The sequence below is a fragment of the Phoca vitulina genome, unplaced genomic scaffold (genome assembly GCF_004348235.1).
Source record: "Phoca vitulina isolate PV1807 unplaced genomic scaffold, GSC_HSeal_1.0 scaffold60, whole genome shotgun sequence".
In the NCBI taxonomy this organism is placed as follows: domain Eukaryota; kingdom Metazoa; phylum Chordata; class Mammalia; order Carnivora; family Phocidae; genus Phoca; species Phoca vitulina.
This window is the reverse complement of record NW_022589763.1, coordinates 1,864,677-1,936,765: the sequence shown is the minus strand read 5'-3', so window position 1 is coordinate 1,936,765 and position 72,089 is coordinate 1,864,677. Positions and strand designations below refer to the sequence as shown.

General features: G+C 46.5%; 1 protein-coding gene across 1 annotated transcript; it reads left to right on the top strand.

Moving 5' to 3' along the window:
* The first annotated feature begins 41,518 nt into the window (after positions 1 to 41,518).
* Positions 41,519 to 67,112, top strand: MXRA5 (matrix remodeling associated 5). The gene is made up of 7 exons (XM_032391199.1): positions 41,519 to 41,771; positions 43,817 to 44,032; positions 48,936 to 49,065; positions 49,290 to 49,680; positions 52,006 to 56,964; positions 59,639 to 60,539; positions 64,147 to 67,112. The coding sequence occupies exons 1-7, from the start codon at positions 41,725 to 41,727 to the stop codon at positions 66,053 to 66,055; spliced, it is 8,553 nt and encodes a 2,850-aa protein (XP_032247090.1). The 5' UTR covers positions 41,519 to 41,724; the 3' UTR covers positions 66,056 to 67,112.
* The last annotated feature ends 4,977 nt before the right edge of the window (positions 67,113 to 72,089 follow it).

The following is a 72,089-nucleotide window of genomic DNA, read 5'->3' as shown; positions in this document are numbered from 1 at the left end:
TGAGATGCCCCTTTCTCAACGGGGAAATGATCCCTAAAAAAAAAAAATCACCCACAGAAATAAGCCCTTGGCTGGCATGGTGGGGGCAGGTGGCTCAGGTATCAGGCAGGATCGCTGCAAGGCTTATCATCTTGGAGGCGCGTGGTGCTCTGCTCCATGCCTCTGAGCAGACGGTAGTGCCTCAGTCCTTCCGGGGGGTGACGTGGTCTGGAAAGTGCCAGCAAAGGCTGAGCGCCATCAGGTTGAAAACCTGCCCTGTCTGCGCAAACTTGGCAGGAGGTATGAGATCCTTCACGAGCATTATCTTCCTTTCCAAAAGCCCTCTCCAGGGGCATTCGCATTGTTCATGCAAAATCTCCAAATGTCACCGCCCTCAGGGGTGAGGAAAAAGGTGGCCCCTTGAAAACGTAGGTTTTGCAGACACATGCTTGTCTAAGATACACAAAGAGGGTCTCACCGGGAGTGCAGATTTATACATTTCTCCAGAAAAAAAAGAGAACACTGGGAAAACATAAGACAAAATTGTGGGGAAGTTTCCCAAAGTGACCCTTGGAGAATTTGGTGTGCCTGACCAAGAGTTCTGCAGGCAGGGGCTGTGGTTAGGACATCTGTAGTTGACTCACTTCTGGAGGTGAAGGGAGAGTCAGTGCTGACCAGGGCTTTTGTGCCTTCGGCAAAACTGGCTTGTTCTGCTGCCTCGTGGGGAATGCTGTCTTCTGGGTAGAGACAAGCAGCAGAGCGAACTTGTGACAAAAAGTGCCATTAGACTCAGATGCTGGGGCACCTGACTGCACCCGGGAATTCCTGGGGACAGAGAGACCCACTGACTCTCGTATTTTCCACCCTGAACGCACATCAGCTTAACTTAAAAAAAAAAAAAGTGTTTTGAAGATACAGTAATGTCTGGGTATGACATCAAATCACAGGCAACCAAAGAAAAAATAAATAAATTGTACTTCATCAAAACTAAAAACGTTGGTGCATCAAAGGGCCCTATCAAGAGCATGAAAGGCAACCCACAGAATGGGAGAAAGTATTTGTCAATCATACATCTGAGAAGAGATTCACATTGAGAATATATAACCAGTCCTACCACTCAAGAACAATCAACCAAACAACCCAATTAAAAAATGGGCAGAGGTCTTGAATAAACATTTCTCCAAAGGAGACCTACCAATGACCGACATGCACATGAAAAGATGCTCAATATCCTTTGTCATTATGGAAATGACAATGGAAACCAGCAAGTCCGAGATACTCTGGGAACTTCAATGACAAAGTGCACTGGAAAATGGGGAGGGGATATAGAAGCATCGGGGCCTGGAGAGCCTTGGCCAGGAGAGAACCATGGGAAGTGGTTCCACCCAGAGTGAGGACCCCAGATGGTATCGGGGTTCAGCAAGTATGTGTGGGCTGAGAGTAAACTATGGAGCCCGGGCATCCTCAACAACCCCTTCCATTAAGTGTGTGTGTGTGGCTGTGTGTTGGGCTGATGCAAACATGAACAAGAAGTGCAGAATCTCACTATTTATCAGGGGGATGTATGAGTTCGCTAGGGCTGAGGCTGGTTCCTCCTGAGGCCTCTCTCCTGGGCATGTAGACCCCATGTTCTCCCCATGTCTTCACATGGTCATCCCTCTGTGTGTGTCTGTGTCCTCATTCCCTCTTCTTATAGGACCCCACTCCTATGGGATCAGGGCCCACCCTCTTAACCCCATTTTGATTCAATTACCTCTTTATAAAGACCCCACTTCCAAATACAGTTCCATTCAGAGCTAACAAGGGTTAAGACTTCAACATATATTTTAGGGGGCCACAAGTCAGCCCCTGTTTGGAGATGAGGGTATGGTACATATTTTTCCTTCGGCAAAGCTACCATCTACATCAGGAATTCCACTTTGCACAGACACACTAAAGTAAGCACTCCTTATTTTTGTCTTCATCAAAGAATGCAACCCTTCCCTCTCTTGTAATCATTACGGGGGAGTAGAAAAATTATCTGATGCATGCCAAAGGAAACCAAAAACACACTTGCATTTTTCTTTGGTAGCTCTTCCAAGACTGTCATTTTATTGGGAGATACCAGTAAAGGGAGGAACAGAAGAAAAATTCAGAAGGGAGACCAGAGATAAATCTCCCTACATTGTTATTGTCCACCGAGTGACTTTGCTAAGCAGCTGTTTGTCACACACACACACCGGGAAGGACTTGGGAACATGTGTCACCTCACACCGGTAAGTAGTTAGCAACTCAAAGTGTAGGCAAATGCAGTCTGCCCATGAATCTTTAAGACAAAACATCAAAAACACCTACTCTGGCGTGGGTCAGGGAGACTTGGAGCTACATTTGCACATTCCAGGAGGACTTGGTCATTCCTTCCACTGAGGGAGGCAGGCCTGGTAGGAAAATGGCAATCCACAGAGCTGGGGGTGGAAATCCATCAGAGCTGGGTTTGAATCCCTGACCTGCTCCTACGTCCGGGACACTCCTCATCTCATTTATGGTGAACTCTTTTTTTTTTTTTAAGATTTTATTTTTAAGGAAATTCTACACCCAACATGGGGCTCAAACTTACAACCCCGAGATCAAGAATTGCATGCTCTACCAACTGAGCCACCCAGGTGCCCCTATGGTGAACTTTTATCAACAGCAAGATGGAAACTCAATACCTACCTTGTCAAAGGCAGTGAGAATCAGCATTATGTGCTGTGAAACAGGGAGCCCCCATCTGCTGCAGGCTGGGTGCTCACCTGGAGTTCTCATTGCCTTTCTGCCCATGTGCACAGGAAAGCATGGACCTCTCCCACAAGTCTTGTCTGGGGGCCTCTGCCTTCTCCTAGGAAGATGCCCACAGGTGAGTCTGTTGACCTTGAAGTGTCCTCAGGTGTCCCAGGACCCCCTCATTGTCTTTGTGTAGCTCACATCTTAATGTTCCATGCATGCACTATGAGTCATTTTCCTGCTAACTGAACTTCTCACATAAAACTTAAAAAAATGTATTTAAACCTTGGCCTCCCCTGCCCTCAATGTGCCTTTCTAGACATATAATTGATGAATAAAATGGTGAGATATTTAAAGTGAAAAATGAGGTGGTGTAATATACATATACATTGTGAAAACATGGAATAAATTCTTTTACTGACTCTTAGTCATCAGAATTAAGTACGTGAAAAGCTTTCAAAAATTTTTTTTGAAGGATTTCATTTTGGGGTCAGTCTCATGAGGAATGAAATAAATAATGCAGAATTAATTTTCTTACAGCAAATGTGGTCATATGTCTATGGCTCGGTGACATTTTTTTAAAGTGATTTGATTTGAGGACAACTGTTGAATTGCATTTTTTAGTAAATGTATATCTTTCAGTCTGATCTGAAGACTCTGTTTTAAATGTACCAGATTCGAGATGAATACACAAATATCAACTCTCCTTCCATCTCTTGTCATTTTCATTACAAATATTTTTTAAAAAAAATATTGATCAGGATAGAGTCTGAATTCTTTCAAGTACTATTGCTTTCTGGATTATGAAAGTTTTTTAAGAGCAATGTATTTATCTCCTGTTGACAAAAATCATTATAATTTTGATCAATGGTTATGGGCAAATAAAAAATATACATAAGTATATGTCTTACTAGGGTCTTTTGTCTTGTTTTGTTTTACTTCATATATTAACGTTCACAGTGCTAAAAAATTTCACGCTGTGGAATTCCTAAAGTGTTTTCTTCTCTGGATTTATTCTTCTCCATGTCCCTGGAGTGCAGACATTCCTGTCACTGACTGGACTAAAGCCCACAACATTCCCCCATGCAGTGGTTGGGACCTCCACAGTCACTATAAATGGACTATTCCAGAACAACCCGATTTCTCCTCTGCAGTGACCATGATGCCCTGTGCTCAGCCTTCCCCATTGTTTATAAGGTATCACCTACCCAGGACCTCTGTGATTTAATGTCATCTCTTGCAAATAGCTTAGAAAAATATGTTAGTCACAATCCCTCTGTTTTTAGAATTCCTTCCAGGAACCCCGAGTAGGGCTGAAACTAACATGGCAAAGCAAGTCAAGTTGGATATGAAACTACTTCGACATCCTTATCCTCCCTTTTCCTACCTACAGGAACTCCTGAAAATGTGTCGAGAATCCTCAGAACATCATCCCTGTCAGCTTAGGGTAGCCACCCTCAAATGACCTTTCCTTGGCAAAGAACTTTCTCAACCATTTGCTATGGTCAAAATATAATAACTGTTGAAAAATCCCAAAAAGCACTCATAAAAGTCAAAGGGATTCTCATACACAGATTCTAGATTCTTCTGGTGACCCAACTTATCCTGAGGACCTATAATGGGTCAGACAAGTGAGAAACAGTATGTGTATATTATCTCAAGTAATCCTAAGAATGATGGATCGTGCTGGCTACCATTGACAGACTCATTCTGGATGCCCTAAAAGCAGAGCCTGGAGCAAGGGTTATGTACTAACCCTTTGGGATTACATGTTTCCTTACATGGCTGGACCCAGGCATTCCAATTCACTAGATTTCTCTCCTGTTGTTAAGTTCTTAACATACTGAACAGGGTCTTTCTAACTCCCTCCGTATCTGTATCCCCTTTTCCCTCCGGGACCCCATAGCACCTGCTTTTCATTCTCTAAAGCCACCCCCCAGTGAAACTGGTCTTCCCTTTGCTGGCAGCATACTGTAAGGTGCCCACTTCCTGTCCCATGATGCAGAGGGAAGCCTCATGCCCTTTCCTCCCTTGCATCAAGGAACCAAGCCCAAAGGCACAACGGCTGATCTGATAAACTCATGTTATTGTACATATTCTTGCTAACTGATTCTCAGTTCTTCTTCCATTCTTACAACAGACATGCATCTCAGTGGTTTTGCAAGAAAAGAGTGATAGCTCGCCTTCATTTAGAACCCACCATGCACTGGGATTTTAGGAACTGCCTTTTGCATTACCTCAAACAAGGCTCTCAACAAAGCTCCATGAAGCAAATTCAGTATCTGTTTCACACACACACACACAAACACACACACAGGCTCACACATCCTCAGTGAAGATCCAGGAACTTGGCAAAAATCAATAAGAGAAGGGCAGAGATGGGGAATTCATGTGACACTACAGTGACCTTAATTCAGGCCATATAAAGTAACTTGAGAACAAAATATATGACAAAGATATCACCTACTTTAATTCCATGGGATTCAGCACTACAGATCTTAGTGATTTTTCCCAATCCCAAGCTTATCAATTCCCCATGGTTGTTAAGGCAACCAAAAATACTCTTTTTGGAGCCAGGGTGTCTTGAGTTGGGAAAACTCTGAGCTTACTTTTCTTCCTGTGTCCTTAGTTTGACTTCATCTGATTTGGGTAGATAAAGAAAATTCACTCAGATCAGAAGAAAATGACTCAAGCACCCAGCCTTTCTCCCCAAGGAGCTGCTGATATGAGCACCAGCTTTGTTCTGCATTCATATGGAAACGAAAGAGCCACCTGGGTTGAGGTTTTTTCCTTACCCCCCCGAAAACTCTTGACTTTATTCTATCTCCTGCTCTGTCCTGGAGGGAGATTTTGGTGGCCTCTTCATGCCCACATGTGTACCCTTTGCAGAACTTTGGAGAGGCCATTGTCCTTCCAGTCAATACAGTTCTTACAGGTGGTCGCCATGAATACTGGAAGCCCATCTCCCCTCCTGAAGATGTCAGCAAACGCCCAGCCGCCTTGTTAGTTGGGGAGAGTGTGTGGCCTCCAGAAATTACAGGGCTCCCTTCCATCACTAGCACGGGAGGGTGGAAGCAGTTCCACGGTAAGTTTTCACATTTGAAGCATGGAAGCTCGTGAGTGAAGATTTAAAGCACACCGTGCCACAAAACAACACTAATTCCGTTTCAACCTGGACTCTTTGAGCTTCATCCTTCCTCTCCCTGGACAGTCTGGAGTTTGTGGTTTTCAGAACCATGGGATAGTGTGTTTATAATATAATATCCCATTGCACAAATTATATTACCTATGAGCACTGACATTTTGGTGGAAATAGACAATGAAAACGATGCTGTTGGCAGTTGTTGGTCTCAGGCTATGTCTTTCATAAAATCCAATGTTGGTGCCAAGATAAGAGAAAAAAGGCATCTGAATAATCATTTTATGTTGCTCCTGGCTTCGGCTAAGAGTAGGTTTTTTTCTTCAAGGTTCTACTCACTTTACCCTTTACATTTTAATGCTTTATTTAAACCCAAATTTAAGATATAAGCATAGATTAAATATAGAAGTATATTCATATATTAAACTATAGATGATCATTTGCAAATATTCCATATATATGCATATGTAACTTATGTATTCAATATGTATATCCACAAATATAAATATAAACATACCTTGGGGCACCTGGCTGGCTCAGTCAGTAGAGCATGCCACTCTTGATCTCAGGGTCCTAAGTTCCAGCCTCACATTGGGGGTAGAGTTTATTAAAAGAAACAAAAACATCATGGGGCACTTGGGTGGCTCAGTCAGTTAAAGCGTCTGCCTTCGGATCAGGTCATGATCCTGTGGTCCTGGATTGAGCCCCACATTGGGCTTCCTGCTCAGCAGGGAGTCTGCTTCTCCCTTTCCCTCCCCCCCCCCCACTTGTGTTCTTTCTCTCTCTCAAATGAATAAATAAAATCTTTAAAAAAAAAACCATCATGAACAAAAAAAATATAAGCATACTTTAAGCTATAAATCTATTTGGTGGATCCTTACCTTAAGATACAGATATCTGGCATTCTCTGTCAAACTCATTTTCTTATGAATATATTTCTCTAGTCACCCAGGGAAATGACTGTGACTTCCTCTTTCCTCATGCAACAACGTGCAGGCGTTACTCTCAGATAAGTGTCTGTGTAAGATTCCCATTGAGCGTCAGTAAATGGGTGCATCACAAGTTTGGATTTGCAATACACCAAGATGAAGGAGATTATCAGACATTCCCATTCTACTTTGGAAGGAGTTTCAAACAATTTGATGTGTTGATAGCATGTGAAACTGCTTTTCTTCTGTGTTCAGTACAAAAATGGAAAAATACTATTGGCTGTGCTATTGGTATGTACTTGGAAAAGCAGGGAGTCCAGGTCATAAAAGTCTGCTGGATGCTTTGTCTTAAAGAAAGAAAACCAACCAAAAATACGGTGGTGGCTTGTACTTTATCCTTCACTTGGTTCCTTGCTGTGCTCATGGCCTCCTAGCCTCGTGGAATATTGAACTTCCAAGTTCTCCACCTTGCAATCCCATGTGATATATTTTACACAGAATACAATAGGCTGAGAAACACAGTTCAAACACATGGCAGAATAGCAAAGACATGAACAGGAAAATATGGGTTGCCATATTCACCTATACTATCAGCCAAGGGAAGAGAATGCGTTTTCATTGGTAATGCAAAAGAGCAAGTTTTGGCTCTTGAATCCAGCCACAAACTTCCACCGTTTATAAAATCCATGACATTCCATGCACACATCTTATTTTTTCCCTCCGAGAAATGACTGATTTTATTACAGTAATCCATATATACATTGGTTCTGATTCTTCTTTGTTCTCATTCTGATATTTTTGCATAGGAGATGGGTTCTTATTTCTGTTTCTACCTGAAGACATTTTTTTTAAACCAGGGGTGGATGGGTTAGAGAATATTTTATCCATTTACAATCTCTGGAAAATATTTCAACTGAAGTTCCAAAGTAGGACTGTATTCTAAACTGGTTAGTTTTGCATGTGGCATGCAGGCTCTGCTATTAGGTGTGTTTTAAGGACTTAGAGGTAAAACTAATAAACACAGGTGCCATCTATTTTAGTACATTTTAAAAATCTCCAAAAACCTCTCAACTTGATTAGCTGCTATTTTTATGATCATTCTATGATATAGATAAGGCAATGAGGGGTGATGACAGTAAGGCTTACTTAAGATTTTGTCCCATTGGAGTCTGGCCATGGGATTAGAACACACATATCCACAGTTTCAAGAAAACGAACTCTTCCCTGCATCACATCGTTAAATTCTCTTCTATTTAAATTTCACAACTTCTCATCGCTTCTCGGCCTTTTGGCTAAGATCAAGTGTAAATTTCACAACTTCTTGACCCTTTTCCTTTTTAACTAGAAGAGAGTTGACATAAAGGCGGTAGGAAAACAAGCATGGAGACAAACGTCTTGGTAGATAAATTCTTACTCCTTCTGAGGTTAAGTGTGCCATAACTCATGCATTCAGTTATCATCTGTCACAATGTCAGTCCTTTAAAAAAGAACCTATGAGTTACCAAATCATCTGTAAACGGTATTAGAGGTGAAGGGCTGTGGACATGAATGGGATAATGACGTTGAGCTTGGTTTCCACTGATCTCATGAAAGTTGTCTCGTGGTGGTTTTCAAGGGATCTTGGCTTATTTTTTCAAAGTGAGAAAATAGCCCTTTCATATGTACAAAATAGCCAGAAAGAACATAAAACGTATTTGGATCATACATGCTACTCCATGTCAAAATTTCAGCCACAGGGGGTTTTTGCAGATTGGCTTTTCATACAGGGGGATTGATGGCAGACCTCTAACAGACGGATGACATACACAAGAATGGATAGAAGTCTCTGGAAATAAAAGAAGGAGAAGAGGAAGACAGGAATAATTAGTGGAAGAACTGAAATGGCCTCTACATTAAACTATACCCGTCTTTGAATACTGGTTTCTCCCACACCTGTGTGGCCACCTGTTTAGTAAACCTAATACCACCTTAATAAAACCTGACTTTGACCTCGGGTCCATAGATTTTGAGAAACAATAAATTTCCTATGAAGAAAAGAAAGGATTAACATGTTCTTTTGCTCAGCTGTGAATGAAGGAATAGAATTCTGGGGTCCCTGTTATAAATATTCAGAATGACATAATCCTAAACTCTGAGCTACTAAAACATATTTTATAAAAAAGCATATGGGTGCAAGTGTATTTAGAATGCTTTGTGCCATACAATGACCATATGATCCAGCAATTCCAGGACTGGGCATTGATTCAAAAAAATTGAAAGCAGGGGCTTACAGATATTTGCACACCTGTGTTCACAGCAGCATGATTCACAAAAGCCAAGGAGTGGAAGCAATCCAAGCATCCATGGATGGATGGATGGATGGATGGATGGTGGGTGGATAGATAGATAGTAGATAGATAGATACGATGGATGGGTGGATGATGGATATATGGATGGATGGGTGGATGGATGGATGGATGGGTGGATGGATTGATAAATGGCATGTGGTCCATGCATAGAACGGAATATGATGCAGTCTTGAAAAGGAAGGATGTTCTGTACCTCCTACGACGTGGATGGACCTTGAGGACATGATGCTGAGTGACATAAGCCAGACACAGAAGGACAAATCCTGTGTGATTCTACATATATGGGGTCCGTAGAGGAGTCACATCCATAGAAAGTAGAAGGATGGGTGCCAGAGGTTGGGGACAGGGATGGGGAGTTAGTGTTTCATGGGGACAGAGCTTCAGTTTGGGGAGATGGAAAGTTCTGGAGACGTATGGTGGGGATGGTTGTGCAATGATCTAAGTGTGCTTAATGCTACTGAGCTGTGCTCTAAAAAGTGGGTAAAACGGTCAGCTATGTGTAATGTATTTTTCCCACAATAAAAAAAAACCTTGTACAAACTAAAAATGAAATGAGATAAAATTTAAAAAATTAAAACGTATAGTGAATTTCTTTCTTACCAAGTAACTATTATCATTGTAGCTTCATCTAGGTGTCTGTGGGGCTCTGAAATACGTTTGTCAAAACTGAAGGAAAATCCCATTTCCATTCAGATGCACCACAAGCCATGTCCCTGCAAGCCCCTGACAAGCAGAGTTTAACATGTGATATTTTCAAATATTTGTCCTCATTAGCACAGATCCCTGTTGGCACGTTGTGCAACTAACTGGCAGCCCCATATCTTGTAACCTTCCCACATGGGACTTGCCACTGAGCCCGTTAAGACTCACCGTCAGTTTGCAATCTGTGCATGATGCTATCCTCCGCTCTTGTCATCCAATGAAAAGCATCCTTAAAATGCCAGGAACACAATGACTCTTTTTGCTTCTTACCCGACACTCCTGAGCCAGCTCTGGTCACATCCACCCACAGGCAATGGCAAACTTACGATTTAAGAAAACCTCAGACTAAACTGTTTAGTTTTCTAAAATCCTTCTTGCAGGTTTAACAGAGCAAACCGACCAAGACATTTTGGGGGTTATAGAGAGAAAATAATATTCCCATTCTACCAAGGGATATCAAACCTTTACTGAACATGTATCATGTTCCAAAAGCTCTAGGACTCACTTGCCATTTAGAGCAACCCCCTTGGAAATAATTTTCTTACCATCATGCCCATTCGGGGAGGTGCAGCTTTGTTCCTGCAGCTCTAGCAGACTAATACATCATCTGCCATCGAGCACAGAGGGCTTTGCTTTGTGTAGAACAAGACCGAGCAGGGTCCACACACGGAAGAGGACCAGACAGTTTCAAACTCCTACTGCACTCACTTTGTAGTCCCAAAGGTGATGACAGATCTCCAGAGATAGTGTCTCATTTGGGCAATGGCCCAGGCTGGTTCTGTGTGTGGCATCCACCCACGCATGGCTGGGTGGAAGGTGGTTAGGAGAAAAGAGGATACGTCTTGTGGGGTCTACCTGGAGCACCTTAGGTGGGTGGGACTCCCCATTAAGCGCCCCTGAGCACCTCAAGGGGCATTTGTGCCTACACTACTAGACTTTCTGGTCCTGTTGAGATGTAACTACCATGTACCAGGAGAAAACGTTTACCTCGATTACGTTTTTAATATCGCGTGAAGCCACTGGGCCCCCAAAGACTGAGCTGGTACGTCAACCGTAGAGTCAACACGACTGGCCCTGTGATTCGTACATTCTTGCCTTTTGCTCCTCCTGTTTAAAAACACTCTGAAAGAGAAAGTATTTCTCTAAGAATTGGATTTGTTGGAAGGCACGTACCTTCATTTATTGCAAACAGAGTCCAAATGCTAAATTTTCACCATTCTCTTCTATTTTATTTTTATTTTTTTAGCTTTTGGCTTTACTTAACCGCCCCCCCCACACACACACACCTTTTAGTTCCGAAGGCACATCCAAAAAGTACACACAGAAAATAATTTAACGAGTTTTCTCTTCCTAAAGTATTTCGTGATCTCAGATGTCAGTGCCATCGTCCTAAATTTTCACAAAGAAAACTATATCGTCTTAAAGCACAGGAAGATAGACTTACAGTCAAATAAAAAAGGAAACCTGCCCCAAAAGCCAGACGAATTAAGAAAACAGACTCTCCTCTCTCTGGTCATTTAGAAATGCATTCAGTTATTTTTATGGCTTCTTTGAGCCAACTTACAATGACGGGATGCAATTGATATTTGAGTTGGATAATTACAATTCTAATACTTGTGAAGTCTGTGAAAGTCATGTGTATCTTTGACCTAGTACATCCCAAGTCATGTTCTCCTCCAGCTCTCTCAACTGTCCTTGTTTGCAGTCAAGTGACATTGGTCATCCCCAATCATGTCTGAAATACCGGCTTCCAGAACACAGGTCTTCAAGCTCAGGTCTGGGTTATTCCCTCTAGGTGCCTCCTTGCATGCCATCCGGGTCCCTATACTTTGATCTGCTTTTATTTCCACCCCATATGTTCAGTTGCATGATTAAGAGCTGTGATTACTATCTTGCAAACACCCTTAGCTCAGAAAGTCTTGCTCTGACGATGGGAATCCACAGTAACCCTGCTTAAACCCAGTCGGGAAATGCAGCTGAGCTGAGTGTGGCTGGAGGAAAACCACACCCTCGTGCCCATTTCTGTGTGGTACCAGTCCCTGTGTGGCACACCCCTGCCTCAGGACACTTTTCATCCCACTTTCTAAAATTATTATTTTACATCTTGTCCCCTTTTCCCTAAAACCCCAATATCCCTGCTGCAATCTAAGTCAAGGGTCTCACCTTAAACTTTACAGAAAACAGATTCTATCACCTGGATTCAACCATGCCTTCCCTTTATCAAATGCACCATTCCCCCTGCAATGGCATCTACCTTCTCTCTGTTGCCTCTAATTCAAATGGAAGGAGTGTCTGAGATGACTAATGTTGACATTTCTGTCTTCATTTCCTGCCCCTGGAAACTCCCACAGGGCTGGTACACACAGTTCATGGCGTATCTCCTTGGTGGCACCCAATTCCAGGGTTAGATGGTGTCCCCTTTGTCCTGTGCACGCAGGCAACGTTCTATCCGCAGCACCTGCTGCCACACATGTTCATCTCAGGGCTTGTGCAGAGCTCAGATTTTGAAGGGACGCGATGGTGACTGCCCTCTGGCTTATTCACAAACAACAGGAATGGGTTTGGGGCATGGATGTCCCATGCTTGGGGGACCAGTCCTGATACACGTTCTACAAAAATGCTGACAGAGTCCCCAGTGGAACTGAAGCCCAGCTGTCCCTTTGTCACTTTTCTTCGCTTCCTGTGTCTCTCATCCAGTTTCTTGGGACAACCTCCAAAATAAACTACCTCATCCAGGTCTCTGGCTGGGGCTCTGTTTTTGATGGAAGCAAAACTTAAGACACCCTCCTCAATGGAAAACACCTTCTTTTCCACCACGGAGAACAAAAACCTCATCATTTCTCTGAGAGTGAGAAAAGGCTCACCTCCAACAGAAAGCCTGGGAAAAATCTTTCCTTGAGGTTTAAAACTAGGAGCTGGACACTGTCCAATCTTCCTCCACACTCTTACCTCCAGTCCCTGGTAACCACTTTTCTACTCTGTTTCTATGAGTCTCACTTGTATTTAGATTCCACATGTAAGTGAGATCATACAGTATGTGTCTTTCTCTGTCTGGCTTCACAAAATGTCCTCCAGGTCCATCCATGTTGTCACAAATGGCAGGATTTCCTTCTTTATCATGGCCAAATAATATTCCATTGTGTACATGGACCACATTTTCTACATCCATTCCTCCCCCGATGGACACTTAGGTTGCTTCCATGTCTTGGCTCTTGTCAATAATGCTGCAATGAACATGTGGGTGCAGATATCTTTTTGACATAGCGATTCTGTTCCTTTGGATAAAACACCCAGGAGTGGAATTACTGGGCTATACGATATTTCTATTTTTAACTTTTTGAGGAGCCTCCATACTGTTTTCCAGAGTGGCTGCAAGAGTTTGCATTCCCACCAACAGTACACGAGGGTTCCCCTTTCTCTGCATCCTCACCAACACCTGTTGTTTCTTGGGTTGTTGATTTGAGCCATTCGACCAGAGTGAGGTGATATAGCTCATTGTGGTTTTGATTGGCATTTCCTTGAGGCTGAGTGACATGGAGCATTTTTCCATGTGTCTATTGGCCATTTGGATGTCTTCTTTAGAGAAATGCCTGTTCATGTCTTCTGCCCATTTTTAAATTGTGTTGTTTGCTTTCTTGCTACTAAGTTGTGTGAGTTCATCTCATCTTTCTCAATGCCACTAGTTTTGAAAACCAAAAGTGCAATAGTTTGCAAATGACCTCTTATCAGGTCACCAACAGGACAGCATGGACATGAAATAAGGGGTGTCTTGGACACAAGTGCTCATGGCTAAACATTCCAGCCCAGGCTATATGGGAATTGTAACAGGGAATCAGAACAACCTTGGGGAGAGTACCCTGATAGAGTAACCGATCTTAAATTAAAGACTTAACTGGATCCTGAGAAACTGCTTAAAACTGGCAAGTCACTTAGGTGCTATGTCTTTATTAACATACTGAAAATCAAATTAGTCAGCAATGGTCTGTACTCAAAACACAGAGTTTTTTAACTTGGATATTGAGTTAATGGCAAACACTTGGCTTAAAAAATGGATTGCCTTCTGAAAAGTGTTTGGGGTGAGAGGCATAAATGCATATTTTTGTCACAATAATTAATTGAACAGCCAGAGAATTGGTTTTCCAGATTTCTTAACCTGCTGGACAGGAACTCCAAGAAGCAGAGAGAATCCATATGCACTTTTATTCTCATGGAATGTTTCTCTTCTGCAAAGTATTACCCAAGAGTGGAGGAAGCAGAATTAGTGTCTTCTGGGAAACAGGTGTATCTACTATTATAAAATTTTTTCATCAACATCTCTCTCCCATGATTGTTCTTACTTTCCGTGGAATTTATGGAGAGCTGAAATGACTTTTACCTCAAGATCATAAAATATATGCCAAAGGACTGGCTTTTACCAGTTTACAAGTATTTACACACAAGAGGAATCGGTAAAGAAAATTCATATGTTGAAACCCTCACCCTCCAGGACCTCAGAATGGGGCTGTATTTGGCGATGGGGCCTTTAAAGATGGGATTAAGGTAAGATGAGGTCACTAGGGTGCATTCTAAACCCATGGGATTGGGGTCCTTATAAGAAGAGGGGATGAGGACACAGACATGCACAGAGGGACGACCATGTGAGGACATGGGGAGAACATGGCATTTACACACCCAGGAGAGAGGCCTCAGGAGGAACCAGCCTTGGCCCCACCTGGATCTCAGACTCCCAGCCTCAGTCCCTCCTGGATCTCAGACTCCCAGCCTCCAGGACCCTGAGAAATAAATGTGTGTTATTTAACCACCCAGTTAGTGGTATTTTGTTATGGAAGCCTTAGCAAAATACCACAAAGCTCTAAATGGCTTTTGGATACCAAACAATGATGTCAACAATGATCAGGATCTTGCCGTTAATGAAGGAATCGAGAGGAGGAACACTCTCCTTGTTGTTTACTGTTTCAGCTTCCCGACATCATGGGCATGCAGGATTAGGCAAAGCGAGTTTTCTTTTTTTTTTTAATTTAATTTTATTATGTTATGTTAATCACCATACAGTACATCATTAGTTTTTGATGTAGTGTTCCATGATTCATTGTTTTCGTATAACACCCAGTGTTCCATGCAGTACGTGCCCTCCTTAATACCCATCACCGGCTTAACCCATCCCCCCACCGCCCTCCCCTCTAAAACCCTCAGTTTGTTTCTCAGAGTCCATAGTTCACGGTTCGTCTCCCCCTCTGATTTGCCCCGCTTCATTTCTCCCTTCCTTCTCCTAATGTCCTCCATGTTATTCCTTATGTTCCACAAATAAGTGAAACCTTATGATAATTGACTTTCTCTGCTTGACTTATTTCACTTAGCATAATCTCCTCCAGTTGCATCCATGTTGATGTAAATGTTGGGTATTTATCCTTTCTGATGGCTGAGGAATATTCCATTGTATATATGGACCACGTCTTCTTTATCCATATTTCTGTTGAAAGGCATCTCGGCTCCTTCAGTTTGTCTGTTGCAGACATTGCTGCTATGAACATTGGGGAAAGCAAGTTTTCTTTAGCATTTCGACTGTACCCTCCACAGGAAACATGGTTTCAAAAGGAGAATGAGTTTGAGGGGGAACATAACTGAATGAATAGGATCAAACAGCTAATGAGAGAAAGGACATAGAACAGGATGGATCTACCACTCCATTGCATTGCTCACATTGGCCGATTTTGTTATGTTCCTGCTGCTACATTATTTACAGGGAATGTAGGGAAGCCAGAAACCTATTTTTTTTTTTCAGCATGAAATGCCGATTACTCATTGAACATTTAACCACATGACTCAGAGGTCACTTTGTACCACCCTCCATTCACACTTTGGGACGTTCTCTTTATGAGGATTGACAGCTCGAAAATCAATTTAACTCTCAGAATCTAGTCTGTCCTACCTGGCATAACTTTTCACTAAAAAAAAAAACAAAAAAAAGAGAGATAGAGATAGAAAGAAAGAGAGAGAGAAATGTGAATTGCATAGGCAGTAAATAACTGCGCAAGGTTATTTACAAACTCGCAGAACCGATGCATACATTGTGACACCGCTACCTTTATGTGCATTGATTCCTTACTTTTTAAGATGGGATTCAAACTTATGTGCCATTCGAATAACATAAATCAGAAAATATAAACCATCAATAATTGCACATGGGAAATTCAATATTTAGGGGAACAATAAAAGGTGGTTACAAAAAACTATTTTCCATGTTTAGTCTCCCATGAGAAAAGGCTCACTCGACTTTCCTGATGTATATTTGAAATTCCATTCACTGCTCTCCAGGGTGCAAATTTTTACACTTACAGGTTTGCACGCCAAATGTCTATGAAAAGAGAAATATGCGTTTAAAGATACATCACCAGAGCACGGAATTAAAGGCTGGCTTTGGACGGTTGGTGATTTATGGACTCACAGCAGCTCAGGAGATGGAAATACACAAACACGATCACACACACATGCACACAAACTTAAAGTGAATATGGATCATGTTCACTTTGGGGCAAGAGGACTCCACCTTTAAGAGTAGATTTGTTTAGTCCATGGCTCAGGCAGCTCACCACTGGGCAATACTCCCTTATAAACACAGGTCTGGCAGGTGCATGGGCGTGTGCTCTTGCTATGGGAATGAGCCAGGTTTCCTTCTGCAATCCTTATAAAGTTAGAAGGAAATCATGATCAGTCAAAAAAAAAAAAAAAAACAAAAACAAACCCATGGTGTCCATCATATAAAATAAAAATCACCTGATACTGGAGGAAATTCTTTCCCATGTGTGTTGGTTGATTTAGTAGAAATATCCTTGAGAACGCCCTGATGTAAGCACATGAACCACCATCCTGGATCAGAAGCGGTATTGGGGAGACATTCCTCTAAGACACTAGTGTGTTGACCTCTACAGGTTGATTTCTCTGAAACTCCAAATCTTTCCATCGACGTGAGTTGACGGGAAGGTATCATTTAAGCTCTACAGAAAAACCAACTGAGTACATGTCCCTCAGGCAATCCTTCAAGGGCACATAAGACACAGGATAGTAGGAAACACTGATTTTCCTGCATGAATTCATTTATTTACTTACATTTATTTAACTCACGTATTAATTCATTTCGTTCATTTATTGGCACCATCTGCCAATGTTCCGCTTTGCCCAGAGGGGCTGTCAAGAAGAGTTCACTACTTTCAACGAGGAAAATCGAAAACAAACAATCAGAACTCGTCTTGCCTTAAAAGCAATTTCTGTGTTCTAAAATGGTTGATTTTACCGGGTCAATGTCTGGGTGGAAAAAAAAAAATCCCTCTTTGACGGAGATAAAATGACTTGGCTGCATTCCATCCTCCCCGCGGGATTGGAATAGATATTCCTGCAAGAACAGTCTTGCAGCTTTCATGTGAACTGTGGGTAGAAGTTTTTGTTTAAAAATAGTGGGATAAAGTGAAACAGGCTGCTTTTTTTTAAATATATATATGTACTCACTTCAACATCTTCTTGTAACATGACATAGGAAGCATATCCACAGACAGATGCACATACATAATGCAGAAAACGGATGTGCGTTGTACTTACACACATAGACGCGGTAAATCTCTTCTTGGCTCTGGTTTTTGTCTAGAACCAATGAGAACCTTGGTGGGACCCTGTAGATGTACCAACAAACTGGGCTCGTTTCGGTTTTTAGGGTAAAAATCAAGAAAAGGGTGTGGCGTCCTGCCAACGCTCTGCACCTTCTTTTTTTTTTAAAGATTTTATTTATATATTTGAGACAGACTGAGAGTGCGCACATATGAGCAGGGGAGGGGCAGAGGGAGAGGGAGGATCAGACTCCCTGCCGAGCAGAGAGCCCGACACGGGGCTCGATCCCAGGACCTCGAGATCATGACCGGAGCCAAAGGCAGATGCTTCGCCGACTGAGCCAACCAGGCGTCCCTGCTCTGTACCTTCTAAGTGACTTTTATGCCTTTTGGATAAGTCGTGAGCAGAAGATTAAAGATGAGCTTTGGGTGAATGGGGTGTTGGTGTCAGCCTCAGGTCACCAGGACAGCCCCTTGTCCTCTAACCTCTGCCCTAGGCTACCCAGCCAGCCTCAGTCTCTCAAATGTCCCCCATGGTGACCCCTTGGCCTTCTTTGCTCCATCTGCTTACTAGGATCAAGGGACTCCATGCTCCTGATTGCCTGAGGAACCCAGTCCTGCAAAGACTGCCAAATTCTATACGTGACACATTTGCTGATCTCTGTGGTGTTAATAGTCTCAACAAAGTTGATGACAAGCCGTCAGTGACTTCACCATGCGAGCTCCAACTTTCTAGCACCGCATGCACACACAACATCTGTGGGTCTCTCTGCTCTGTCGTTCTACAGAACAGAGGGTCCCAAACTTGGGTGCACATCGGCATCCCCCGGGGAGCTTTCAAAAGTCCTAATGCCCAGGACGCATCCCTGGACAATGAACTGGAATATCTAACGGACGTCCTGGGTGTCAGTATCTTTAAAGATCTCTGCAGGATTCCAATGTATGATTAAGTTTGCAAACCTTTGCTGTAGGTATGAAGCCATTAATTAATCAGCTAGTTAATTCATTGCAACATTTAAAAGAAATGCCTGCTTGTTGCCGACTCTGACAGGTCTGAATGTTCCTGGTTATGCTCAAGGCCTTTGTAAATATGTATCCCCCATGCCTCTGGAAGCATCGTTAGGAAAGTAACCCAGCACGCTATTGCACACGAAAGGTGCCCCTACCTACCTAGAGGTCAAAATTAAATCTGAGACTTCACATCAATTCATCTACTAGCTTCATGGAAATTTGTGTAGACCCCCATGCTTTTAAATAAAAAAGCTAATTTACAGTGAATCCATGTCATTACACATTTGTCTGAACCCATAGACTACACAAAACTAAGGGTCAATCCAATGTACACTGTGGACATTCAGACATACCAGAGTCCAAATGCGTAGACTGCACAATATGAAGAGTGAATCCTCATGGACACTGGATTTTGACGATTACGATCGCCCATGTGAGGATGAAACTCATGTTCCATCTCATGGGGGGTGTAGAAGGGGGGAGGCTGTTCATGTGTTGGGGACTGGAGGCTATAGAGGAATTTTCTGGACTTTCCTCTCAGTTTGCTGTGAACCTAAAACTACTCTTGAAACATAAAATTTAAAGGGCATCTGGGTAGCTCAGTCGGTGAAGCATCTGCCTTCGGCTCAGGTCATGATCCCAGGATCCTGGGATCCAGCCCGTGTCAGGCTCCCTGCTCAGCGGGGAGTCTGCTTCTCCCTCTCCCTCTGCATGTCCCCCTACTTGTGCTCTCTCTCTCTGTGTCAAATAAATAAAATCTTTAAAAAAAATAAGACTTAAAAAAAGCCAATTTGCCTCATGCCAATTAAATATTTTTCTCCATTTGTCATGACCTTACAAATAGCGGTTGTAGAAAGAGTTGACCTTTTCTTTTTTTTTTTTTTTTTTAAGAGTTGGCCATTTCTATTACTTTTTTTTTTTTAAACATGAATCTTTTAAATCAGCTGAGTTGCATCCCAGGCACTGGGTTCCCAACTTGGCCTCTATATACTGGCTGAATTATCTTGCCAGGCTTGCTCCCCAAAAGGGAGCACAATCTGGAGTTGGAGACTGTTAATGCCCACCCAATAAAGCAAGGCCTGGCCGGCTGGTTGACCTCAATTCCTGAGAATTTATGTTTAATCAACCATCTTTGCACCTTGTTGGGCTTTGGACAAGATTCAGTCAGATGCCATATGCCAAGGACTTTGCCCAAGGTATGCATACAAATTTTCCTCATATGTGTGTTTCCTAGGGTTTGAGAAGGTGCCCATGGCTGGATGAAGTGAGTCTATTCTTCTGTCCCAGAGCGCTATCCAAACCGAATGTAGACCTCCTCTTTTCTCCTAATGTTAGTGGGATTCCATATGCTAGTATACACAAACCACCCTTTTTCTCATGTCCTATGGCCTCCGGGGGGTCTCTGAAATACTGTCACGGCAGCAGTTGGAAAAATACAATACCGCTGGCTCTTGAACAACATGGGTTTGAACTACGTGCGTCCACATATACAGGAATTTTTTTCAACAAATACAATACAGTCCTGTAAATGCAATTTCTTTTCCTTATGATTTTGGGTTTTTTTTAAAAGATTTTATTTATTTAAGACAGAAAGAGAGAGAACGCGCACAGAGGGAGAAGCAGACTCCCTGCTGAGCAGGGAGCCCGATGGGGGACTCAATCCCAGGATCCCGGGATCATGACCTGAGTCGAAAGCAGACGCTTCACCGACTGAGCCCTTTCTTCATGATTTTCTGAATGACCTTTCCTTTTCTCTAGCTTACTTTATTGTGAGAACACAGTATATAGTACATAAAACATACAAAATACATGTGAATCGACTGCATACGTTCTCAGTAAGACTTCTAGTCAACAGTAAGCTATTGGTCATTAAGTTTTGGGGGGAATCAAAAGTTACATGTGGGTTTTCAATAATGCAAGAGTTGGCACCCCAACCCCGGTGTTTTTCAAGGGTCACCTGTACCAGGGACACGTAAACTAGGGATAGAACCAGAAGTCAACGTTTGATGAAAGTTACTTTCCTTTTCAAATTAACGAGCCCATCTGCTCTGGAGAAGGAATGCCACGTGCTATTTGCTCATTAAATGCCTCAGTCCCTACAAGGTGTCTTGAACCTGAGTCCTGGCAACTGGAGAAAACAGATTACTACAAGCTTCCCTGCCTGGGGTCATTGCCCGAATCCAGCAGTTACGAGGATTAGTATGATTTGAGGCAAGAAATGCTTCGTGGAGAGTCCTCACCCTTAGAATTCCAAAGTTCAGACGTGAAACAAAGCTAAGTAGGTGAACCACATTAAATTGAATTTGTTGCCATGAGCTAAATAAGGAACATCTTTGAACATACTCATGAACTCTGCTGTGTGAGCTACACGAGTACATTCTTTGCTTTTCAGTATCATCAGGAGCCAGAAGAACAACTCCTGGGGGACAGAGTTTCCTGTTTAACTTTCCCCGCCAAGCCAGGCTTTCTGGTAGCTCACTCTTTAAATAGCTCCGTAGTGAGGGGACCGGTTTCCGTCTCCATCTGTTCACGGGTAGTTGCCTCTTCCTGGCCAGGGAAGGAGCTCAGTGACGGTGATTAGGGAGTGAACACGATCAGACAAGCGTGGTCGTGGAACCCACAGTCTGGTGGACGGAGACAGTAATAAAACGGTCGGGCCAGCGGATGCATCATGACAGACCGTGGTATGTTCCACGATGGACACGTACAGCATTCTGGAGAATGTGTAACCGAGCGAGAGGTTTGGTCTAGGAGGTCAGACACGGATCCTCCCCGCTTTAGGGTCTTCATGGAAGACACGGTCCATCCAAACGTCTCCAGCAGTGGAAGCGGGGTAGGGCCAGGGTGTTTGGAGGGCACGTGGGAAGGGGACACAAGTGAGACATGCAAGCAGGGACAGAGCTTTCAGTCTTGTGTCAAGGAGAGCGTCCGTTGTGGGAGTAAAGGCCAGCAGCTACAAGGGGTAAAGAAGCAGGGCCGTCTCTACTAGAGGGGCATTTCAAAAACGTCACTGTGGCTGCAAGGTAAGCAATATGGATCAGAATCCACCCGCAGGGTGGCCGCTTAAAGAGCAGATAAAGCGTCCGGGTAAGAGTCTATGGTTGTTTGCACTAGATTGACAGTGACGGCCGCGCAGAGATGCAGACAAATGACGGCAACCCCTGAAGGCTGGCTATTGGTCAGAGCAGGTGGCATGGAGACCTCCAGGTCCCCGGCACGTGGAACCGGACCCGCCACGCTGGAACAGAAGTTTGTATTTTGGTCTTGATGAGTTTAACAAGATATAAGAGAGGACATGTGAGGACATGCTGGAGGGTTTTTAAACCTGAAACTAAAATCATTAATATGCAGAAATATTAATATGCACATATCTTCCATTTAACGCCATGGCCAATTGCCAAAAGGCAGCCTTTTTTTTCCCCCCTTTTCTTTCTTTTTTTTTTTTAATGTTCCAAAAGTCACCAAGTCTAGGAAAAGCAGAACACTGTTCCTGAAACTATGTGTTCACAATTTCACTCACGAAGCGCGGTAAGTTCCACAAGGAGTCAGAGGTGGACTGTGGCCGCCCTCCTCCCCAAAGTCTGTTCAGTGGGAAGCGGCTCTGTTTTCCTGGATGGAAATGCATGTTCAGCAAATGTGATTTCCATGCTACGCCTGCTGACCAGGCTGCATGGCTTTGAAGGCCCTCTCGTCCAGATGTATTGGGCCCCGCTCCGGGGGCGGCCAGTGGGTGGCCAGCAGCCAGCCCTGCTGGGTGGGGGGACAGAAGACAGCCCGCATCGTCTAGGAAGCCCGACCAGGAGGTGATGCCCTCTTGGGATGGGACTGTACACCGTGGTCTCCTGGTCTCTCAGAGGCCACGGGAAAGGTTGTCAGGGAGAGCATGGTTGCAGCCTAGGGCGGGGGGGGGGGCGAGTTTCTGGAGAGGAAGCTGGAAGCTGGCCTCCCACGCGGTGGACAGAGCCCGGAGCAGAGCGGGAGAACCAGCAGCTCCGGGATGAGCTGAGGCCACGGGAGGACTGGCGGCCAGCGCAGAGAGCAGAGCCACAAGCAAAGCAGTCTGGGTGGCCGGGGTCCTTCCCTGCCTTCCTCTCTCAGCTTGCTCACCTTGCTTTGCCTTCTCTGCCCTTCAGCCTCCCCTTCCCGAGCCCACCGTTTCCCCCTCCCCGCTCCCTCCTCCCACACGATTCCCCCAAAGACCTGCCGCCCCTCTCCTCCCGTCCCCCACTCCCAGAGAAGGACTTTGCCTTCAGCTGACTGACACTTCATTCTCTTTTCTCCCACAGTCTCTTCCAAGGCCCACTGCCTCTACCTCCAAGACCCTTCGACCCTGCAAACAGTGGTGTCCCCTCTGCAACCCTCCAGAAGGGGACAGCCGAGCACAGTGTTGATCTGAAGAAATGTTCTGGGAGCCTTGATGGAGCCACGAAGGCGGTGGCTCCCCCAGACCCAGGGTGGGCCTCCCTGTGATGCTGACTAATGCCAGGCATATTTTTAACGTTGAGATGCATACAGCTGCTTCTGCAGGTCAATCAAAGGTTAAGAGGATGAGATGATGAATCCATTTAGAGCGAGACCCAGAGCAGAGAGCTTGACTCAGTGAGCAGTCTATCTCAGGGCTTTAGGACATGGCTCTGAACGCCCACATCCATCTGTGTGTTAGTGTCTTAGGGCCGCTGTAACAAAGCAACAACATTTTCATCTTGTACCAACCACAGACTGGGGGGATTACACAACAGACCTTGATGTCCCACCATTCCGGAGGCTGGGAGTCTGACATCCAGGCGGGGCTGAGGCTGGTTCCTCCTGAGACGAGGCCATGGCAGTCTCTCTATCACACCACTCATACCTGTCTCATTGTGCACATACCTGAACTGGGTAGTGTCATCTTTCTAGGTCTTTCAATGAGAACCAGGGCACCTTACTTCAAGGTACTTGTTTCATGCTTCCCCCTTCCCCAATTTTCAGCTTAGATTCATGGTCTTTATTTTTCTAATTTTTGTTTTAATTCCACTATAGCTAACAATGATAAACTCATAATGGATTAAGGGCCTAAATGTGAGACCTGAAACCATAAACATCCTACAAGAGAGCATGGGGCCATAATTTCTCTGACATTGTCATAGCAACATTTTTCTAGATATGTCTCCTGAGGCAAGGGAAATAAAAGCAAAAATAAACTATTGGGGCTTCATCAAGATAAAAATCTGCACAGTAAAGGAAACAATTGACACACGTAAAAGGCAACCTACCCAGTGGGAGAAGATGTTTGCAAATGACATATCTGATGAGGGGTTAGTATCCAAAATATATAAAGAATGTATACAACTGAACACACACACCCCCCCCCCCACAAAACCCCTCAAATAATCCAATCAAATGGGCAGAAGACATGATCTTTAAATCATGCAAAGCTTTATTTTAAAACCATGGCTTATAGGGTTTTGAAATTTTGGCCCAGAGTGTTCATGCAAGGAGTTTCAATTTTTACAGATTAATGGATTTTGTGTATCTCTCTTCCCATTAGCAATAAAAGCTGTCATTCATTCGTAACTTGTCACAAATACTCATTGAACCAAGTCTTAGTAACTGCAACTGTCCAGTCACTTATAGGATTCCAGGGTAAATCAGAAAGGTGATCAAGAAGTATGACTCCCTTGAATAGGTTCATGGAAACTCACAAGTTCATGGAAACTCATACACAAAGAACATAAACACGAACAGGGTAGCATTTTTAGAGCATCCTAATAAAGTGCAAAATCGATTGAGTTCAAACCCTGCATATATTTACATTTTTGTCAAATTTACCTAACCACCCATATAGGGTGAAGTGTTTATTAGGGCCAGAGCAATAAGACAACACACACACACAGGACTCATTGCTCCAGGCAGCATGCCATTTCAGGTTGCAAAAAAAATATCCTGGTTGTGGAATAATGTTTCCTGCTTCAAAAGAAGCCATTGTAAGTTGGATCCCAGTGTTTACTGGAGGTGAGATATGGCGGGTGTAATCTGGCACCTTAGGTTTGCAGCGAGCAACCCTACAAAGACTCCATGCTTGAGTCTAATCAGCAGATTATCTCCATGTCTAGACAGTGAGTTAGGCCTGGCAAAGGGTTGGCTTTGCTCATGCAGATAGAGGGGGCTGACGAAGTCTACCAAAGGTCTTTGAGTACAGAGCCCGGGCACTGCTCTGTTGCACAGAGTATATGACTTACCGCACATGAACTGCCTTGCGGAATTCCAATGGGTGCGTTGGCTATCTCCAACTAAAAACCTCCCACGTATTATTTACCTAAAACCCTGCTTGCTGAGATCATTTTTGGCAAGAGCGATGGATTATGATAAATCATTATTTCCTGGTCTTCATATTGCTCGTCATTTTTGTTTCCATGTGTTATTCTACCATTCCCTGGGGGACACTTTCATATCCTGATGGTCTACCTCCTTCTGCACACAAATCTTAAATTATCTCATGGCTTCAGCATCTTGTTCCTAGGTCTTATTCGCACGTCTGGAATAGTAAAGACATAAAAGAAAGAGCTAATTGCCCGGATGGTAATAAAAAAAAAAAAAAAATAAGGAGAAACACATAAACCGAGTCCTCCGTTGTAAAGAATCAAAAGTGCTATAAAAGCATCACAATAATATTGGTTGAATGTTGTCTGTGTGCTAAGCCCTTTGCTAATTGCTTCACAGACATTATCTCCGTGAAACCAGTGAGTCAGGATGATTGTGATTACCCAAGTGGGAGCTGGAGTCTGAACTCAGCGTTTGGCTTCAGCCTTTGAGTTCTTAACCGCTAGTCTACACAACAGAGCATTTCAGGGCTCCACATAATCATTATATGTGGGTTTTATTCTTCTTTTCACATCAGGATCTTGGAGTTCTTTCAAAGTATAAATAAATGGGGATTTTTGTGTGTGTGTGTGAAACAGAAACTTTAAGCTAGAAAAAAAATTCTTCCTTTTTTTGCTTTTTCTATTTAATCTTTGTCCAACCAGAAGATTATAGCTGAGGAAAAATGGTGAACCCGTTGAAGCAGGAATAGCTTATTATGCGTAAGAAGATCCTAAATACCCCTGTGACTTTGTTCCAACACAAACCGGGAGTGCGGCCATAGGAGAAGCCAGTTCTCAGCCATCCCCATCCTCTGAATTTGGAATTGATGACTTCTGTCGAGGTATGTTTCACTGGCGGTTTCTATAAGGTGCCAACGGATATTTCTCAATGTGAAACTTCTCGACAAGAGAATCTGCGCAAATCTGTTTCTCATGTTCTCCCGAAGCCCTCGTCGCTGTCAAAGTGTGTTTCTAGAAGTACGGAATTTGGGGCAGCCCTGTGTTTCCCTCACGTTGTTCAGTTGCAAAAGGGGCAGCATGCGTGGAAGCCCTAGGCTTTTCTTCTCTTGACCCCTGGCTGTTCTATGCTTTCGTAAATCTGCATGGTGAGAAATCTACTGGGTCTTGCTGATGTTCTCATGAGGAAGGAGGGTTCAGGCTGATGGCGCTGTGTGGTTCTTTAGGAAATCAGTTTTGTGGGGAAAAAAAAGTCCCAAAGCACATATTTAGAACTAATAACAATGTCTTTCAGATGAAGCGGCGTGGATGTGTCAGGAAAGGCAGATGGTGGTGTCATCCCAGTGGACAATGTGAGTTTGTGGGGCTATTTCTTGCCTAGGCTGGAGCCCAGCGGAGCGCTGGCTGAGTGCTTCTGTTTCAGCCATCTGTCTGTCTCTCTTCTCTTCTCCCTCACGTGCCCTGTTACCTCCCACCTTGCCATGACAGTGGCCCCTTCTACATGCACCAAGAACGGCCTCTTCCCACTTGACAAGCAATGTCAACACCAAAGGAGCAACGGAAAGAATACATCTGTGATCGAATTTCTTGCATTTGGACCCCTTTGGCCTTTAGGACCTGATTTTTTTTTTTTTTTTTTTTTTTTGGATCACTCAAAGTTCCTCAGATCACAGATGCTAGGGTGATGGAGAATCAAGTGCCCGAAACTGGGAAGTTGGTTCCCAGGTTCTGGCTCCTTGAATCCATTCTGTGCTAAGGTGAACAGAATGTTATAAGTCCTCAGGGCATGAGATCTTATTCTCCTCTTCTGGAAAACCCAGGCGTCTGTGTTAAATAGAGACAGAAACATTGCCCAGAACTTGGTCCATAGCCATGACGCCATTATTTAGACGTTATTCTGTTCTCTCTCTATTTTTTCTCATTTCACCTCCCTCCATATTTTACTTCTCCACATTTTTTTTTCTTTTAAGATGTTATTTTTAAGTACTCTCTACACCGAACATGGGACTCGAACTCATGACTGTAAGATCGAGAGTCGCACGGTCTTCCAACTGAGCCAGCCAGGTACCCCTCCACATTTCTTCTCACCTGGATGTATAACAAAAATCATGAACATAAGAATAAAAATGAAAATAAAAAGGAATAAAGAAAGTTTTTTAAACTTTCTTTAAACAGGGGCGCTTGGGTGGCTCAGTCAGTTAAGCATCTGCCTTCAGCTCAGGTCATGGTCCCAGGGTCCTGGGTTTGGGTCCCTCATCAGGGTTTCAATCCTGACTGCATATGACTGTGACCTGGGGAGTTCAAAAACCAATCCAGTGCTAGATTCTGCTCCGGGAGATTCTGACTTCATGGGTCTGCTTCTCTAAGTGAGGTCCCCTGCACCAAAGCATTGCCTGGAAGCCACTGGAAATGCAGAATTTGGGGGCCCACTGCAGACCTGCTACCAGGAGCCAGAATCTACACTGTAACAAGATCCCTGGGCCATTCATATGCACATTAAAGCTTTATAAGCACTGGTCTAAAAGGATTTCTCAGATCCTTATATTTTGGTTCTCCTCCCTGCAAAGCAGTACACACAAAACCACATATACTGAATTACAAAGTACCAATTTTATATTGAAAAGCTCTTACCAGGCTTCCAAGAAACACATTCACCCCAGAATAGTCCACATACCTTCATAGGACATCTACACTTTAAACGTTTTAAGAGATTTCTTTAACAGAGATTTGCTCTCACAATCCTTTAACTTAATGCAGGATAAATTATGAGCCAAAAAGGAATCTTAAACCTCTTTCAAAGTAAACAGTATTGAGAAAGAGTCCTACAACAGTTCATCTTTTTTTCCCTCCCTAAACCAAAGCTAAACCCCAAAAGAGCATCTGTTCCAATTCCAGGGCACTATGTGGAATCTTAGAAACAAATTATACGTTAACAATTTGTAACCACAAATTCCCAGATGATCAGTAACTCGGAGAGTTACTTACAAAGAATTAAAAAAAAAAAGAAATAAAGAAAAGGAGACATTCTTCCGGCTCAGGCTTTATTTTTTAATTTGGAAATTGGCTTCTTTTTTCCATTTGCCTTCCAAGATGTGGAGCAACTTAACGGATGGCCACTTGCCATCTGTTTCATTCCATTTGAAACGCCTCTGATCAAATTATTTTTTGACCACCACATTTCCCTCCTTTTAATCTACCTGCTTAGTGACAGTTAAAATGTGCGTGCGCCGTAGATGCTGCAATTTTCAACGTCTTTGCCAAATTATATAAGTAGATGCAGTTGTTTCTCTTTATTAAGCTAATTTTTTTTTCCTTCAGTCACTGACGTGCCATAGATCTTGGTTTATCCTCTTTTTCATTAATCTGTCTTCCACGTGTAATGGATATTCTCCATATGCATCATTCAGTTAAAACGTGTTACATTTTGCATTGATGGCATATTCTGTTGTAGCAAAATCATGGCAGATTTTTTTTTTCTGGGTTGTGGTGTCTATAAGAAGAGTTCAAGTGAAAATTTCTAACAATGTCAACTCTTCCTCCCCACCCCAATTTTGGATGTAGTTGGCTTAAAGATCCAAAGGGTTTGAATATCATCAAAGGTTACTTCTCACTCCAGCACCAGGATGAAGAAGTTGCAGTCTTTTGAACTGATGTCACCTTTATTTTCGAATGCTGGTCATGAAATTATTTGCAAATGTGAGGAACATACTTTAGAAACACGCAGAAGGCACGAGGCGGGTATGATCAAAGAAGAGTAGGATTAATACTTTAGTATCACATATGGAGAGGAATTTTCAAAAATATATTCAGTCTGCATTTCTACTTTCAAAAAAGAAGGCTCAGCGTCTTTGTCTGTGAGCATCCCGACTTTGACGAGGGACCCGAGGGCTGATGAACACGAATCGCCAAGCAGGTTTGACCTCAGATGGGTACCACCGGGGTCCCTAGCATGGTGTGATTTGAGGTAAACGGCGAAGTTCTCCCACCCAAAGCAACCAACATAGTAACAAGAAGAAATAATAATAATGATGATCTGCTGATGATCAAGAGCCAGATTTTTGGTCTAATACCAACCTACTTATCATCTTTTACTTCTCAAAATGCAAATGGTCAGTGGTGGGGGTTGTCAGATTTAGCAAATAAAAATACAGAATGTCCAGTGAAAGGGGAGCTTCAGATTAATGACGGGTAATTTTTTAGTCTAAGTATGACCCCTGAAATATGTAGGATGTACTTACACTAAAAAAAAAAAAAAAATGATTCATCAGAAAATCTAACGGAAACTGAAGTCTTGTAGCTAATCGTGCAACCCCACCATGTCCGGGGAACCCTGCACCTGCACTGCCCCAGAAAGTGGGGGCGTACAAGACTGTCCCCCCTGGGAGAAGCACTGGGCTGCTGTCTGCACGTGCAGAGCTCCAGGTAGGAGGTGCCACAGGTGTGGATCGATAGCCACGAGGAAGGAGAAAGGCATTCTGGGTAACTCTGCCCCATCCGTCACTTGGTCCTGAGCCAGCCTTGCCGCGGGCACCATCCCAACAGATCGGCCCTACCTTCTCCCCTCGCTGAAGATACAGTGGCCACAGAATGAATTCATGAGGACATGCTAATGTCTGTTGGGGGCTTCTAAGAACAAATGCATATTGACAAATTTATACCTGGACATCTCAGGCCCTCCTGTCCCCTAACCACCTGTCCCCCAACCTGTCCTCGAGAGCAGATTATTCTTTCCTCTGTCATCCAATCTTGCCCCACCAACCTGTGCTCTTCAGGCTCTTGGTGGTTTACCAAACTAAGGTTTAAGTAAAAACGAAAAAGCTTCTATTCTTGCAAACTCTCTCTCTCTCTCTCTGAGTTTTGTTTGGCTTCTCTTTGCCATTCCACGTCCTCTTTCTTCCCTCTTCCCGCAAAGCTAACGCAATGCCGATGTCATGGGGGTCCTAGCTGGTTTTGAGTGGAGAGTTGGACAATCGGTCCAGAAGGATTTAATATGAAATTGACTCACCTTCTCCCCCAATGTGAAGAATCTCTGATTTACATGGAGCCCAGAAGTCTAATGCGGAGAATTTTTCCTCTTCCTCATTCATTATGTGCAGTACTTGGCTGGCATATGGTACTGCATTTCATTTTAATTGCTGTCTATTATCTGTCTATCATCTATCTATCTATCATCTATCTATCTATCTATCTATCTATCTATCTATCTATCTATCATCTATCATCTATCTATTCATCCATCCATTATCTATCTATCCATCTACCCATCCATCCATCCATCCATCCATTATCTCTCCATCCACTCATCCATCCATCCATCCTTCCATTATCTATCTATCCATCCAGCCATCCATCATCTATCTATCTATCATCCATCTAACCATCTATCAATCATCCTACCTATTTATCCATCTATCTGCCTACCTACCCACATGGATTAACATGGTTATATCCACCAACTTCGGTTGCAAGATCCTTATTACTTTCCCCTCACAAAAACACCCACACAGTCCCAAACTGTCCACATATTCTGACCCTAGATTATTACTGAATTTTATTTTTCATATGAGCTAGTCCAAGCCCTCTGTTGGATTGAGATGAGTGGGGCCAATATTCCCAACCAATGCCACATCTAGTCTCAGTGATGAGATTTTGACTTTAATCTAGCATTCTTTTTTTTTCTAAAGATTTTATTTATTTATTCATTTGACAGAGAGAGACACAGTGAGAGAGGGAACACAAGCAGGGGAGTGGGAGAGGGAGAAGCAGGCTTCCCACGGAGCAGGGAGCCTGATGCGGGGCTCAATCCCAGGACCCCGGGATCATGACCTGAGCTGAAGGCAGACGCTTAACGACGGAGCCACCCAGGCACCCCTTTAATCTAGCATTCCTGACTGCAGAAATCATTACGTTTGTTTTCTTCCCTCTTTTGGAGAAGGAGAGATAATGGTTCCCCAGAACGTTGGCGAGGTCATTGCATCGTGGAAAAGCAAAAGTGGACAAGCAGTGGTGACATATATATAGGACCCTTCTGCTAAGAATAATAAGTATTATGGTTGGCATTATCATAATTTTAAATGCTATGGAAGATCCAATCTATCAGAAGAGTCTACCTATCAGTCTCTCGGAATCTATCCAATCTATAGAAGACCTGATCCATCAGATCTATATTATCTATCAGAAGTTGCCTACCACGTCAAACATCTTGAATCCTCTTCTGGGGCCACTGTTGCTGCCCCAGCTTCCCGAGAACCCATCCTGGCTGGAGTCACTCAGCTGTCCTAAGAATCTTTCCAGCTCTTGGCATGCACATTCAGAAGGGAGGGGGAGCCATCCTGGACCAATGAGGGGATAGGAGCACATGGATAAAGAACTTCCCCTCTTGTCCTCCCTGTGCAGAGTTTTGAGATTACTTAAAATCCTCAGGAGGACCTGCAGGTCCAGCTCCCGTTGCCAGCACTGATAGCTAAGTCAGTAACGTGTCCTCAAATTGGCTTTCCCTCCTTCTCCGATTCACCCCACCCTCCACTTCCTGAACTTGTGTTCCTGGCCCTCTATCCCCAAGTAAATGACTTGCACAGAAGCCTCGGGGCCTCCGGCTCTACTCCGAGCCGACCTCTGATGATTTCATGCCTACAAAATAAACTCTGGGGGTGATGAAGAGAATCAAGTGAATGCACCGACTTCTTTGAAAGGAATCAATTGTGTTTTTCTCACACTGACAGAATTAACAGCATTTTATTAGATGATTATGAACTTTTTGGCAATCTGTTTTTTTTTTTTTTTTAAGATTTTACTTATTTATTTGACAGAGAGAGACACAGCGAGAGAGGGAACACAAGCAGAGGGAGCGGGAGAGGGAGAAGCAGGCTTCCCGCTGAGCAGGGAGCCCGATTCGGGGCTCAATCCCAGGATCGAGTTGAAGGCAGGTGCTTAATGACTGAGCCACCCAGGTGCCCCTGCAATCTGGGTTTTCATGACTCCCAGATGAAAGTCCTTGAAAAAAAACAAGTGTGCCTCGATGTATCCTGGTGAAGCATTTGGATTCTGAGAAAAAAGGAACGTATAAAGTAGACAGAAAGGTACCCCCTTCCAGCTACCCACACATATCAACCTGACAAGAGGTTAATATGGAGAATGCGCAAAGGGTGTCTATTAAAATGAAGAGGAAATCCAACAGAAGATGGGGCAATGGATGGAGACCTTGTTCTTAGAAGGGAAATGGAAGGAGTAGGCAGAGAATAGCTCCACCTGGAGAATATGTGCACGTCCTAATCCCTGGAAACTGGGAATTTGTTACCTTTCATGGCAACGGGAATGAAATTAGCAGACGGAATTCAGGTTGCCAGGCAGGAGATATTAAAATGAGGAGATGGTCCTGGGTTATGCAGGGGGGCCCAATGGAACCACAAGGGCTCAGGAGCATGGAAAAAGAAGCAGAAGACAGGGAACCAGAGAGGTGGCTGCTTAGCAAGGCTTGACCCAACATTGCTGACTTGCTTGAAAAGCAGGAGAAGGGGTCCTGAGCCAAGGAGAAGGCACCATGAGCCAAGATGGGCAGGCAGGTCCGAGGGATCACTTTGTACAGTCAGAAGGGGAGAAGAGAAGACATAAAGGAGGGAAGAGGGAAAGAAACATTTCCTCTTGCATGTTTCAGGCAGTCCTATTTACTTAGCATTTTCCGTATTTTGTCTGAGTGGACGTTCATACGGCCGCGTGTTCCTGAAACACGAGACAGACAAGACCCATTTCAGCCTTTCACGTGGAGGACAAGAAAGGTGGCGCAATCCTGGTTGGCTTAGCCCCCCGCTGCCCTCAAACTGGGCCCACTGTCCTCAGACCGTTCAGTTCAAAGGTTGTCCCTTTATCCCATCAAACGTTCACAGGCAAACCTACATCCCGTCTATCTGTGGCCTCGGGACGGGCAGAGATGCTGTACACGGAGTTGCCGGACTTCTTCCCACACGGAGGCAACATATTCTCTGCCTGCTCTTCTCTCCGTGATATTTCTTAGTAGAATTATTGCCGTGCTTTCTGCCAATTGCAAAACCCTCACTTGGCAGCTCCGGCATGTTTCCTTCATGAGGCTGGGCAGAGGGGCCACAATGCTACCTCTCACGTATTCCTCAGCGGCTCCTCGGTGTTTTCATGGTGTGGGACACGGGGTGGAGACGCTGGCTAGCCTCGTGGAGCACCTGCACTTTTGTTTGCATTGCATGTCTTGGGGGGGGGTATCCCATGATTTTCGAGGTGGCTTCTGGGAACTGAACGACACGCATTCCTGAGGATGGAATTGCACAGAAAAAAATCGTCACCGTTTCCCTTGGGAGCTAACAGGCAAATACAACCTACCCACTAACTTTTCCTTCATGATGTTCAATTTCCATTACAACCGTCTTGGGCAACTTAAATCCTGCCAGTCCCCTTTACGCCTGAACGCACAGCCAAGAAACGGGGTTGGCTTCGAATAAAAGAAAACGACATTTTTGTTCCTGTGAAGCGCTGCGTATATGTTGTATTTCAGACCTATAGATTGATAGTCTGTGTCAGCTGATGGAGAGAGCCTATGGTCTTCCGGACGTGGGCCCACCTGGATACCCATGAGTGCCAGGTGCTTCATTTTGAAAGGATGGAGATAAGCGAAGGCGGGTGCAAGTCCTCTCAGCCAGAACAGGAACAAGCATGCATTTATTCTAGAGAAAATAATGCACAGAAAGCACAGGGACTGTTTTCTTCATAACAATCAAAAGGCTGCCATGCACATGAGGTTTCACAGATACCCTGCCTGGCCCTTCAGGGTGCACCTGTGGCTCGTGGTACGTACAAAGGGAGGAGTTTTGGGGTAATGGGGCCGGCTGAACGTGGAACACACCTGCCTTTGAAAGAGTCAAGCTCCTATCACTGGGGACAGTCAACCAATTAAGTCTGGCCTGCACTTGGCAAGGAGGTAACCCAATTAATTCAGCCACCGACCGGGTGATAAAATCCCATGGGGAACATATAACCAAATAGGAAACTGCCCCTGTTGCATTTTATTTCCTTTGCAAGCCCAGTGATCTCTTTTACTTCAGTCATTCTGCAGTTAAGCACATCAGCTGTGATTTCTGCTACTTGACGGAGATTTTAACAACCAAAGCTAGAAAAGGATGCAGGTCATCGGACGTCTGGATTCCCTCCATCAAGGTCATGCTCCCATGATTGCAAGAATGTCCTTACTTGCAATTAATTCCGCGGCTTCCATTACATATGCAGGTTATTGTTTCCATATGTGGAAAGTATGTATATTCTATCTGTATTCCTTAAAAAAAAACACACACACAAAAGATCTAATTTTCCAGGTGTTTAATAGGTGGGTTGGCCCCAGGGTTGAGGGTTATGTATCAACATGTTACTTTGCTTTTTTACTTACTTAATAGTCCTGAAATGTTTAGTCTCCGCTCGAAACAGTTACATAAGATCCCTGCACCGCGCTTGTCAGTGAAGGATCCAGGGTATGGGGCTCAGTAAACAAAATCAGCCCCTCGGCGATGCTCCCGCAGGACGCGTGGGGAGACGGTGGGTGGTTCATTCACAGCACGGATCTCCTGTTTTAAGATCCTAATTCACGTGCGCTCTGCACTTTCCTCTAGGACGAGAAGTAGCAGGGGCTCAGATTATACTGTTAAATTTGTGTATTTTTGAAAAACACCATTTATGCCACCTGATTTTCAGTGAGTGCCTTTGAGAAGCACCTTTATTTCATGTATTTATTTTTTAGAGATAGAGAGAGACAGAGAGAGCTCGGGCAGGGGGCAGAGAGTGGGGAGAGAGAGAATCCCAAGAAGACTCCACACTCGGCACAGAGCCTGATGCACATGGGGCTCATCTCACGACCCTGAGATCATGACCTGAGCTGAAATCAAGAGTCAGATGTTTGAAGGTAAAGTCGCTAAAGTGGAGGGGACAATGATCAGATTTAGGGTGTCCTGTTGACACTCGGATTAGCAGGAGGGCATGAATATCTGGACGTGGGAGGCCAGGTACTGTGTGGTTCCATTTGCGTCTCAGATAAATTCATGCATAGGGTCCGAACGCAAGGTGAGCGGTTGCCGGGGGCTGGAAGACGGGGATGGGGAGTGTCCACGTAATGGGTCTCCTTCGAGGATGATGCAAACATTTTGGAGCTACATAGCCGTGATGGTTGACAACACTGTGAGAACACGAAATGCCCCCAGGATTGCAGGCTTTAAACCGGCTTACAAATGTGGACCCTTACCTCGGTAATCATTTTCAGGAAGGACTGAGACTCACGGAGACCTCGCTGTACTTCACGATAATAATAAAACAAGACCGAAAACAAAGCAAATGTATGCTTTCTTTTGTACATTTTCTTACCAGTGTAGTACTGGCTTTGTTGTTCTAGAAAGTGCTGAGTCTTCCATGATCATTTGTCCTAATTGACACCATTTTATAAAAGTTGGGTTTAGGGGTGCCTGAGTGGCTCAGTTGGTTAAGCATCTGCCTGAGGCTCAGGTCATGATCCCAGGGTCCTGGGATCGAACCCCATGTCGGGCTCCCTGCTCAGCGGGTTCTCTGCTCTGCTTCTCCCCTGCTCATGCACTCTCTCTCACTCAGTCTCTCTCATTCAAATAAATAAATAAAATCTTTAAAAAAATTTGGGTTTATATTTGAACCCTGATTGTTCTATCTTTGAGAACTTTTTTCACTGCACGTTAAAAAACAACAACAAAGCAACTCAGCTCAAATTAGGAAAGCAATAGAGGTGCGAATTGGTTTAGTGGGTACTGAGAAGGTCCTGTTAATGTTTCTGGGAATCACAAAACCATGCAGTCCCTGGGAACGCTAACCTTGGACTCGAAGCTGCTGGCCTCGTCTGCCTCTCTTAGGGTGCACCTGCCTCTGCATGGCTCCAGACAATAGAAAAATAAAGCGGGGGACGAGACTGGAAACTATAGGGGCAGTGGTCAGGGCACGACTTGTCAAAAGGGAAACACTGAGCAAAGACCGGGACAAGGTGCTGGAGGAGGTCATGGGGGGAGCTGAAAGAAAAGCAATCTGAAAACAGACACAGTCAGTGCAAAGGTCCTGGGGCAGCAGCTGGCCCGGTTGAATCAGGAAAGAACAAGGCCAATATAAGAGGGAGAGAGACTCTCCCATATATACACACACACCCTCAGAATGGACAACGAATGTTTAGGAGAACAGAGTCTGTATTCTTGGACCCTATTCTCTATATACCAAGGTACAAAAAGGTGTCAGAGAATGGGGAAGGCTTTGGTGAAACTACTGCTCTCCAAAGATGGGCAGCCGTGTTCCCCTTTTCAGCCCAGGAGAAAGTGGGCTCTAGCAGAAGGCTGTCTTGGGGGAAAACTCGACAGGTGTTCCTGGCAGTTTGGGGAACGTGGACGTGGGCTTACCAGCACACCCAGGGTTTGTTCCGGCAAAGAATGCGAGTGTTCCTTCCACTTTATTCATAAGTGAATTCTATTTACATCTTTAAAGACCACATTCCGAAGCATATTTGATGACTTTGAAATTTGGTTTGGGGTTTTGTTTTGGTTCGGATTTTCGTTTGGTTTTGTTTTTGGATGCCTAAGCTGTTTTGCCTACAAACACGCACGGGCATTGACCACTGGGGGAAAATCAGCATGTTTCTCTTTCCTGACATGCAGGGTAGGGCCACTGGGCACGAGGATTTATTCCTACTTGTATGTTTCCAGAATGACTTAAACTCTCCATAACGCATTTTCTGTCCATTAATGAGGCTACTCCTTCCACTTGACATCACCAAAAATCGGGAGCCTTACCTGCATGCATGCATCCACAGGTGAAATTTGGGGGACCCACTGAAGGGCTGGGTCCTACGAGCCTTCAGAGCTCAGAAGGAGCTTCTAAAGGAGCGCACTTCCCCCGGAAATGCCCTCGAAGAGACTTGGTGTGCATTCCTAAGAGGCAGCTCGAACTGGGCTCGTAGAGTTAGCATGAACACAGGCCAAAATGTCTTGTTCCAAAAAAAAAAAAAAAAGTCTTCACAACCCTTTTTGAGCATGTTGAATATTCTTCAAGTATAGGACATCTTTCTCAGATGAATATTTTCAAGTCAAAATCGAGACCTTCGGCAGTTCTTATTTTGAAACGTGAGGCGGATCTCAGTTTCTGCCAAATTGCCATCCAGAGCTGAGGTCTTCGAGGGGATGCTTTAGTAAGTGCTGAGATCTCCTTGCCTGCCCCCGTCTGCCTGCCCCCGGCCTGTGCAGTGTGCAGGGGGGTAGGAGGGAGGACTAATTCCATGACCTCATCCCCCTGCGGTGGTTTTCCACCAAGCACAATTTGGAGACCCAGAGGGAAGGAGCATGTGTTTGCCCATGACTTGCCTTGTTCAAGACGCTTCTGCTCAGCTAAGGGGTAGTGATGGACCGATACCCTTTGTGTTGCCCAGAAACCCCTTCTAGTGCATCCCCCACGACGGGCTTCCCAGACTTCGCATCTACACACCATGCTTTTTCTGTACGTTGCTGCCCTCCCAGCTGAGCAGAATTTTCTCCAGCCCATTTTGCAAAGATGACTCCGCTGTGCTTGGGAGATTTGCAGAGTGTCTCCGACAAACACCTCTCCTTCCTTCGGCAGGCTACGCCGCTTTAAATCACGCTGCTGAGAAAATCTGGAAGCATTTTAGTGTATGCAACTGAGCAGGCAATTTCCGACTCCTGTATCTATGAACAAACGGAGCAAAAATACCCCCTCGCATTCGGCAAGATTGCCAGTAGCCTGCATCCTCCCTGAAGGTTTACCCTAGACACACGGGGGGCCAAGTTTCCCACGGAACATTCCGCAGAGTCTGTTTCTGCTCCAATAAAGATACGTCCCCACCAGCGATCCGTGCACCCCAAGGGATTTCCCAGCTATGCAAGTAGACATTTCCTGAGTAGACGTTTTTCTCTGTCTCCGGGTCATCCCACAGGATTGACGGTCAGCCAGACAGCAGTGGGGGGCAGGGGTGGGAAATGGAGGCCAGTCACATGACCCAGAAGCGACGTTAAAAATCCCTGTTAAGCAAAGAGCCACGTCATTCCCTGGCCATGCACGGCCTGTCTTAGAATATTAAACTCTCCCATTCAAAAACCACAGCCCTTATGAGCGTCACCTCATCCAAGAAACTGCCAGTGTATCCCCCAGAGATCCTGTGTTGGGGGAAAGACTGGGGGGAAGGAGGATGAAAGCCACGAGAATGCACTAAAAATAAGTGAGGCTAGGTTCTCCCGATGGTAGATGCTAACACAGACACGGGGCAGCTGCTGGGTTCTCTGTATGCCCTATCCCGATGTGTTGATACCCTACCCCTGACAGGTGGGCGTCACTCTGTCCTTCTTTTATGTTTGGAAAAGCTGATTTTAGGGAGGGCGAATGGCATGGTCTGGGCTACCCAGCTAAGAAAGAGCAAGCAGGAGGAGGGGGGGAAGCTTGAGCCCAGCCGTCTGACCCAGTTACCAATTGCTCTGCCATGCCAGGGGAAGTCTATACCCTTTTAACAAGAGGAACAGTGCTAAGGGTCTCATAACAATGCAGATCAGGCTCACAGATGGGGGGTTCCCCACAGCAAAGGACTGTAGGGATTTCTGAGCCATGAGCTTTTCGTATCCCCGTGTTCCTAAAAAGAAAAGCCTGGTCAAGGACAGGAATTGGAGGCTGGGGACTGGTCCGGCAAAGCCATTAGGATTTCCGTCTGAATGCCCGCGTGCAGAGCATTGAATTTCAAGAGCAGACACATCTCAGTGATGCCTTTTCCATGTATCCGCCTTCCGAAAGCTGCCTGCTGCCAGCCTGCCGACCGGGGCATCTGGGCACACAGGAGTCGCTGCCCCCATAAATGGTAGCTCGGGGCCTGTAAAAACCACGTTTTTGTGCTAATAGATGTCTCTTGTAGACCAAAGACCACAGTAGGCAAGAGCTCATGACCAAGTACATTGTCTTAGCTTGGGCGTCTGTAACAAAATACCATAGGTTGGGGGTCTTAGACAACAAGATATTTATTTCTCATGGTTCTGGAGGCTGGAAGTCCGAGGTCAAGAAGCCGGCAGATCTGGTTCCTAGAGTGGACCCTCTTCCTGGCTTATGGATGGCTGTCTTCTCTCTGTGATTTCACATGGTGGACAGAGATAGGAACCTCCGATCTCTTCCTCCACTTACAAGGGCACGAATCCCACCATGGCGGCTCCATCCTCATGAATTCATCTAAACCCAATCACGTCCCAAAAGCCCCACTTCCTAATACCAACCCATGGAAGGGTAGGGCTTGTACCTATGACTTTGGAGGGGACACAATCCAGTCCGTAGTGTATCTATTGTCAAAATTCTGGTTCAAGGTGAGAACTGCCACTTCACGTAAGAACACGGGAAAGCAATATCTGACAGATGGCTACATGCACCATGCATCCATCAAGGCACATGGCATTGGACTCCAGTGGACTCTGGCCAATAGTGAGGTCAATACCACTCCTCGGCTCCAAGCGCATTAGAGGTAGCTACAAGCTCTCCTAGCTGGTTGACCTGCCCTTCATCTTCTTCCCTCCCCAACCTGCACCATAGTGCAAAAGGGAGAAACAGGTGAATTTAACTCAACTGACATGCATCTCTAAGCCTTCTGCATTCAAGGAAACTTGTTGGCACTTGTGGAGACAAGCAAAACATGGTTCCTGCCCATGGAGTTAACCACCAAGGAAGCCGGCAATGCTGCGAAGACCAAAGTCAAAACAAAAGGATTAAATGCACCAAAGTATTGATTTTTTAAAATTACGGAATCACTGAGAATCCATAACGCTATATTCATGCATTTGTTGTATAACTCATGGACTGACTTAATCTACACATTTCTTAGCAGAACTGAACGTCATCCGGTCCTTCATTCTGTCCATGCATTCCATTGAGCCCCTGGCGTATGCTTATCTCCACGCCAGTCTCCAGGTTTCAGAATGTTACCATTTATTTAGAAGCGGGTAAGTAATTCGCCATAACTAAGCAAAGGGCCACATGGGTGGGCAGGAAAGTTGGGAGATGCTATGACAGGAAGTTGGGGAGGAGATTATCAAGGTAGGGGCAGCAAAGAACAGACTCGAGCAAGTACGTCAAGAAGAGAACATGCATGGACACTGGGAAGAGAAGACTATTGTGGAATCTCCACCAATTCCTCACAACCAGGCGGGCCAGCAGATGCAAGGTCATTGGGACCGTCTGGGAAGACCTTGGCATGTCACCCACGGGCAACTTCAGGACTTGTTTTGAGGATGATGGCAACCGTCCCCGTTTGGGCGACCCACTGGAGATTTAGTAAAGAAGGAATTGGTGGAGGAAGAGGCCGACAGAAGTACCAGAAGGCTAGACATGAGTACCCCTACCAAGGCAGCGAGAGAGCTGGGCGTGGTGGCCCACCCATTCTTCCAAGTCAGGATCCACTTGACTTGGCGACTAGTTGACCATGAGGTCCCACAGAAGAGATATATGGGGAGGATGATGTGAGTTTCCAGTTCAGCTGAGTAGAGTGATGGCAATCCAATCAATAAATATCAGAAGATGTTCTGGGGACAACACTTTTATAAATCCAATTGGTGGGTTTGGGGCACTCCCAGAAAGAGAATCCCTAAAACTAGTCCCTGAAAAATATGTCAACACACATTGTTGAAAACCAACGCTACAGAACCAGGGAGTCGACCCATTTAGGAAACAGTGCCTACGGCTGACCTTCCTAGCTGTGGACGCCACCCTGGGCAAGGGGCGGAGAGGAATTCTGGACATTGTGCTTCTTAGGAGAAACTGAGGCAGCCCAGACTCCATGCATCAGAAGCAACTCGGCCCCGGGCTTCTTTGGGGCCACCTCCTAAAAGCCCGTGGCAGAGTGTTGGGCGTGCATCAGGCTCTACCAGGATCTCTGGAATGTTCCCTTCCTCGCTGTTGACCCTTGGACACATTTTTTTTTTTTTTTTTTTGTCTTCACAGTGGCTCTATCCTTTTGTCCCGGGGGGCGGAGTGGGGGGGTCCTCCGCTGATGATTGTACTCACCTGAGCCCTTCCTACCTTCCTCCCGTCTGATTCCCTCTGGAAGGCAGACGGCCTTCTCTTCCCTCCCCTTCTGAGTTATAGACGCACCACCCTCCGAAGCTTTTGTCCCTTGCCCTCTCCCCAGCCCGTTCCTACGTCCCCCCGGCCAACACCCCGAGGCTCCCCAGAGGTCCCCGCCCTGGCGCTGCCCCCGCAGGCTCCTCGGGGCGGGAGGAGCGCAGTTCCACCTTTGTGGCAGGACTCTGGCAGCTGCAGAGAGGCGGGCGTCCAGGAGCGACAGCAGACGCGGGAGGGCGTGGCCGCGGGTCTCACGTTGCAGCGCGGCCTGCAGCTGGGGCTGCCCGCGGGGCGCAGCCGGCTCCCGGTGCACACGGGTGCAGAGAAGCTGCCAGAGGAAACTGCGTCCCGCCCGGAGGAGTGCAAACCCTGCTCCTTCTCCCTTCCCCGGAAAGCCAGCGAGCGTCCTTCCAGCCGTGCTGGGGAGAGCGGTCCGGGGCGCGGAGCGTGTGCGGCGGCTCGCCGCGCGCTGCCTGCCTCTCCCGCGGCCCCTGGTCCCCGGACCGCCTCCGGGACCAGGAGCTCTGCCCCAAAGCCGCGCGCGCTGGGCCGCGGCCGCTCTTGCAGCCGGAGTGGGCGAGGCGTGCCCTCCCGGGCCGAGGCGCGATGAAAAGGCGCGAGGAGGGCTGAGCGCAGAGCGCGCGCGGCCAGGGTCCCTTGGCTCGGGCCCGCGCCCCGTCTCCCCGGGGTGGGGCAGGGCAGGGTGGGGGTGGGCCGAGGCGTGGACTCGGGGAAGCCTCTCGGCGACGCGAATAAAAGGGATCCGGCTCTCCGCGCCGAGCTGGGAAGCCTCGCTGCCTCGCCCCCGGCCCGGGAAGGGCATGGCCCCGGCGGACCCCCGGCGGTGACTCGCGCGCCCCGGCCCCGCGGATGCTCAGGGCGCCCCGCTCCCGTGTGTCGCGGCTTCCGAAGGACAGGTGAGGACCAAGGGCAGCCTGGGCGCCCGGGGGGCGCGGACCCTGCTGCAGGGGTGGAGCTGGGGTTCGGCCAAGGGAAAGGCTGGGCGAAGGCGAAGAGACGCATGGCAGTGTCCCTGGCACTGGGGCTGAGGGGCCAGTGCGGAGGCAGGAGAGAAGCCGAATCTGGCGGGAGGATCCTTTTCTCCTTTGCCCCTTCCCTCCCTGACCTGGCAATCTCGCTCCGACCCATCCCTGGTTTCCAGGGAGGTGCCCAGGGGACCCGCAAGTGAAAGCGAGTCCGCCCTGCGTTGGAGGGGACAGCACAGCTGCGGGGCCTCCCCAGAGTTCCTCGGCGCCCTGCGCTGAAGTTTCTCCTGTTCCTCCTCCTGAAGGGGGAGAGCCTCCGCCCGCTGGAGGTTGAGCCGCACGGAAGCTGGAGAAGTCATCACCCGGGAGAGACGGCTCCTGGTGTGCGGGTCCCAGCAGGGGCTACCCGCCGGGCCACCCGAGCTGCGTTCCGGGAGAGCCCAACTTTTCCTTGGAGGGGCGCTGGAAGCCGGCCAGGGCGCAGGGCTGCCGCGCCAGCTAGCCCGCCCCGGCCCAGCCTCTCCGGGTTCCCCGCGGGCCCCGGCGGCCCTGCTGGCTCAGGGCGCCTCCCCCCGCGGCGCCGGGCCTGGGCTTCCCGGGGGGCGCGCGCTCTCGGTCTCTCGGGGGGACCTGGCGAGAGCGCAGGGTGCGGAGGAGACGTCGCCACTCGGGGGCCGGGGCCGCCCATGGGCACAGCGCGCGTTGCGGGCGGCGGAGCCCAGCGCCGAGGGGAAGCGCGCAGGCAGCCGGGGAGGCTGCACTCCGTGGGGCTGTAGGAACCTTCTCGCCCCCGAGCGCAGAGGTGAAGCCTGAATTGCCTTCCCGCAGGGCTGTCTGCACCTGAGTCAGCTCTTGACGCGCAGCTCAAAGAGAGGACGCACACGGGCTTAAAAGAATATCTATTTGGAAGTGATTTAAAGGACGGAAAAGCTCCGGATTTGGGATGCCCCTAGCTTGTGCGAGCGCATGAGCTTGATATCAGCAGTTAGCGTTTGCCCAGAGCAGGCGCGTTTCTGTGTTGTGCACTTTACTTTCCACGTCCATTACCATTTTTAAGTAAGCTTCATTCAAGAGATGACGAACATATAAAATGATTAAGGGATGGCCAATGCATGAAAAAATAAATAACCACGGGTATTCTAAACCAGACAGCTGAGGCAGCCTATTATTTGAAATATCCGAGCATTTCCATTTTTGTGTGTATGACTTCACTGATCTTTTTCCTTTGCCTGAACATATGTCATCAGGTACTTACTTTCCTCGTCACTTAATGTCACATTTTATAAATTGTGTCCCCGATGAACAACGATGGTGCATCGTGGTAACCCTGTGGCTCTTCCAAGAAAAAAAATAAAACTAAGGATAGTACACAAACCCACATATAATGGAATACATTTTTCGTTAGTGAATGTGAACCCTTTAAACACTTTCAGAAGATATATTGAAAACTTTAAATAATGTCATTAAAAAAGGGAAACTCTTAATAACGACACTCTTGATAAGTTTTTTTTTTTTTTTTTTTACTTCAAATACATACAATATGTAATGGCTCGGAATTGACATTGGAGGCAGACACATAGTTATTTTAATTACTTTATTATTATAGAAACACAAATGTATCTCTCCTCTCTACATATATACAAATATATATACACGAATATGTATATTTGGACACATATGTATATATATTTTAGTGTGTTGGTGTGTGTATTCCCTACCCTCGCTCATCACACACTATTTCCAAATCGTAGTGTCAAAATCAGCAATTACTTTGCATCCTACATAATGATTAAAGTTAACGGGGAAAGATTAGGAAAGTAAGTTTCGTGTTTCTTGGCTCAGATATCTTGTGTCACTGAAGGATACCATATGATGTCTTGGGAAGCTCCAAATCACAATGAACACTTGACACAACATCTGCTGAGCATAAGATCTACCTGGCCATAAACGGATATCATTTTGTGGTTCCCCCACAGGTGTCCAGGGATAACGCACCCCGACAAGATGCCAAGGCACGGGCACTGGCCAGCACTCTCCGTGGTGCTGATCCTGCTCTGGGGACATCCTCGACCCACGCTCCCCTGTCCTCACCCTTGCACCTGCTACGTTCCTAGCGAGGTCCACTGCACATTTCGCTCCTTGGCTTCTGTGCCCGCTGGGATTTCTAAACATGTGGAAAGAATCAATTTGGGGTTTGTACCACATTCTTACTGAACAGTTTCAGCCTCTTTGCTTGTTTTTTTCATACATGTATGCTCATTGACGTAATTGCAAATGCTTATTCCTTTCTGTGTCACTCTATCTAGCTTTGTGTACCTCGATATGGGCAGAATCGGGGGTGATGGATGTTAACTATACTACATGCAATCCTTTGGGGGTGGTTATCTGAATTTATCCGTGAACTGCAACTACTATCACAAGGCTTAATAACCAGCATCCTGAACAACTTCAGTGTGTCCAGAGATTTCCCGTGATAACGATTATTTTCCAGATAATAGGTCCGAACGGATGTATCAGACACAGACCTAAATATATAAATAGACTTACTTAAATAGACTTCAGAAGCTATTAAACATAATTTTAAAATAAATTGGACATTTCTGACATTCTGTAAGTTATCCTGATGATGCGATTGTGACCTTGGGGAAATAAAAGAATTGTTGCAGATTTTGCCTCTTTAAAATAGGGATATATTTTAAGAGATGTTTTAATGCAGCATTTCAGATAGAACTCCATTATTTTAAAATTTTGTTTCATATGCAGAAATGCTTTCTATACATAAATATTAGTTGCTATGAATTACAGGTATTCATGTGTAACTTTATAAACAATTACTTGGACTTTCTCAACAAAATACATAAGCTATTTTCGACCACCTACAAAACAACAAAAATAATTTAGGATTTGATGACTGGCCACTGATGGGACGTTTTAGTAAAATGAAATGGCCAAACCTGAGTCAATGAACAGATAATTGTACATATGCTTGGACATCTTATAGCACAGAGTTTAAAAAAAAAGAACTTCTTGCATTTATAAAGGCCAGCAGCAGTAGAAGAAGAGAATGGGAGTTAACAGAGATTGTTGCCCTCGTGAACCACTCTCAGCATATTGTCCCATATTGCTGTGATTCACCACTTTGTCGCTCAAGCCTGACCCCTTGGCAGAGCACAGAGTTGAAGGTACTTCGTGGATTCCCCGAGAAAGTGTGAGAATGGGGGTGGTGGAGGAAATGGTTTTCCGCTGTGTGTCCTGCCCAGAAGACATGAATGTGCCACCTGTTGTGTATTGAGGGTCTGGAGTATCAGCGTTTTCCCTACTGGCCTTCCGGTCGAAAACCGGGACAGGGAAGATGCCCCACGTTAACCACAAGGTTAACGATGTGATGGCTTGATCCTAGCAACACCACTAGACCGTGGCTTGTCAAGTTGTATATACCTCATAATTTCTGTGACATTTTCCCTTTACTCACCTTTACATGGAAATACTTCGTACAGGTGAAACTTAATTTCTCAGTTAGAACATAGATTCTGCGGGTTGCATTTTAACGAACTCTAAATGGTAAAGACTATGAATTACGGTCTCCCCAAATGCTTGGCCGCTGGAATAGAACATAGATATCAAGATGCTTTCTTTTCCTATTGACGGCAATAGTATTTTGAGATGCTGTGGTGTGATAGTAAAGGAAAAAGAAAACCAGTTAAGGAATAGCTTCACTGCACCAACGTACGTTACTTCCATCTGGCTTAATTGGTAACATGAATCCATATGCCGTGTTTTCATTTCAATCAATAAGATCACTCTTCTCTCTCAGCACTTTCTCTGATTCATGAGACTGTCATCATGCATTTTGTTGCTGGGGGGTGGGGAAGAAGAGCAACGTCTAATACAGATAGGACTCGGTCTGATTTGTCTTCTAGCCATCTGGAAGGAGGAGAAATCTCTCAAGGAATGAGAGATTATTGGCAAAGCACTAATGAAATCTTTCATTCCCCCAGAGATGTTTTCAGGGTCCTCAGTCACCATGGAAAAAGAGATCTGCTGTTTCCTGTTTGGACGGCCCCAGAGCTTTTTCAAAAATTACTTTCCAAGATTTTTTGAGTAAACAAACAACAACCAAAAAAATCATCCACTTAGTGTCATATTTCTAGACCTTTAAAGACTTTTATTTTCCCCTTGATGAAAAGACTCGTTTTGATGACCTCTTTCTGAATTTTCCAAATGCCCACACTGCCCTTTTTTAATTTTAGAATTCGTTTTGCGATTCTAACTGGTATTGGTGAAGCAGTCTCACCTATATTTCTGAGATACGAGAAAACATTTCACTTGACGTGGTTCCGTGGTCAGTTACCCTCAATCAGTAAGTGAGGGAGGCAATGTGCACAGGAGGGCGAGTGGCTGATAATGTTGCAGACTCTCCATGCAGACTCATTCCAGTCTTTTCCCTGAGCACCACGCTGATTTCCCCGTCTCCCTGCTGGATTTTAGATGGGCGCACGGAGGCTTCGTCCACATGCGTTGGGTCCTCAGAGGGAAGAAAATACCTGCTTAGAGGTTGAGCCTTTGACTCTCACCTCCTCTGTCCCAAGACCTGCCTCCTCCTTCTGGTCTTTCTATTTTTCTTACCTTCAGGGTCTTCTCGGGTGATTTTACTTACTCCCTCTCCATGTGGTAGAGCATTGTTTTCACACATACCTTAGTCTGTGTCACTCCTTTTCTTAAAACCTTCCAGTCATTTCCCATTGAAGTTGGAGCAAATGAAGCACACTCCTTCCCATGGACCCCCAGCTCCTAGATTGCCTGCCAACCCCACTTACCTCACCTGATACGATTCTCCCACTAACTTACTGTCTCCAGGCAAACCTCAGGCATCCAGAAATGGAAAGGAGTTTAGATTCTGCCATCCATTCCCTGTTAGGTTCACCATCCCAGACAGATTTCACTGTAGAATCCTAAATAGTAAGTGAATGAGGCAGTGCATCAGTTCGTAGACTATCCCATCTTGGGTTAGACTCTGGTTTTTCAACTTCAGTCTACTTGGGGCACTATTTCCATTTTTGTGTAGGATAGTTCTTTGTTGTAGGGGCTGTCCTGTTTTGCATGGTGTTGAGTGGCATTCTTGACCTCTTCCCACTAGATGCCAGTAGCACCTTCTCCTTCTCCCAGTTGTGATCTCCAAAAATGACTCGAGATATTGCAAATGTCCCCTGGGGGCAAGACCACCCAGTTCAGACCACTACCATAGATAGATAGATAGATAGATGATAGATGGATGAATAGATAGATAGATGATGATGGATGGATGGGTTGATGAATAGGTAGATGATGGATGGATGGATGGATAGATAGATGGTAGATGGATGGATGAATGGATGAATAGGTAGATATATGATGGATGGATGGATGAATGAATGGATGGGTAGATAGATGGATGGACCAGTGGATAGATAGATAGATATGATGGATGAATGGATGAATCAATGAGTGGAAGGATAGATAGATGATAGATGGATGGATTGATGGATAGGTAGATAGATGATGGATGGATGAATGGATGGATGGATGCATAGATGGATAGATAGATCTATAGATGGATAGATAGAAAGACAGACCAACAGACAGAATCTCTTCTGCTTGTGAAGTTTTCAAATCTTCAAATTCTTGATATTATGGGCTGAGTCATTCTTTGTGGGTGGCCCTCCTGTGCATTGTAGGGTGTTTAGCAGCACCCTTGGTCTCTACTTACCAGATGCCACCAACACACCCCCACCCAGTTGTGATGCCCAAGCATGTGTCCAGACACTGCCCATACAATCCAGAAGGGGGAACCTCTGTATTTAATTGTATATTGACTCCATGAGTTAAATGACAAACAGGAACCATGATTACATTTTTACTCTATTGTCCCTGTGCATTATTTTGAATCCCTATTGCTTTTTCCTAATGAGACAGGATACATTTCCTTCCATCAGACCTTTCCTTAGCATAAGTTGGTTTTATAAAACAATGCAATGTTTAAAGTAATTCTATGAAGAGTTCCAAGTAATGAAGGTGAGTGGTTTGCTCTCAGAGATTGTATTTCCTGGAATTTATAGCTGAAAGGTAATGCTTCCTAGACCTGGCTCTTAGAGGAGTGATTACCCACATCTTGACTTCGAATTCCGGGTCTGGGTTCAGGCACATATGTATAAGAAAATTAGACCTGGCGTCATCTGGTGTTTTAGGCTATGAGCACTTCACCTGCCTTGTGTCCAGATCTGTTTCCTTTTACCTAGGGGATAGGGAGAAGTCATACAGAATGTCAGGCTAGATGTGTTCTATTTCAGCAGAAGCAGTGGCATAAAGTAAATGCCCTCCACTACAGGATTCTTCATTCATTTCAGAATCCCTTCCCCAGGGATTGACTCTGGGGAGTCCCTTGTGCCCCCAATAATGTAGCAATGAGGAATTTTCAGATTGGTCAAGGAAACATCTTTACCAATGTGGATGCAAACACAAAACCCAAAACACACCAGAACGTTTACAAATAATTTAGAGAATCCATCAGAAATGGCCGCTTGTGCTTGTGACATATGGTGTTGGTGTGTTGGGTGGTTAGTTCTTTCATTTGGTCCTTTAGAGCCTGGAGCACCTCCTTCTCTTGTTTTGTGATGCAAAGCTATGTCCCAAGCTGCCTATTTCTTTGCATTCATGCTAAGTCTCTGCATTCAATGACCTGTGTGTCATTCATCATTACTGACACTTTCAGTGCAAGTTTCCAAGAAGAGCCATTTGGAACAACTTCCTTTAGAACTTAAATCCTACTTGTTTCCCTAAAATCGCCTCTAACTCCATTAACATGTTCCTAGTCAAAATTCCCAGCGAATATTCCTGAACTGAATGAAGGCGAATAAAAATACGTCACTTTCCTTTTGACCCTGGTAATGGACATGGACACAGAGCAACAAAGGTGCTTTGGGGATGGCACCAGTAGACCTCAGAGTCAACATTTTGCTAACTTGCTCCTGGGCAGGCTGCAGAATCTTTCCCATATGGGATTTAAGCATTCACTGTTTCTTATTCCAATTACTATTGTCATTTTTTCTTTTTTTTTAGATTTAATAGTATTCAGGCTTTGTCAGAAACCTCACTTGCGGGACTGACCAAGTTGGAGCTCCTTATGATTCATGGCAATGACATCCCCAGCATCCCCGACGGGGCTTTAAGAGACCTCAGCTCCCTCCAGGTAAACTCAGGCTTTTACAAGCATCAGTAATTACAGCCTGTAGGACCATTAATGAATAATGGGAACAATCTAATGCTCCCAAACGATTAATAAAATCGCCATTTTTTTTAGGTTAAAAACCAGCTTCATGTCATTACTTCCCTGCCCTCTGTTCTGGTTTCTGTCCCTGCTTGTGGCTTTGTAAATTATAAACAGGATTTTCCGCTACGCCCCTGTCTCTGTAGGTTTTCAAGTTCAGCTATAACAAGCTGCGCGTGATCACAGCACAGACCCTGCAGGGGCTCTGGAGCTTAATGAGGCTGCACATTGACCACAACAAGATCGAATTTATCCACCCACAAGCTTTCAATGGCTTAACATCCCTGAGGCTTCTCCACTTAGAGGGAAACATGCTGCACCAGCTCCATCCCGGCACGTTCTCCACGTTGACATTTCTGGATTATTTCAGACTCTCCACCATAAGACACCTCTACCTCGCTGACAACATGATCAGGACTCTGCCCATGGGGATGCTGCAGAACATGCCGCTTCTGGAGAATCTTTACCTGCATGGGAATCCGTGGTCATGTGACTGCGAGATGAAGTGGTTTCTGGAGTGGGATGCCAAATCGAAAGGTAAGAGAGGAGGGCAGAGCGAACGTGGCTTCCCGTGGCACATGCCTGACCCTTCTGGAAAGGTTCCATTCTCTGGTGTATTGACGTTGCTTTATCTTGTGAAGAGCACATCACCAAATCGGTATGGTGGGAAACATTCATGGAAGTCATACAACCTTGATGTTAAGACACCCCTGTTACATAATGGGTGTATCCTTCTGTGAAATATAAAGCGATGATCATTTAATCAGTTATATATAGTTGACTACGATTGTCTTCAGTTGGATATCTGGAGTGTTATGTGCAGCTTTGGGTTACAGCTAAATGGGGGGTTTTCCGTGCATCCCTGTCCCATGAGGAGGTGTTCAAGGAAGTTTGGAAAAGAGAAGGCCAGCAGTGGCTATGACGTTATTCTCTTAAGAATGGGGGAGAGGGATGTTCTGCATTGATCAAGAGAACAGAAAACCAGGAGTGTTGTGTAGATATTGCCAGACAGTAAATTTTGATTCAAAATAAGGAAGCGTTTATTTCTTTGTCTTTCTTTTACTCCCTTCCTCAAGCCGCACCTTGAAACCCCATCCTCAATCCCATTGGGTTTACCATATCCCAGGTCTGTTGGCTCACGTCTATCCTCACGACCTCCAGCTTGGGTCCAGCTCCTTTCTTCTCTCTCTAGGAGGAGAGTCGGGCCTTCTGGGCAGGTCTTTGCAGCCTTGATCACCCCTCCTTCAATCAACTCTACCCAGAGCAGTTGTCAAACAAATTGTCAGAGGAAGCGTGTGGTCCTGCCACACTGCTGTCTAAATGTCCACTGGTTTCCCATTGCTCTTGGAATGGAACGTTACACTCCTTACTAGGAGGTCCTACACAACCGTGCCCACCCTCCTGCAACATGCAGGTCCCCCACTTAGTCACTCACTGTAGCCACACTGCTGTCCGTTTGCTTCCTTATACCTTCCAAACTTATTTCCCAATCAGTGTCATTGGACCCGCGAAGACCATGCATCTGCTGGATGTTCCAGGGTCTGATTTAATTTCAGCACTCAGAGCTTTGTTAAAACATCACCTCCCTTGGGGTGCCTGGGTGGCTCAGTAGGTTAAGCATCTGACTTCAGCTCAGGTCATGATCTTGGGGTCCTGGGATGGAGCCCCACGACGGGCTCTGCACTCGGCGGGGAGTCTGCTTGCCCTTCTGTCCCTTCCCTGGCTCGTGCTTTCTCTCTCTCTCTCAGATAAATAAATAAAATCCTTAAAAATTTGTTTTTAAATCACCTCCCTTAAGAGGTCTTGCTATCCTCAATTTCTACTTAGCATCTTGGCCTGTGCCTATCTAGGACCATTCTGCACACACACCTTATGTCCCACTTTCATGTGCTTCCAAGTTATAGATGATGGTCCTTTGACTGATTTGTTCCCAGCGAGAATGGAAAGAAGAGGGCAGATATCCAGAGGACTGTACTCTTCTCCTTTCCCCAATGTGAGATAGTGTGACTCCATCTACTGCTATAAAAAGGCATCTAGGTCTGGAGCAGGGAGAAAACATAATTCGGCCTTGCAAATGTCAGTTGGAGGAGACTTTGTGACTTTACAACAGACACATCAAGTAGAAAATTGGGTGTGGAGTTCATAAGATGTGTGTTGACGGGAGAAGCACGTATGGGAGCCGTCATTGGATAACGGATGATGATGGAAACCTACATGTGGGTGAGGCCATGGATGACGGGGCAGAGTGAGATGGAAGGGGGCCTAGACCAAGTCAAGGAACACTCCATCAGTAATGAGTCAGGGGCCCAAGAAGAACAAAAGAGTGAAAGAGGCAGACCAGATTAGGAGAACATTTTGGAAGACTTGATGTCCTGGAAGCCAAGAGTAGAATGTGAATCCAAAATGTAGACACTGCCTGAAATGAAAAATTATAGCAACAGAAAAAAAATTATAAAAGGTACATACGATGTGATTCATGGCAAAAGTGGGTCCTTTAACCTGGAACTATTTTCACGGGTTGCATTTGTTTATGTAGATTCTCCTGGACCCTTAGAGAAGGTAAGTTGTATAATGTGTGTGAATAGAGTTGCTTTAAAAAAAAAACTTAAAAATACTTTTGAAAAAAGTATTCATTATTCATTGTCAAGTAGTTCTAACATGGTAGTTCCTTACCACACTGGTGTGCTAAATTGATTGAAGGTCATTGATGAAGTCACAGACATGAGTAAGGTATTAAATCATGAGGGACATGCACTGAGGTGATAAAGAGGCACACAAAGACTTTACCGTCTGGCCGTGTGCGAGGCATGCTGTTCTTGGGTTCATTAACTTATAGCATGTTTGTTTGATTATTTGTTTTAGGGACTCTGAAGTGTAAGAAGGACAAAGCCTATGAAGGTGGTCAGTTATGCACCTTGTGCTCCAGTCCCCCCAAACTGCACCAACAGGAGATTCACAAGCTGAAGGACATTACTTGTCTGAAGCCTTCCATAGTGTCCCCTCTGCGACAGAACAGGAGCAGGAACAACGAGGAGGAGCAGGAACTAGAAGAGGACGGTGACAGCCAGCTCTCTCTGGAGGGGTTCCAATTCCCCCCATGGAACATCTCTTTGAATATGACTGACGAGCACGGGAACACAGTGAACTTGGTCTGTGACATCAAGAAGCCAATGGATGTGTACAAAATTCACCTGAACCAGACGGACCCTCAAGAGATTGATATAAACGCGACTGTTGCCTTGGACTTTGAGTGTCCAATGACTCGGGAAAACTATGAGAAGCTGTGGAAACTGATCGCCTATTACAGTGAGGTCCCTGTGAGGCTGAACCAAGAACTCACGCTCCGCGAAGACCCCAAGGTCGCCTACCACTACAGGCAAGACGTGGATGACGATGCCCTCTACTACACGGGCGTCAGAGCCCACATTCTTGCAGAACCGGGATGGGTCATGCAGCCGACCATAGATCTCCAACTCAACCGACGTCAGAGTACGGCCAAAAAGGTGCTGCTCTCCTATTATTCCCACTATGCATTAACCATGCCCACCAAAGACGTGAGGCAGTCTCGGAGCAGAAGCTGGGTGATGATCGAGCCCAGCGGAGCAGTGCAAAGAGCTCAGACTGTGTTGGAAGGGAGCCCGTGCCAGCTGAGCTGCCACGTGAAGGCTTCTGAGAGTCCGTCCATCTTCTGGGTGCTCCCAGATGGCTCTGTCCTCAAAGCACCCATGGAGGACGAAAATGGCAAGTTCTCCATCCTCACCAGCGGCTGGCTGAGGATCAGATCGACAGAGCAGTCGGACTCGGGTTTGTACCAGTGCATTGCTCAGGTGAGGGATGAAATGGACCGGATGGTATACAGGGTCCTTGTGCAGCCGCCTGCCACTCAGCCACCCGATAGCCATACTGTGACCATTCAGAAGAACCCAGGGGAGCCAGTGATGTTGCCTTGCAGTGCTCTGGCTATCCCCGAAGCCCAGCTCAGCTGGATTCTTCCAAACAAACAGATAATTAATAATTCGGCTAACACCTCACATGCATACGTGTTGGCAAATGGAACTCTTTCCATCCCCAAGGTCCAAGTCAGTGACGGCGGTTACTACAGATGCGTGGCTGTCAACAGGCAAGGGGCGGATCACTTTACTGTGGGGGTCACAGTGAATAAGAAAGGATCCGGCAGGTCATCCAAAAAGGGCAGACACCCAGGCGGGACGAGTCTTTCCAGAGTGCCGGGAGATGTCGTGGAGGACGAAGGGGGTTCAGGCATAGGAGACAAAGAGAACACTTCAAGGAGAGGTCTACACGCAAAGGACCAAGAGGTACTCATCAAAACAAAAGACGATGCCATCACCGGAGGTAAGAAACCCAAGAAAGGGCGAAGAAAACTCAAACACTGGAAGAATTCTGAAAAAGAACCCGAGACGAACATCGCAGAAGGTCGCAGAGTGTTTGAGTCCAGGCGAAGGATAAATATGGCCAACAAACAGATTAATCCAGAGCGCTGGGCAGATATTTTAGCCAGAGTACGTGGGAAAAATCTCCCGAAGGGAACTGAAATACCCCAAGTCATTAAAACCACCACGCCTCCATCTGTGAGTCCAGAAGTGACACCCCTTCGGCCTGCTGTGCCTCCCCCCTCGGTATCACCAGCACAGACCACAACCAGCGCCGAAGAAACCTCAGCAGATGCGTCTCTATTTGGTGAGGAGGATCAGGTTTCCAGTACTGTGTCCTCCACCAGGTTGGGACTGGAAAGTGGGCACGATGAAGTAATTCTTGCTGAGCCCAAAGTGACAAGCACACATCTGGAAGAATTCATTGACCATGACTTTTCTAAGACTGAGGATACCACTCCCAATGAAGCTGACCCAAAGTGGGCAATAGCCAGCACCCTGATATCCATAGCTCATGAATCTTCTCCTACTCTGCAGACCCTGGACCTGGTCTACGAGGAGCCCGCCAGTGAAAACACGGCCACAGAGCGCTGGCCTGCAGTAGATGCTGGATCCATGCCAGAGCCTACGTCAAATGAGTACGAGTCTCTGTTGGGCGCCATCTCCTTGGCTGAGTCCAAGACTGTACCATACATTCCCCCAGATGTGGAGACTAACCCACAACCAGATGAAGAGAACATGGAAGAGCTGACCTCCACTCCCTTTACACCAACCACCGTCATGTGGGTTGATGACTCCGGGACATCTGAACCATTAGAAGGGCTCACATTAGGGGAGCCAGATGCCCCATCAGAAGGACATCCACAGGGAGAAACAGATGACACTCGGCTTGCGAAAGGTGCTTTAAGCACCCAAGGCAACCCGCTGATTGAAAAGGGTACAGAGGAGAATTCCAAGGCACTACGGGAAGGAGATATGCCAGAGAGAGACCCCACAAACTCCCCAAGTCCTGAGAGTATGGGAAAGGGTGTCGAATCTACCACTCTGCTTAACCCTGCCCTGAGAGTGAATGGCATCACTCCCTTTAAACATCCCAGGGAAACCACGCTTGATGCTCTCTTTGACAAACACACCACCACGGTTGCAGCAGTGACGCCAACCGGAAAGGCCACTTTGCCGTGGGGGCTGACCACTCACCCTTCCCGAAAGAGACCCAGTGGGAGGAGGAGATTCCGCCCCCACAGATTCCGACACCGCCATAAACAAACCGTGCCCACGACTTTTGCCCCAGTGGAGGCTTTCTCTACTCGACCTACTCAAGTACCTGAAGCGAAGGCTCCAGACCATGTGGGGAGTACACCGGGGCCAACATCTTGGGTTGACAGCACCGTTGGTACCCCCAAGCAGTCAGAGATGAAGAAGCAGACAGAACCCATATCCAAGGGGACCCCACGAAGGAAACACGGGAAGAGGCCAAATAAACATCGGCATTTCACTTCCACGGTGAGCCCTCCAGACTCTGCATCCACGCCCAGCCCTTCCCCGGAAAACAAACATAAAAATGTCATTGCCCCCAGTTCAGAAACTGTACTCTTATTGACAACCATTTCCCTGACACCTGGGGACCCGCATGGGAAAGCTACACTGGAAGATTCTGTGACAACTGCCACAAAAAGACACTTACCACCCAATAAATTCCAAGAGACAATTCCAGTCACCTATAAGCCTGCATGGGACGGAGAAGAAATGAAGAATTATGGTGTCACAAACATCAGTGACTATAAAACCGACAGCTCAGTCCCTGACGACTCCTTCACTAATACCGCATCACCTCCTGGCTCTGAGGTCTCCACTGTGGGAGAATTTCAGGAGGTATCGGCTCCCTCTGGCTTTCCAGGAACCTCACGCTGGAATCCCCCAAGGGGAGCCCAGCCTGGGAGGCTGCAGACAGATGCACCTGTTACCAGCTCTGTGGAAAGCTTTACAGACTCACCCTTTCTTAAACAGTTGGAGGATCTGGGTGTTCCTTCGGAATTTCCACCATCAGTTGCAGCCTCTACACTGTTTCAACTGGAAGAAGTGGTTGCTTCAACCACTGTCTTGTCTTCAAGTGAGGCAGAAACCACCATCCATGCTCAAGATCATCACGAAACCACTCCAGCTGAAATTAGACCTCGGCATCACACCCCGACTCCTACTCCAATGGGGGAGCCAGCATCCCCATTCCCAGCCACCACTCTTGTGTCCTTGGTACAGACCTTCACGAAGCCCACACCTCTTACTTCAAAGACACCTCCAACAGCAACAGATTCCAAGGAAAATGTTTTCTTGAATTACGTGGGGGTCCCAGAAGCCAAAGCACCCCCAGTGAATAATGAGGGAACTCAGCATGTATTGACGCCAAATGAATTATCCACCCCTTCTTCCAACCAGGATAAATTTAACTCAGCTCGAAAGCAGCAGTTGGAAAAAGAAGCCTTTGATGGAAAGACCCAAAACAGTCTCCCACGGGGCCCCGATGGAAAGCACCAGGGCGGGAGAGTCCAAGTCTTCCCCCAGCCAGCCAGAGTTCCTGCCAAACCGATCCAACCGAGGGGGACGGTGAGGCCAACACATACGGCCACAGAAGGCTCCTTTAGATACTTTGTAACTTTCCAGCCGCCTCGTCACTTAACCAACAAACCAGGAATAACGGCGTATCCTTCAAGGGTTTTGCCAGAGAATAAGCACTTGATGACTCCAAGATTATCAAGTACGACAGCTCCCGTTGTTCCAGCGCTAAAGCCCAAACCTGGCATTTCCACTAAGTTTACTGACCAAGGGATGGACCGATTCAACGGCAACTCCAAAGTGTTTGGGAATAACAACATCCCGGATCTCAGAGACCCTGTTGGCAAGCTTCCAAGTTCAAGAGTCCCCCATTATCCCAATGGGAGGTTCCCTTTCTTTTTCAACAGGACTCTCTCTTTCCCACAATTGGGAGTTACTCTGAAACCCCAGGTGCCTACCTCTTCTGCCCCTGTGATAAGAGACAAAAAAGTCAACCCAGGTCCCCACAATAGGATACATTCTCAGAGCATCATCCACGTGGACTTTGGTCCCCCGGCACCTCCATTATTGCACCCTCCCCGGGCTACTGGGCCACCCTCCACAAACGTACAGAACGTCCCTGTGGTCTACTCTACCCGGAGCTCCATCCCCTTTGTGGCATCTTCTGGCCAGCCTTCCAGAAGCTTCCATCACAGCACCTCAAAGCTTTTCTCTGCTGGAGGACCCCCTGCATCCAAATTCTGGACGGTTGGGGAAAAGCCCCAAATTATCACCAAATCCCCTCAGACCGTGTCTGTCACTGCGGAGACAGATGCTGTGTTCCCATGTGAGGCCACGGGGAAACCCACGCCTTTCATTACCTGGACAAAGGTTTCTACAGGTAAGGCATTTACGTGTTTGCATTTTAACCGGGGTTGGTGTAGAAGGAGGTCACTTGAGTCTGTGACCCCAAGCAAAACTACAGAGTCTGGGTAAAGGACAGATGGATGGGATGGAAGAGGACATCTGAGAACCTAGATACAAGGATATTCCTTTAGGGGGACAGGAAGTAAGGACCCAGAGCTCTTTCTTGAGCTCTAAGGTATGTGAGATTTTAATGAGACTATGGAGACATGTCATAGGTTCTTTGGGTAGGGAATGACCTAGGCTCGGGAATATTTCATAAAGGAACCACTTGCCTTTTCCCAGAGAAACCTAGCACAAAACCCTTCCACCACCCATGTGGGGTGCCATGAAGGTAAGGAAGAGTGAGCAGATTGCCCTTGCCCTTCCACTGGCTGCCAGATGTCAATGCAGCTTGTTCTGGGCTCATCAGACATTGCTTTGATTTGAACCTAGAGATATGGTCGCGTTCATTTGCTTGGGTTGCCATAACAAAGCACCGCGGACTAGCTGCCTTATAGACAGACCTTTATTCTCTCCCGGTCCTGGAGCCTGGAAGTCTGAAATCGAGGTGTGGCTGAGCCTGGGAGTCTGAGATCCAGGCGAGCAAGGCTGGTTCCTCCCAAGGCCTCTCTCCTTGGCGTGTAGACCTTGTCTTCTCCCTGTGTGCTCACGTGGCCGTCCCTCTGTGCGTGTCTTTGTCCTCATCCCTTATTCCTGTATGGACACAAGTTCTCTTGGATTACAGTGCACCTCAATGACCTCATTTTGACTTCATTATCTCTTGAATGACCCCATCTCCAACAGTGATATTCTGAGATCCTAGGGGATGGGGCTTCAACGTATGAATTTTGGCAGGACACAATTCAGCTCATAACAATGGCCTATACTTGGAATTCTGGGATGCCCAAAGAGCACTCAGCTTCGTAAAAATGACCCTTTCCTTTGAATGGTGAAACAATTGTCAGGTGACACAGAAAAGTACCATCTGAGAGGCCACAGCTTCCGTGAAAGAGCTACCTCGTCCCCTTTCCCTTTGTCCCCCCGCCCCCCAACACGGACATATCCTTCAGGCCTGGATTCTGATCAGAGGGATCGTTTCTTTTCTCTTCTCCGCTTTGATGATATAGGAATGATTTATGCTCATAGCACTTGAGGGAGCTCAAGTGCATTCTTTGCTTAGGTTTATGTCACCAGAGCTGGACGTGTTCCAAAGTTCAGCAGAGGCTCTGGGCACAGGGGGATTACGGACTTCTTTGATCAGCTCGTCATTGATGTCATATGTTTACGTAATGATTTAATAAGGAATGTTGCTCGAAGGAGCGAATGGGGAACACCATGGGGTTTTCATGCTCAAAGGATGGTGCCTTTGTTTCTCTATTGGGACATCCCATTTGTATCAGTCTGTAGGGTTGTCCATATGTTGTGTGATATCAGAGCATCTCCGGGCCATGTCCCCTTACTAGACGTGCACGTGCCACGAATCAGCTTCTCCTGCCGGCCGCAGCAGAGGGAGCTTGTCAGAGCTCACGGAATGGCCGGTGATGGAAGCAGGACCTGGGAACCCAGCTGTGTGGGAGATGAAGAGAATGCTATAGCTCAGGGCTTTCCAGTTTTTAAATCTGGGATTTGTTATTCTTCAGAAAGGGTAAGCCAGCACATCAGGAAATGCCTGCCATGGAAGACCGTTTATTATTCACTCTCCACGAGGAGGGGACCACACAGGGCAGGACCAGGGTCTGTTGGCAGGCAGGGGGAGAGGGGGAAACATGCACAAGAGCCTTTATTGCAGTTTCTGCAAGAGGAAACAGGTGAGGCAGGGTAAGCAGGCTTGGCGCTGGCTGGCTTGACTGATTTCAGTGGGCTCTGGGGCACAGGGGCTCCCCTATTTGTCTGGTACGTGCCCTGGGAAGATGAAAGCAGGTGCATGGTGGCCTGGGCGTGTGAGAGCCCCATAGACAAAGGGGTGGGAATGCGGGCTCTGCACTGCTTGTTTTGCTTTTAAATGGTGAATTGCTTCTTAACTATAGGAATTGCCTAGCTCTGGGACGGGCTGTCCTCCCACCAGAGTCAGCAGGACCCAGATGCCAAAGCATTAGGAACACTTGGTTAATACGGATCCTCGCTGTGGCAGAGCCCCAGGAAGATGAGATATACCATATAGGAAGTACAGGGTGGGGAGAGAGAGAAGCAAACGCCCCCGATTCTAACAGTGCATGACCTGGCATTCAACTCAGCCACAGTGGGGGCAGCAAATGACCCGCTCACTCTGGCTCGTGTTGGACTCCAAAGCCTGGCCGGGTAGAGGTGGACGGTGGCTGCAAGCCTGGGGACCTCAAGAGCTCAGAAGCTGTGCCAGTGAGGTGGGCTGGCGTCTCTAGGAGCTGAAGTGACGAGGAGGTCCCCTGGGGAGGGCCTGGGCCTCGTGGCAGCTTCCAGAACACTCTACGAAACCCATGCTGGCTGCCCTTTGCTTGAAGGGGGCGTTGGTGTAAAGATGGTGCAACAGAATGTTCTGTCTTCTCCATGTTGGAGGTGGGGGCTGGCCTTCGCTGTTGCTGTTCGGGACATAGAGGGGAGAATTCCGCTACACCCCTAACAGCCCTCCTTCTTGGTTTTTCCTGAGACGGTGTGTCTACGCAGAACCTGACTATACCTGTTTTGACCCGCAGGTGCTCTCATGACCCCTAACACCAGAGTGCAACGGTTCGAGGTCCTGAAGAACGGGACGTTTGTCATCCGAAAGGTACAGGTGCAGGACCGAGGCCAATACGTGTGCACCGCCAAAAACCTGCACGGGGTGGACAGGATGGCGGTCCTGCTGTCCGTCACGGTGCAGCAGCCCCAGATCCTCGCCTCCCACTACCAGGACGTCACCGTCTACCTGGGAGACACGATCGCCATGGAGTGTCTGGCCAAGGGAACCCCAGCCCCCCAGATCTCCTGGATTTTCCCGGACAGGAGGGTGTGGCAGACCGTGTCCCCCGTGGAGGGCAGGGTCATGCTGCACGAAAACCGGACGCTGTCCATCAAAGAGGCCTCCTTCTCAGACAGAGGAGTCTACCAGTGCGTGGCCAGCAACGCGGCGGGCACGGACAGCCTGGCCATCCGCCTGCACGTGGCGGCCCTGCCACCGGTCATCCACCAGGAGAAGCTGGAGAACATCTCGCTGCCGCCGGGTCTCAGCATCCACATCCACTGCACCGCCAAGGCCGCGCCCCTGCCCAGCGTGCGCTGGGTGCTGTGGGACGGGACCCAGATCCGCCCTTCGCAGTTCATCAACGGGAACTTGTTCGTCTTCCCCAATGGCACGCTCTACATCCGTAACCTGGCGCCCAAGGACAGCGGCCGCTACGAGTGCGTGGCCGCCAACCTGGTGGGCTCTGCGCGCAGGACCGTGCAGCTCACCGTGCAGCGCGCGGCGGCCAACGCGCGCATCACGGGCACCTCCCCGCAGAGGACCGACGTGCGCTACGGCGCGACCCTCCGCCTGGACTGCAGCGCCTCGGGGGACCCCTGGCCGCGCATCCTCTGGCGGCTGCCGTCCAAGCGCATGATGGACTCGCTCTTCAGGTACGTGCCTGCTCCTGGCTCGCCGCCGGGCACTGCTCTAATGCTCCTGCTCCCCCTTTGGGAGCTGGGGACGGCGCCCTAAAACATGCCTGGGGCCATCCTGGGAGCCCTCTCCGTGGGGCCGGTCAGAGGAGGGAATGACTCTGTGTCCGGGGCGAAGATGCACAAACCTGACTCCCTGTGTGTGCCGCGAGGGGGGAGGCGGGCACATTTCGTTTTAGCCCAGTGAGATCTTGTCTTTATAAACTGGGACAAACACTTGGACTTTCTCCTCTTTTCCTGCCCCTCTCTCTCTCCAAGCAAAGAAATGAACCAATAACTTTTGTTTTAACGATTATATTTATTTGTATGTTAAGTGATAATATTAGGTACCACATGTAGGTTGCCTTCTTTGTGTATTGTATGATTTCAACAGAACACGGTAGACGCAGTTGCAGATCTTGTCATAAAACAGCCTTAGATTAAGAATGAAACGGTGTGAACACAAAAAAGTTAAAGGGTTAGGTGACTAGGGCACTGGGTTGGCACAACTGGAATTCTAACAGTTTATTTTGGCTTTGAAGAAGATCACCTTCTCTCATCCAGTGCCTTCTCTTCCCACATGTATGGACCCTGAGCACTGGTTCTCAACCCCCTGAGTGATTTTGGCCCCAGGGAACATTGCACAATGTTTGGAGACATTTTTGATTGGCATAACTCAGGGAATGGGGGTGCCACGGGCATGTGGTGGGTGGAGACCAGGGATGCTGCTTAAAGCCCTACAGTGTCCAGGATGCCCCATCCCAGAGAGTCATCCAAGCTCAACGGTCAGGAGTGCCCAGGCTGAGACACTCTGACCTAGCATGAAACACAATTGATCTATCATCTATCTGTCTGTCCATCTATCCATCCATCCATCCATCCATCTATCCAACCATCTATCCATCCATCCATCCATCCATCCATCCATCCATCCATCCATCCATCTATCCAACCATCTATCCATCCATCTATCCATCCATCCATCCAACCATCTATCCATCCATCTTATCTATTTATCTATCTATCTATCTATCTATCTATCTATCTATCTATCTATCTATCTATCGCAGTGGTTTTCAGCTAGACAGATGGCACCACCAGGAACACTCATCAATGACTGGGAACATTTTTGGTTGTCACACTAGAGTGGAAGCTGCCACGGGCATCTGGTAGGTGGAGACCAGGGATGCTACTCAGCACCCTACAGTGCCCAGGAAGCCCCACCCCAGAGAGTCATCCAGCCCCAGATATCAGCAGTGCCCAGGCTGAGAAACCATGGGCTAGATCCAAAAGTGCCAATGTCTCTTCAATACGTGTCTCAAGATACAGAGCACAGAGACAATGGTTGGCAAAATGGAACGTGGTGGAGAAACCCTGGCTTATGGTGTGTCTCCAGCATCCACAGCCCGGCAGCTCAGGCAGGAATGCATGTGGACATCCGTCCCACCCAGGACGCAGGGAGGGAAGCCAGCGCTCAGGGGCTCTGAGCAGCTGTGCCTGGCCTTCCCCCTCTCTTTCCAATGCAGGAAGAAGGCAAACGCGCTTTCTCGCAGCCTGTTAACTTTAGACAGTTGGGTGGTGCCTAGTGAACCTTGCACACTCCATCCAGAATACCACGTACGCAGTTTTCCCTGGACTATCTCCCAGCTCGGCAGATGTACTGCCATGTGCGGAAGAACTGTTTTCAGCTCTTTTTGGCACAGCTCAGGCAGTGTTGAATGAATGGCAGCAAAAGAATGTGATCCCACTACGAATGTGAACCGTTCTACTAGTATCTCCCCATAAATCATAAATCGCCGTCTCTGTGGCTTCATTATTACTAAATTTGGACTAATTACATTCTTTGGAAAGTGCGATTAAACAACCCATGTGAGTTTTATAAAAGAGCGGGCTCTGTGCCTTCCCTTCACATTGGGACTATTTAAAAATACAGATATTGGAACTTTTCTTGAAGCCCGATGCCCAGCGGTGGGTAGGCATGTCTGTGTTTCTGGGTTGCTCCATGGATTGTGATTATGACCGAGGCTAGGACTCACCACTTTGAAGTTTCAAAATGCTGGCAGACATGAGCTACTGCACAAAGTTTTGGATTCTAAACTCTAAGACACATTGAAATATCTTTGTCTGCTCCTCTCCTACTGATTTATGTTGACTTGATTTGCACTCGCGGCCAACAAAACAGTTTATTTGGTCATTGTTAGTAGTTGTTTGTATTTTATTCACAATAATCAGGTTGATTCAACCATAGGCAGACTTCTTCTTCTTCTTCTTTTTTCTTTTTTCTTTTTGGTAACTCTATAACACAGTTCTACACACGCTGTTCAAATAATGCAAAGTTCAGGAATTATTTATGCATTTATTTTTATTTTTTTTAAAAAACATTTTATTTATTTATTTGACAGAGAGATAGAGAGAGAGCACAAGTAGGCAGAGCGGCAGGCAGAGGGAGAGGGAGAAGCAGACTCCCCGCGGAGCAGGAAGCCCGACATGGGGCTCAATCCCAGGACCCTGGGATCACGACCTGAGCCAAAGGCAGACGCTTAACCAACTGAGCCACCCAGGCGCCCCTTATTTATGCATTTAAATTTAACCCCCTCCTTCTCCAATACCACCATTATAAATTATGTGTAATCGAGATTTTTCAGTCTGGACACTTCTAAAGGAAGAACCTCCCAAGTCTTTCCACCTCTTATTCAAAACATGAGTTCTTTTTTTTTTAATTTAATTTAATTTTATTATGTTATGTTAGTCTGACACGCAAGGACACCTCAATATTTAAGAAAAGGTCACATACATAGTGAAGACCTTCCTATTGTTCTCCCCATTATCGGCTCCTTTAAACTGAAAAGCTTTTGAACTATTAACCCAGAGATGTGTGGGCTTAGGTCCAATGTCATCATTTCACATGGGGGAATGGAACGCTGGCTTGGGGTGCTGGCTGGTGAAATGTCATCCAGCTTTAGGTACAAGTTCTAGGGAAGAAGACGTCACATCAATATTGCCATGTTCTAAAGAACCCAATGTTAGCATTAAAACTCTGGGAATAACCCCAATTACACAGTGCATAGAGTAGCCACTTGGCAGTCTCTTGCCTCATAATGGGAGATAATATAATACAAGATTATCAAGGATAAACAGCTGAAGCATTTTATTCAGGAAGAACTCCACTTCTTTATTGAGTTCACTCAGATTCATTCTCTCCATGGCTGTCGCATTTTGCCTGATCTTATCATTACTGTAAGCTGAGCCCTGACCGCCCTGCAAATACGAGATGTACGTATACCCACACTAACAGGCTGGAAGTCTTTGACTGCCTTTCACATCCTTGAGTCAGGGGCCAGGCCAGCCAAAGGTCAGACTCTTACCGAGTCGACTTCTTATTTGTGGTAAATCAATGATTTCCGCCTGTGAATGCAGTCCAACGCAGTCCCCTCCAGGCTGCAGAACCAATGTGACATTTCGCAGTAGCAGCCACGTGCCCAGATAGTTTCCAGAACCACATGTTTTCATTTTGTTCCGGTGACCTAAAGCCAGGATAGAGCATACGGGAGACTGACATCCTCCTCTTTCTTTTTTTTCCGGTCAGCTTTGACACCAGAATCAAGGTGTTCGCCAATGGGACCCTGGTGGTGAAATCCGTCACGGACAAAGATGCAGGGGATTACCTGTGTGTTGCCCGGAATAAGGTTGGAGACGACTTTGTCGTGCTCAAGGTGAACGTGGTCATGAAACCGGCCAAGATTGAGCACAAGGAGGAAAATGACCACAAGGTCTTCTACGGGGGTGACCTGAAGGTGGACTGTGTGGCCACTGGGCTTCCCAACCCTGAGATCTCCTGGAGCCTCCCGGATGGCAGCCTGGTCAACTCCTTCATGCAGTCTGATGACGGCGGTGGCCGTACCAAGCGCTACGTGGTTTTCAACAATGGGACCCTCTACTTCAATGAGGTGGGCATGCGGGAGGAAGGGGATTACACCTGCTTTGCCGAAAACCAGGTTGGTAAGGATGAGATGAGGGTGCGGGTCAAGGTGGTGACTGAGCCTGCCGCCATCCGGAACAAGACGTACTCCGTGGTCCAGGTCCCCTATGGCGACGTGGTCACCGTGGCCTGTGAAGCCAAAGGGGAGCCCACGCCCAAGGTGACGTGGCTTTCTCCAACCAACAGGCTGATCCCCGCCTCCTCTGATAAGTACCAGATATATGAGGACGGCACTCTCCTCATTCAGAAAGCCCAGCGCTCAGACAGCGGTAATTATACCTGTGTGGTCAGGAACAGCGCGGGGGAGGACAGGAAAACCGTCTGGATTCATGTCAACGTCCAGTCGCCCACCATCAACGGGAACCCCAACGCCATCACCACCGTGCGGGAGATCGCTGCCGGCGGGAGCCGCAAACTCATTGACTGCCAGGCAGAAGGCATCCCCACCCCGAGAGTCTTGTGGGCCTTTCCCGAGGGCGTGGTTCTGCCGGCCCCCTACTATGGGAATCGGATCACCATCCATCGCAACGGCACGCTGGACATCAGGAGTCTCAGGAAGAGCGACTCTGTGCAATTGGCATGCATTGGCCGCAACGAGGGAGGGGAAGCCAGGCTGATTGTCCAGCTCACTGTCTTGGAGCCCGTGGAGAAGCCCATCTTCCATGACCCTGTCAGCGAGAAGATCACGGCCATGGCCGGCCACACCATCAGTCTCAACTGCTCGGCCGCAGGGACCCCGACGCCCACCCTGCTGTGGGTCCTTCCCAATGGGACGGAGCTCCAGAGCGGCCAGCAGCTGCAGAGGTTCTACCATAAGAGTGATGGCATGTTGCACATCAGCAGCCTCTCCTCCGTGGACGCCGGGGCTTACCGCTGCGTGGCCCGGAACTCTGCCGGCTACACGGAGAGGCTGGTCTCTCTGAAGGTGGGGCTGAAACCCGAGACCAGTAACCAGTATCACCATCTGGTGAGCATCATCAATGGGGAGACCCTGCAGCTGCACTGCATCCCTCCAAGGGGCCGGCCAGCTGGCTTCTCTTGGACACTCCCCAACACCTTGCTCTTAGAGGGCCCCCAAACACGGGGGCGCTTTTCCCTCTGGGAAAACGGCACCCTCACGGTACGTGATGCCTCCGTGTTCGACAGGGGGACCTACGTGTGCAAGGTGGACACTGAGTACGGCCCTTCCGTCATGAACTTTCCAGTTATCGTGATAGCGTACCCTCCCCGGATCACCAGTGAGCCAACGCCCGTCATCTACACGCGGCCCGGGAACACCGTCAAGATGAACTGCATGGCCATGGGGATTCCCAAAGCTGAGATCACCTGGGACCTGCCAGACAAATCGCACCTTACCGCCGGGGCGCAGGCCCGTCTCTATGGGAACAGATTCCTTCATCCCCAAGGCTCCTTGACCATCCAGCAGGCCACACACAGAGACGCAGGCTTCTACAAGTGCACCGCAAAGAACATCCTAGGCACTGACTCAAAGACTACTTATATCCACGTCTACTGAAACGCCACCCCCGGGACATGGACTCCACGGCCATTGCTTGGAAAGTCAGAACAAAGTGTCATTGGTAAGGAAAGCTGCCGCGGCCGGATGGCCAGAACTCTTAACTGATCCGTCATGGTGCACGGTGGCCCCCAGCTGGGTTTCAGGTTCATGTTGACTTTGACCTATGCCTTGTCGGCGAAAGGAAGCAATGCAGACGCAGGAAGGACGGTTCAGCCTCTCCGGGGACTTTGGTTGATGTTTACGGCATGCCGCCTGCGCCTCTGGGGCGTTTCACCAGAGGTGGGCGAACATTGCAGACGCCACGTCTATGCTTTACTGGGCGTCTTGGCACACCTAAGGAGCACTCACTGAAAATAAACCGTAGAGATGACCAGTGCCTTGTTGCCCCGTTGAAGATGCATCCCCTAGTTAACCTGCTGCAGTCTTAATATGATAGAATGTTCTAGAATGACTACCCGTCTTTCACTTACTTCCTGTCACTTTAGAACTCCAGCTTGCCCTATAAGGGCTTAGAACCACAGTGACTGATGTTTTTGTAACGTACATGTTTCATACAATACAGCTACCATTTTATATGGAACCCACTTTTTTATATAATGGAACTCACTTTCTCCCTGGAACTCACTTTTTATATAATGTCTTACATAAAGACATTTTATATTTTCTTTCCAATCAGACGATGAGGCTAGAAAGAAAGAAACGCTTTCTGTCTCATTAAAAATAATAAATTATTGGTCTTTACAAGACTTGGATACATGAGAGCAGGCATGGAAATACAATTGTAAAAACAAATCCCCTATACTTCCTTGAGCAAATTCAGTAACCGTTATTATATTACATTCCCCAGCAACCCTATGGTATGGGAGGCTGGGGTATTGAATTTCCTTGTTTGTGGATTTATCCTGAGAGCTGAAGTCGGGGGAGAGGGCGGGAGAGAGCTAAGCCGTGACCCTGCACAATGAATCCAGAGCCTCCTGGAAAAGCCAGGAAGTGTCTCCCCCACCCACCCCCCACCCCCCGTCAATGTGTGCTCATGGAAAATAGGACACATGTTATCCCCATGACTGCTTTACTGTATTTTTAAGGTCAATATAATGTACATTTGATAATAAAATAATATTTTCCAAATAACCGGGCAATGATAAAACTATTTTCCAGGGCAAGGGCATTTCAAGTGATTTTGCAGGTAAAGCGCAATTTTCAAAAACTGCTTTTTCCCCACCACATTAGCATTATTCTATTTTCTGCAAGGGTATAGCAGGCAAGGAAACAGAGTCAAAGGCAGTGGCTCCAACGATGTATTTGACAGGAATTCAGGGTGGGATCCCTCGGTCCCGGGGGGCGACAGTTCCAATATGGAGCAAGACGGTCTGGGGATGGGCATGTGGTGCCTTATCAGCAAATCCCTCATGAACTTTTCTTTAGGAAAACCACATGTGGGGTACATGCACTAGCCTTCCTCAAATACGAATATCAGTCATTGTTGTGCTTCCCTGAAGAGGAAAAACAAAAGTCAAGAGAAAGATTTGGGAAGAACATGACTGGCAGTATTGACAGAAGGACAGTGATTGTCAATCTTTAATGAACTGCGGCAGGCACTGAAGCAAGAAGCTTGGCTTTTCATGATGCTGTGGGATGCACAGACAGTGTCTCACTCATTAGCCCATGCATTTGCTCACATATATCCACACAGCCTTTACTGTGTGCCAGATACAGGGAGGGGCCCTGCGAGTACCCAGATGTGTAGGAAACACATCCTGCCTCAAGAGTTCATGCTCCACACACAGAGCTTCAGCCAGAGGGCTTCTCAACCTCTGCACCCATCTGGGGCTGATGACTCTGTGGGGTGGGGCGTCCTCTGCCCTGTAGGGTTTTGAGCAGCATCCCTGGTCTCTACCCCATAGATGCTGGTAGCACGCCCCGCTCTAGGTGTGACAACTAAAAGTTGGCTCTAGATACTGTCAAATGCTACTGCTAATTTGTCTCTAGTTGAGAACCACTGCCATAGATGTTAGATATATGGAGGATGATGGTGATGAAGATGAAGATGACAGATGATAGACAGATAGATGATAGATAGATAGATAGATAGATAGATAGATAGATAGATAGATGATAGATAGATAGATAGATAGATAGATAGATAGATAGATAGATAGATGATAGATATAGAGATAGATGAATGGATGGATAGATGGATGGGTGGATAGATAGATACATAGATAGGATGGAAGGATGCACAGATAGCTATGATGGATGGGTAGATAGATAGATACACTTCCGTAGGTGGGCTCAATGTACGCCCTTAAGGACTTGCCACGTCCCACTGTAGGCAAGCTAGGATGGCAGGAAGAGGCATTTGATGGTCTGCACTTATTGTCTTCTCAAAGGATGTAAAACAAATGTACAGGTCAGCTTAATACAACCCTGAGACATTCAGATTCATTACATGTGGTTCAGAAAGATTTCAGGATTCCAGGGGACTCAAAGGCCACATCAGATGGAAGGGTAAGCAACATCTTTATGACTAAGAAATCATAAGATTGATGGCAGGGCAGAATGAGATGGCTGGGAGACAAGGACCACTCCCCCAGGAGCAAACACACTTAAATCAGTTTGCCCAGAATGGGGATGTGTGTGACTTCAGATCATTAATTGGAATCACACATGGTTCTATTATGATCTATAGATAATATGTTAACTAAGAGATAGTCTCCCCCCACTCCCGCTCTCCACAAACTTCTAACATCTGCTATATGTGCTTGTAAATCTGCATGCTGAAGCAAAATCCTTAGCTAGCAGTCAGTTGTCCATCTTTGATTGCTCCCAGGGCTTCACTGGAAAACAAAACCCAACCCAGGCGATTCTCTTTAAGATTTGGTTTCTAATGGCACATGCAGCTCTCATTCCAGGGAAGCTGGACTGGAGTCTAGATGTGAGGAGGGATGCCTCCATCCTGCCACTAAATCCAGGCCGCAGGATGCTGCATCCTGTGGCACTTTTTCTGCACTTTTTATCAAGTAGGCCCAAACTATGGGCAGTACAGTGAGTTTCTGGGTTCCAGGAGGACCCGATATTTCTGGAAAGGAAAGCCCAAAGGTCATTTTAACTCCATCCTGAGTGTCTGGCCATTCAGCCTTCCTAACAGAGTTAACCTTGTTACATCCTAAGAAGCCAGTGGTTCTCCTCCTTTGCTTCGTGTTGTGATCACCTGGGGAGATTAAAAATTCCTCACGTCCTGGTGTGATCACTTCCTGGGACTGGTGTAACAAATTACCACCAATTCGGGGGGTGCTTAAAAGAATTGAAATTTATGATCTCCCAGTTCTGGGGACCAGATGTGTAGGATCAAGGCAGGGCAGGGCCACTGAGACCCGGGCAGTGCAGGCTCCCCACCTCCAGAGGCTCCAGGGAGGGTCCTTCCTGCCTCCCCCAGCTTCTGGGGCTCCAGGCATCCCTGGGCTGGTGGCCGCATCCCTCCCATCTCTGCCTCCATCTTCACGTGGCTTCTCCTCTGTGTCTGTGTCTCCTTTTCTGTCTCTTATAAAGACACCTGTCATGGAATTTAGGGTCCACTTGGATAATCCAGGACAAGCTCATCTAGAGATGTTTTACCTAATTATGTCTTCAAAGATTATTTTCCTAAATAAGGTCCATTCATAGGTTTCAGGGTCTAGGATGTGGACATATCTTCTGTGGGGCCATCATTCAACCCAATACACCAACCCATATCTTTAACCAATTAAACTAGAATCTTTGAGGGAGAAGCCTCTGTGGTTATAATCTGTCAAGGTTGAGATGAACAAGTGGTGGGTTTAGTGCCGAGAGTCAATAGGTGGTCTGGCAAGGGAGACTGGGAAATGTGGTGCATCCTCTCTTCATCAGCTTAGACTGAAAGGGGACACCTGATTGGTGAGATTTAGTCACATGACCCCATCTGGAGGCAAGGGAGCCTGGGAAATGTAGTCTGTGCCTGGGAAACTGCCACGGCCCACTGTGCATTTTCTTATGGTTTAAAGCTCTGTGGGGGGATCTAATATGCTCATTTCCACCATGTTGCAGGGTCCTCCTCCCCATATAGACATCCAAACCTCGGTATGTGTTTTTTAAGCTCCTGTGCTTATGTTTCCAGACTTGGGAGAAAGAGGAAGCTCACTGCACACCCACTTTATAGGTAATTGTTAAGATAGAAAATACCGTGCTTAGAACAGAGACTTGCCCACTGCATGTAGTTCATATGCATTGCTATTTCCATGCTTAAGCTTTTATTTCCAGAGCTTTTAAACTAGCTGTGGTTTCCAAAGCACGTTACACACTGCATTCAATTTAGGCTTCACAAACGCTCTTGGAAGACTTGAATTCTGAGGAAGAGTTCTTAGTGATGATATGGTTTGCTCCTACACCGTGTGACTTTGGCTGTGACCTGCCCATCCAGAGCCATGTAGCAGAACGAGAACCAGAAGGAACCTGTGTGCTAGGTTGGGTTATGCTCAACCATGAGGCTTATTAGAATGGAGCAGGACAAACAAGGCTTTGAATCAATGAGATGTGGGAATGAATTTAGGTTCTGTCGCTTAACAGCTGTGGGAACCTAGGTGTGATCTACGTGAGCTTCCATTTCTTTGTCTATCAGATGACAACGACACCACTCACTTTATAGGATTATTAGGAAAACCACTGAGATAACATATGGATCATGGGACAATGGTCAAAAGTCCTATTTAAAAAAAAATCCTGCAGCTGTGCCTACCACATATTAGGGTAGCGTCAATCATCTGAAAGATTAAAAAAGCATTTGTTTTGTTTTAGAAACCCTATGACACCTTTTGATTGTGTAAAAAGAAAGTTCAGTCCTGGTCTGGACTGTCAGAAACACGTTGAGATGTGAGAGCAAAGCAGTGAGAAAACAGAGGAGAGAGAGAGGGGTAGGTAGATAGAGTACCTAATATATAAATGTATAAAATATATACAAATCGATATAAAATTATATATGTATGAATATATTGGGATTCAAGATTCAAGGACTCATATTTGAGCAGACTACTAAATCAATTTTTAAATTTCCTGCTGAATATTTTACTATCCAAAATGTCTGCATAAATCTCACAGTGTGCGCACTATGGCCTAGCTACACCTTGTCGACACACCGTAAAAATATACCTGGCCCCTTTCAGGACTCATTGCTCCACCAACTGTACCTCATTGGAGCAGATAACTCTTACGTATGAAAAGCCTTCCATCCATAAAGGAGAATGCCACAATCCTGAGTGGTCTCCAGCCCCTTTCACACATCTTAATATAGTCTCAATAATTATTTCTTATTTTAAAAGTCTTTTTCTCTTAGAATATGTAACAAGAGATGGAGAAATGAACAGATGGGATTCCAAGTGTAGATCTGGATAATTTCAAAAGTCACACATAGGAGGGAAAACTTAACTCTGTAAACATTTTCAACCCCAAAAAAAGGAATTAAAAAAATCTTGGTGATATTTTATTTGGTATGCTATCCCATTTTAGTACATAGAAGACATTTTTAAAAAGCAGCCTTGCCACAGACGGTAGCCTGGATCTAAATCTGGCTCGTAGTTCCCTTCCCTTGCTAAGATGTTGATAAGAATGTGATTTCCATGACTCAAAGGTGATTAGCTATCCCTGAAGCCTCACGCATCTGCTGCCATATTGCAGAATGTTGGTGAAGTGCAGTTTCCCAGGCACAGACTACATTTCCCAGGGTCCCTTGCCTCCAGATGGGGTCATGTGACTAAATCTCACCAATCAGGTGTCCCATTTCAGTCTAAGCTGATGAAGAGAGGATGCACCACATTTCCCAGTCTCCCTTGCATCCAGATGCAGGCATGTGACCAAGTCTCACCAATGATATGTCTCCCTTCCAGGCTAAGCCGATGAAGAAGAAAGGTTACACCACCTTTCCCAGGCTCCCTTGCCTGCAGATCCAGTCATGTGACTAATTCTCACCAATCAGGTGTCTCCTTTCAGTCTAAGCTGATGAAGAAAGGATGCACCACATTTC

Coding starts and splice junctions, on each gene's coding strand:
- MXRA5 (XM_032391199.1), top strand. CDS start 41,725: ATGCTCAGGGCGCCCCGCTCCCGTGTGTCGCGGCTTCCGAAGGACAG. Junction 49,066..49,289: donor GAGACCTCAGCTCCCTCCAG/GTAAACTCAGGC, acceptor CTGTCTCTGTAG/GTTTTCAAGTTCAGCTATAA. Junction 49,681..52,005: donor GTGGGATGCCAAATCGAAAG/GTAAGAGAGGAG, acceptor TATTTGTTTTAG/GGACTCTGAAGTGTAAGAAG.